At 50.3% G+C, this 72,089-nt stretch overlaps 1 protein-coding gene across 3 annotated transcripts; it reads right to left on the bottom strand.

Annotated features, from left to right (window-relative positions):
- Positions 1 to 22,903: 22,903 nt before the first annotated feature.
- Positions 22,904 to 55,394, bottom strand: LOC134988365 (oocyte zinc finger protein XlCOF6-like). 3 transcript variants are annotated; one of them, XM_063950544.1, is made up of 6 exons: positions 55,244 to 55,394; positions 52,840 to 52,934; positions 47,951 to 48,029; positions 47,747 to 47,844; positions 43,497 to 43,797; positions 22,904 to 26,137 (listed from the first exon to the last, which is right to left on the bottom strand). In XM_063950544.1, the coding sequence occupies exons 3-6, from the start codon at positions 47,982 to 47,984 to the stop codon at positions 24,354 to 24,356; spliced, it is 2,217 nt and encodes a 738-aa protein (XP_063806614.1). In that variant the 5' UTR covers positions 47,985 to 48,029; positions 52,840 to 52,934; positions 55,244 to 55,394; the 3' UTR covers positions 22,904 to 24,353. The 3 variants fall into 3 exon arrangements, with proteins under 3 accessions (XP_063806614.1, XP_063806613.1, XP_063806615.1); XM_063950543.1 differs by having other exon boundaries at positions 52,840 to 52,931; XM_063950545.1 differs by having other exon boundaries at positions 22,904 to 26,134; positions 52,840 to 52,931.
- Positions 55,395 to 72,089: the final 16,695 nt, after the last annotated feature.

Below are 72,089 nucleotides of genomic sequence, written 5' to 3'. Positions count from 1 at the left end.
TCATCACCCAGACACATCCCCTGGTGTTACTGTATAATGTCCCATTCCCAGCAGTCACCTCTCCAGTCATCACCCAGACACGTCTCCTGGTGTTACTGTATAATGTCCCATTCCCAGCAGTCACCTCTCCAGTCATCACCCAGACACATCCCCCGGTGTTGCTGTATAATGTCACATTCCCAGCAGTCACCTCTCCAGTCATCACCCAGACACATCCCCTGGTGTTACTGTATAATGTCCCATTCCCAGCAGTCACCTCTCCAGTCATCACCAAGACACGTCCCCCGGTATTACTGAATAATGTCCCATTCCCAGCAGTCACCTCTCCAGTCATCACCCAGACACATCCCCTGGTGTTACTGTATAATATCCCATTCCCAGCAGTCACCTCTCCAGTCATCACCCAGACATATCCCCTGGTGTTACTGTATAATGTCCCATTCCCAGCAGTCACCTCTCCAGTCATCACCCAGACACATCCCCCGGTGTTACTGTATAATATCCCATTCCCAGCAGTCACCTCTCCAGTCATCACCCAGACACGTCCCCTGGTGTTACTGTATAATGTCCCATTCCCAGCAGTCACCTCTCCAGTCATCATCCAGACACATCCCATGATGTTACTGTATAATGCCCCATTCCCAGCAGTCACCTCTCCAGTCATCACCCAGACACATCTGCCGGTGTTACCGTATAATGTCCCATTCCCAGCAGTCACCTCTCCAGTCATCACCCAGACACATCCCCTGGTGTTACTGTATAATGTCCCATTCCCAGCAGTCACCTCTCCAGTCATCACCCAGACACGTCCCCTGGTGTTACTGTATAATGTCCCATTCCCAGCAGTCACCTCTCCAGTCATCACCCAGACACGTCCCCTGGTGTTACTGTATAATGTCCCATTCCCAGCAGTCACCTCTCCAGTCATCACCCAGACACGTCCCCTGGTGTTACTGTATAATGTCCCATTCCCAGCAGTCACCTCTCCAGTCATCACACAGACACGTCCCCCGGTGTTACTGTATAATGCCCCATTCCCAGCAGTCACCTCTCCAGTCATCACCCAGACACATCCCCTGGTGTTACTGTATAATGTCCCATTCCCAGCAGTCACCTCTTCAGTCATCACCCAGACACATCCCCTGCTGTTACTGTATAATGTCCCATTCCCAGCAGTCACCTCTCCAGTCATCACCCAGACACATCCCCTGGTGTTACTGTATAATGCCCCATTCCCAGCAGTCACCTCTCCAGTCATCACCCAGACACATCCCCTGCTGTTACTGTATAATGCCCCATTCCCAGCAGTCACCTCTCCAGTCATCACCCAGACACATCCCCTGGTGTTACTGTACATTGCCCCATTCCCAGCAGTCACCTCTCCAGTTATCACCCAGACACATCCCCCGGTGTTACTGTATAATGTCCTATTCCCAGCAGTCACCTCTCCAGTTATCACCCAGACACATCCCCTGGTGTTACTGTATAATGTCTCATTCCCAGCAGTCACCTCTCCAGTCATCACCCAGACACATCCCCAGGTGTTACTGTATAATGTCCCATTCCCAGCAGTCACCTCTCCAGTCATCACCCAGACACATCCCCTGGTGTTACTGTATAATGTCCCATTCCCAGCAGTCACCTCTCCAGTCATCACCCAGACACATCCCCTGGTGTTACTGTATAATGCCCCATTCCCAGCAGTCACCTCTCCAGTCATCACCCAGACATATCCCCTGGTGTTACTGTATAATGCCCCATTCCCAGCAGTCACCGCTCCAGTCATCACCCAGACACATCCCCTGGTGTTACTGTATAATGTCCCATTCCCAGCAGTCACCTCTCCAGTCATCACCCAGACATGTCCCCCGATGTTACTGTATAATGTCCCATTCCCAGCAGTCACTTCTCCAGTCATCACCCAGACATGTCCCCTGGTGTTACAGTATAATGTCCCATTCCCAGCAGTCACCTCTCCAGTCATCACCCAGACACGTCCCCTGGTGTTACTGTACATTGCCCCATTCCCAGCAGCCACCTCTCCAGTCATCACCCAGACACATCCCCTGGTGTTACTGTATAATGCCCCATTCCCAGCAGAAACCTCTCCAGCCATCACCCAGACACATCCCCTGCTGTTACTGTATAATGCCCCATTCCCAGCAGTCACCTCTCCAGTCATCATCCAGACACATCCCATGATGTTACTGTATAATGCCCCATTCCCAGCAGTCACCTCTCCAGTCATCACCCAGACACATCCCCTGGTGTTACTGTATAATTTCCCATTCCCAGCAGTCACCTCTCCAGTCATCACCCAGACACATCCCCTGGTGTTACTGTATAATGTCCCATTCCCAGCAGTCACCTCTCCAGTCATCACCCAGACATGTCCCCCGATGTTACTGTATAATGTCCCATTCCCAGCAGTCACTTCTCCAGTCATCACCCAGACATGTCCCCTGGTGTTACTGTATAATGTCCCATTCCCAGCAGTCACCTCTCCAGTCATCACCCAGACACGTCCCCTGGTGTTACTGTACATTGCCCCATTCCCAGCAGCCACCTCTCCAGTCATCACCCAGACACATCCCCTGGTGTTACTGTATAATGCCCCATTCCCAGCAGAAACTTCTCCAGCCATCACCCAGACACATCCCCTGGTGTTACTGTATAATGCCCCATTCCCAGCAGTCACCTCTCCAGTCATCACCCAGACACGTCCCCTGGTGTTACTGTACATTGCCCCATTCCCAGCAGTCACCTCTCCAGTCATCACCCAGACACATCCCCCGGTGTTACTGTATAATGTCCCATTCCCAGCAGTCACCTCTCCAGTCATCACCCAGACACGTCCCCTGGTGTTACTGTATAATGTCCCATTCCCAGCAGTCACCTCTCCAGTCATCACCCAGACACATCCCCTGGTGTTACTGTATAATGCCCCATTCCCAGCAGTCACCTCTCCAGTCATCACCCAGACATATCCCCTGGTGTTACTGTATAATGCCCCATTCCCAGCAGTCACCGCTCCAGTCATCACCCAGACACATCCCCCGGTGTTACTGTATAATGTCCTATTCCCAGCAGTCACCTCTCCAGTTATCACCCAGACACATCCCCTGGTGTTACTGTATAATGTCTCATTCCCAGCAGTCACCTCTCCAGTCATCACCCAGACACATCCCCAGGTGTTACTGTATAATGTCCCATTCCCAGCAGTCACCTCTCCAGTCATCACCCAGACACATCCCCTGGTGTTACTGTATAATGTCCCATTCCCAGCAGTCACCTCTCCAGTCATCACCCAGACACATCCCCTGGTGTTACTGTATAATGCCCCATTCCCAGCAGTCACCTCTCCAGTCATCACCCAGACATATCCCCTGGTGTTACTGTATAATGCCCCATTCCCAGCAGTCACCGCTCCAGTCATCACCCAGACACATCCCCTGGTGTTACTGTATAATGTCCCATTCCCAGCAGTCACCTCTCCAGTCATCACCCAGACATGTCCCCCGATGTTACTGTATAATGTCCCATTCCCAGCAGTCACTTCTCCAGTCATCACCCAGACATGTCCCCTGGTGTTACTGTATAATGTCCCATTCCCAGCAGTCACCTCTCCAGTCATCACCCAGACACGTCCCCTGGTGTTACTGTACATTGCCCCATTCCCAGCAGCCACCTCTCCAGTCATCACCCAGACACATCCCCTGGTGTTACTGTATAATGCCCCATTCCCAGCAGAAACCTCTCCAGCCATCACCCAGACACATCCCCTGCTGTTACTGTATAATGCCCCATTCCCAGCAGTCACCTCTCCAGTCATCATCCAGACACATCCCATGATGTTACTGTATAATGCCCCATTCCCAGCAGTCACCTCTCCAGTCATCACCCAGACACATCCCCTGGTGTTACTGTATAATTTCCCATTCCCAGCAGTCACCTCTCCAGTCATCACCCAGACACATCCCCTGGTGTTACTGTATAATGTCCCATTCCCAGCAGTCACCTCTCCAGTCATCACCCAGACATGTCCCCCGATGTTACTGTATAATGTCCCATTCCCAGCAGTCACTTCTCCAGTCATCACCCAGACATGTCCCCTGGTGTTACTGTATAATGTCCCATTCCCAGCAGTCACCTCTCCAGTCATCACCCAGACACGTCCCCTGGTGTTACTGTACATTGCCCCATTCCCAGCAGCCACCTCTCCAGTCATCACCCAGACACATCCCCTGGTGTTACTGTATAATGCCCCATTCCCAGCAGTCACTTCTCCAGCCATCACCCAGACACATCCCCTGGTGTTACTGTATAATGCCCCATTCCCAGCAGTCACCTCTCCAGTCATCACCCAGACACGTCCCCTGGTGTTACTGTACATTGCCCCATTCCCAGCAGTCACCTCTCCAGTCATCACCCAGACACATCCCCCGGTGTTACTGTATAATGTCCCATTCCCAGCAGTCACCTCTCCAGTCATCACCCAGACACGTCCCCTGGTGTTACTGTATAATGTCCCATTCCCAGCAGTCACCTCTCCAGTCATCACCCAGACACATCCCCTGGTGTTACTGTATAATGCCCCATTCCCAGCAGTCACCTCTCCAGTCATCACCCAGACATATCCCCTGGTGTTACTGTATAATGCCCCATTCCCAGCAGTCACCGCTCCAGTCATCACCCAGACACATCCCCTGGTGTTACTGTATAATGGCCCTCATTCCGAGTTGTTCGCTCGGTATTTTTCATCGCATCGCAGTGAAAATCCGCTTAGTACGCATGCGCAATGTTCGCACTGCGACTGCGCCAAGTAACTTTACTATGAAGAAAGTATTTTTACTCACGGCTTTTTCTTCGCTCCGGCGATCGTAATGTGATTGACAGGAAATGGGTGTTACTGGGCGGATACACGGCGTTTCAGGGGCGTGTGGCTGAAAACGCTACCGTTTCCGGAAAAAACGCAGGAGTGGCCGGGGAAACGGTGGGAGTGCCTGGGCGAACGCTGGGTGTGTTTGTGACGTCAACCAGGAACGACAAGCACTGAAATGATCGCACAGGCAGAGTAAGTCTGGAGCTACTCTGAAACTGCTAACTCGTTTGTAATCGCAATATTGCGCGTACGTCGGTCGCAATTTTAAGAAGCTAAGATTCACTCCCAGTAGGCGGCGGCTTAGCGTGTGTAACTCTGCTACATTCGCCTTGCGAGCGAACAACTCGGAATGAGGGCCAATGTCCCATTCCCAGCAGTCACCTCTCCAGTCATCACCCAGACATGTCCCCCGATGTTACTGTATAATGTCCCATTCCCAGCAGTCACCGCTCCAGTCATCACCCAGACACATCCCCTGGTGTTACTGTATAATGCCCCATTCCCAGCAGTCACCTCTCCAGCCATCACCCAGACACATCCCCTGGTGTTACTGTATAATGCCCCATTCCCAGCAGTCACCTCTCCAGTCATCACCCAGACACATCCCCTGGTGTTACTGTATAATGCCCCATTCCCAGCAGTCACCTCTCCAGTCATCACCCAGACATGTCCCCCGGTGTTACTGTATAATGTCCCACTCCCAGCAGTCACCTCTCCAGTCATCACCCAGACATATCCCCTGGTGTTACTGTATAATGCCCCATTCCCAGCAGTCACCGCTCCAGTCATCACCCAGACACATCCCCTGGTGTTACTGTATAATGTCCCATTCCCAGCAGTCACCTCTCCAGTCATCACCCAGACACGTCCCCTGGTGTTACTGTATAATGCCCCATTCCCAGCAGTCACCTCTCCAGCCATCACCCAGACACATCCCCTGGTGTTACTGTATAATGCCCCATTCCCAGCAGTCACCTCTCCAGTCATCACCCAGACACATCCCCTGGTGTTACTGTATAATGCCCCATTCCCAGCAGTCACCTCTCCAGCAGCTGATTGATCTTGTTGGTGAGTTTATATGGAGTGCTGCTCTACTCTGTGTTCTGGATTGGGAGTGGATCTGCCAGCAGGTACTGCTTACACATACAAAACAAAAGGTACAAATTAGAAAAGTGGGCATGGCCACAGGTAAAGGGGGCGTGGTCACCCCCCTTTTCCTATACTTTCAATGGAAGTTTGGCGAGCCATGGTACTGGCCACCCTGGGCTGAGGCACCAGTACGTTTCTTTTATTCGTGAAGTGAAGTGAGCAGGAGAGGAGGGGATGGGAGGAGAGGAGGGGATGGTAGGCATGCAGGGGGCAGCAGAGGAGGGGGGGATGTGAGGCAGGCAGGGGGTAGCAGAGGAGGGGGGGATGGGAGACAGGCAGGGGGCCGCAGAGGGGAGGACTATGGGTAACAGGCAGGGTGCTGCAGGGAAGGGGGGTATGGGAGGCAGGCGGGGGCGGCAGGGGAGGGGGGTATGGGAGACAGGAAGGGGGCGAGAGGGGGGGGGGGGACTAAGGCTGACCGGCCGGGGGCAGCAGGGAAGGGGGGTACGAGAGGCAGGCAGGGGGCAGCAAGAAAGGGGGGTATGAGAGGCAGGCAGGGAGCAGCAGGGAAGGGGGGGTATGGGAGGCAGGCGGGGGCAGCAGAGGAGGGGACTATGGGGGACAGGCAGGGGGCAGCAAGGAAGGGGTTATGGGAGGCAGGCGGGGGCAGCAGAGAAGGGGGGTATGGGAGGCTGGCAGGGGGGCAGCAGAGTAGGGGACTATAGGTGACAGGCAGGGGGAAGCAGAGGAGGGGGGTATGGGAGGCAGGCAGGGAACAGCAGAGAAGGGGGGGTATGGGAGGCAGGCGGGGGCAGCAGAGGGAGGACTATGGGTGACAGGCAGGGGGACGCAGGGAAGGGGATATGGGAGGCAGGCAGGGGGCAGTGGAGAAGGGGGGTATGGGAGGCAGGCAGGGGGCAGCAGAGGGGATACTATGGGTGACAGGCAGGGGGCAACAGGGTAGGGGGGTATGGGAGGCAGGGGGCAGCAGGGAAGGGGGGAATGTGAGGCAGGCAAGAGGCAGCAGGGAAGGGGGGTATGGAAGGCAGCCAGGGGGCAGCAGAGAAGGGGGGTATGGGAGGCAGGCAGGGGGCAGCAGAGGGGAGACTATGGGTGACAGGCAGGGGGCAACAGGGAAGGGGGGTATGGGAGGCAGGGGGCAGCAGGGAAGGGGGGTATGCGAGGTAGGCAGGAGGCAGCAGGGAAGGGGGGTATGGGAGGCAGGCAGGGGGCAGCAGGGTAGGGGGGTATGGGAGGCAGGCAGGGGGCAGCAGGGAAGGGGGGAATGTGAGGCAGACAGGAGGCAGCAGGGAAGGGGGGTATGGAAGGCAGGCAGGGGGCAGCAGAGAAGGGGGGTATGGGAGGCAGGCAGGGGGCAGCAGAGGGGAGACTATGGGTGACAGGCAGGGGGCAACAGGGAAGGGGGTATGGGAGGCAGGGGTCAGCAGGGAAGGGGGGTATGCGAGGTAGGCAGGAGGTAGCAGGGAAGGGGGGTATGGGAGGCAGGCAGGGGGCAGCAGGGTATGGGGGTATGGGAGGCAGGGGGCAGCAGGGAAGGGGGGAATGTGAGGCAGGCAGGAGGCAGCAGGGAAGGGGGGTATGAGAGGCAGGCAGGGGGCAGCAGGGAAGGGGGGTATGAGAGGCAGGCAGGGGGCAGCATGGAAGGGGGTATGAGAAGCAGGCAGGGGGCAGTAGGAAAGAGGCATATGGGAGGCAGGCAGGGGGCAGCAGGGTAGGGGAGTATGGGAGACAGGCAGGAGGCAGCAGGGAAGGGGGGTATGAAAGGCAGGGGGCAGCAGGGAAGGGGGTATGAGAGGCAGGCAGGGGGCAGCAGGGAAGGGGGTATGAGAGGCAGGCAGGGGGCAGCAGGGAAGGGGGTATGAGAGGTAGGGGGCAGTAGGAAAGGGGCATATGGGAGGCAGGCAGGGGGCAGCAGAGGGGGGACTATGGGTGACAGGCAGGGGGCAGCAGAGGAGGGGGTATGGGAGGCAGGCAGGGGGCAGCAGAGGGAGGACTATGGGTGACAGGCAGGGGGACGCAGGGAAGGGGATATGGGAGGCAGGCAGGGGGCAGTGGAGAAGGGGGGTATGGGAGGCAGGCAGGGGGCAGCAGAGGGGATACTATGGGTGACAGGCAGGGGGCAACAGGGTAGGGGGGTATGGGAGGCAGGGGGCAGCAGGGAAGGGGGGAATGTGAGGCAGGCAGGAGGCAGCAGGGAAGGGGGGTATGGAAGGCAGGCAGGGGGCAGCAGAGAAGGGGGGTATGGGAGGCAGGCAGGGGGCAGCAGAGGGGAGACTATGGGTGACAGGCAGGGGGCAACAGGGAAGGGGGGTATGGGAGGCAGGGGGCAGCAGGGAAGGGGGGTATGCGAGGTAGGCAGGAGGCAGCAGGGAAGGGGGGTATGGGAGGCAGGCAGGGGGCAGCAGGGTAGGGGGGTATGGGAGGCAGGGGGCAGCAGGGAAGGGGGGAATGTGAGGCAGACAGGAGGCAGCAGGGAAGGGGGGTATGGAAGGCAGGCAGGGGGCAGCAGAGAAGGGGGGTATGGGAGGCAGGCAGGGGGCAGCAGAGGGGAGACTATGGGTGACAGGCAGGGGGCAACAGGGAAGGGGGTATGGGAGGCAGGGGGCAGCAGGGAAGGGGGGTATGCGAGGTAGGCAGGAGGCAGCAGGGATGGGGGGTATGGGAGGCAGGCAGGGGGCAGCAGGGTAGGGGGGAATGTGAGGCAGGCAGGAGGCAGCAGGGAAGGGGGGTATGAGAGGCAGGCAGGGGGCAGCAGGGAAGGGGGGTATGAGAGGCAGGCAGGGGGCAGCAGGGAAGGGGGTATGAGAGGCAGGCAGGGGGCAGTAGGAAAGGGGCATATGGGAGGCAGGCAGGGGGCAGCAGGGTAGGGGAGTATGGGAGACAGGCAGGAGGCAGCAGGGAAGGGGGGTATGAAAGGCAGGGGGCAGCAGGGAAGGGGGTATGAGAGGCAGGCAGGGGGCAGCAGGGAAGGGGGTATGAGAGGCAGGCAGGGGGCAGCAGGGAAGGGGGTATGAGAGGCAGGCAGGGGGCAGTAGGAAAGGGGCATATGGGAGGCAGGCAGGGGGCAGCAGGGTAGGGGGGTATGGGAGACAGGCAGGGGGCAGCAGAGGAGCGGGTATGGGAGGCAGGCAGGGGGCAGCAGAGGGGGGACTATGGGTGACAGGCAGGGGGCAGCAGGGAAGGGGGGTATGACAGGCAGGGGGCAGCAGGGAAGGGGGGTATGGGAGGCTGGCAGGGGGCAGTAGGAAAGGGGGGTATGGGTGGCAGGCAGGGGGCAGCAGGGAAGGGGGGTATGGGAGGCTGGCAGGGGGCAGTAGGGTAGGGGGGTATGGGAGGCAGGGGGCAGCAGGGAAGGGGGGAATGTGAGGCAGGCAGGAGGCAGCAGGGAAGGGGGGTATGAGAGGCAGGCAGGGGGCAGCAGGGAAGGGGGGTATGAGAGGCAGGCAGGGGGCAGCAGGGAAGGGGGTATGAGAGGCAGGCAGGGGGCAGTAGGAAAGGGGCATATGGGAGGCAGGCAGGGGGCAGCAGGGTAGGGGAGTATGGGAGACAGGCAGGAGGCAGCAGGGAAGGGGGGTATGAAAGGCAGGGGGCAGCAGGGAAGAGGGTATGAGAGGCAGGCAGGGGGCAGCAGGGAAGGGGGTATGAGAGGCAGGCAGGGGGCAGCAGGGAAGGGGGTATGAGAGGCAGGCAGGGGGCAGCAGGGAAGGGGGTATGAGAGGCAGGCAGGGGGCAGTAGGAAAGGGGCATATGGGAGGCAGGCAGGGGGCAGCAGGGTAGGGGAGTATGGGAGACAGGCAGGGGGCAGCAGAGGAGGGGGTATGGGTGACAGGCAGGGGGCAGCAGGGAAGGGGGGTATGACAGGCAGGGGGCAGCAGGGAAGGGGGGTATGGGAGGCTGGCAGGGGGCAGTAGGAAAGGGGGGTATGGGTGACAGGCAGGAGGCAGCAGGGAAGGGGGGTATGAAAGGCAGGGGGCAGCAGGGAAGGGGGTATGAGAGGCAGGCAGGGGGCAGCAGGGAAGGGGGTATGAGAGGCAGGCAGGGGCAGCAGGGAAGGGGGTATGAGAGGCAGGCAGGGGGCAGCAGGGAAGGGGGTATGAGAGGCAGGCAGGGGGCAGCAGGGAAGGGGGTATGAGAGGCAGGCAGGGGGCAGTAGGAAAGGGGCATATGGGAGGCAGGCAGGGGGCAGCAGGGTAGGGGAGTATGGGAGACAGGCAGGGGGCAGCAGAGGAGGGGGTATGAGTGACAGGCAGGGGGCAGCAGGGAAGGGGGGTATGGGAGGCAGGCAGGGGGCAGCAGGGGAGGGGGGTATGGGTGACAGGCAGGGGGCAGCAGGGGAGGGGGGGGCATTACCTGAAGGAGGCGGCAGCAGATGAGACCGGGGGCGGAGCTGTGTACAGGAAGTGGGCGGGGCAGTATTTCCGGGACACAGTCTGCATAGCGCATGGGATTATGGGTAGGGACAGCCGCAGTAACTCAGCAACCACGAACCCACTCTCTCGCCATAGGCCGTAGATTCCTATCACTCATCATTTAGCCCCGCCCATTCTACCGTTCATAGGCTGAAGCTCCCGTCTCTCAGACCCGGACGCTTTTATTTCAATAGGCCGTAACCCCGCCCACTATGCCGCCCATAGGCAGCATTAACCCGTCACTCAGCCAGCCCCGCCCATGTCTCCCGCCACTGGTCGAACGTACCCGTCACTCATTCTCAGTCTCCCGCCCATAGCTCGCTGCCCCGCCCACTATCCCTCCCATTGGCTGCAAATCAATGCCCGCCCTCATTTGCCTCCCGCCCTGCGGTCACTGTATACATTATTATCTGCCGCTCACACAGACTAAGCCAAGATGGCGGCGCCCATAGGGAGCCAGCAACATGGCGCCTGCCCCCTCCTGATGCTGTCCTGTGTGTGTATGATGTGTACAGATCCCCTGTCTGTGTGGAGTGTGTATGTGCTCCCCAGGTGGGGACCCTGACAGCGCACATGTTACACTTACCTCCTGCTTTTACTCAGGTGTACTAACTACTGGCTGTAAAGGATCCAATGGTGGAGATAAGTACATTGTGATACTGAGGAGGAGGACTGGAGTAATGTAACCAGAATTGTACACAAGTGAGGCACATGAGGCACCATGCAGTGTGAGATGCCTCATACATCCAAACTAAATACACCATGCAGCGCAAAATGCCTCATACATCCAACCTCAATACACATTGCAGTGTGAGATGCCTCATAGATGTAGAGTCAATAAACCTTGCAGTGTGAGATGCCTCATACATTCAGCCCAATACACCTTGCAGTGTGAGATGCCTCATAGATGTAGAGTCAATAAACCTTGCAGTGTGAGATGCCTCAATACACCATGCAGTGTTTGATGCCTTATATATCAAGCCTCAATACACTAAGCATTGTGAGATGCCTCATACATCTAGCCTCAATACACCTTGCAGTGTGAGATGCCTCATACATCTAGCCTCAATACACCTTGCAGCGTGAGATGCCTCATACATCCAGCCTCAATACACCTTGCAGTGTGAGATGCCTCATAGATGTAGAGTCAACAAACCTTGCAGTGGGTAATGCCTCGTACATCCAGCCCAATACACATTGCAGTGTGAGATGCCTCATACATCTAGCTTCAATACACCATGCAGTGTGATATGCCTCAATACACCATGCATTGTGAGATGCCTCATAAAACTAGCCTCAATACACCTTGCAGTGTGAGATGCTTCATACATCCAGCCTCAATACGTAATACAGGATTAGATGCCTCATACATCCTGCCTCAATACGCCATACAGCTCGAGATGCCTCATACATTTAGCCTCAATAGATCATGCAGCACTAGATACCTCATACATCCAGCCTAAAAAAAAAACCATGCAGCGCGAAATGCCTCATACATCCAAACTAAATACACCATGCAGTGTGAGATGCCTCGTACATCCAGCCTCAATACGTCATGCAGCACGAGATGCCTCATACGTCCAGCCTCAATACACCTTGCAGTGTGAGATGCCTCATACATCTAGCCGCAATACACATTGCAGTGTGAGATGCCTCATAGATGTAGAGTCAATAAACCTTGCAGTGGGATGTGCCACATACATTCAGCCCAATACACCTTGCAGTGTGAGATGCCTCATAGATGTAGAGTCAATAAACCTTGCAGTGTGAGATGCCTCAATACACCATGCAGTGTTTGATGCCTTATATATCAAGCCTCAATACACTAAGCATTGTGAGATGCCTCATACATCTAGCCTCAATACACCTTGCAGTGTGAGATGCCTCATACATCTAGCCTCAATACACCTTGCAGCGTGAGATGCCTCATACATCCAGCCTCAATACACCTTGCAGTGTGAGATGCCTCATAGATGTAGAGTCAACAAACCTTGCAGTGGGTAATGCCTCGTACATCCAGCCCAATACACATTGCAGTGTGAGATGCCTCATACATCTAGCTTCAATACACCATGTAGTGTGATATGCCTCAATACACCATGCATTGTGAGATGCCTCATAAAACTAGCCTCAATACACCTTGCAGTGTGAGATGCTTCATACATCCAGCCTCAATACGTAATACAGGATTAGATGCCTCATACATCCTGCCTCAATACGCCATACAGCTCGAGATGCCTCATACATTTAGCCTCAATAGATCATGCAGCACTAGATACCTCATACATCCAGCCTAAAAAAAAAACCATGCAGCGCGAAATGCCTCATACATCCAAACTAAATACACCATGCAGTGTGAGATGCCTCGTACATCCAGCCTCAATACGTCATGCAGCACGAGATGCCTCATACGTCCAGCCTCAATACACCTTGCAGTGTGAGATGCCTCATACATCTAGCCGCAATACACATTGCAGTGTGAGATGCCTCATAGATGTAGAGTCAATAAACCTTGCAGTGGGATGTGCCACATACATTCAGCCCAATACACCTTGCAGTGTGAGATGCCTCAATACACCATGCAGTGTTTGATGACTTATATATCAAGCCTCAATACACTAAGCATTGTGAGATGCCTCATACATCTAGCCTCAATACACCTTGCAGTGTGAGATACCTCATACATCCAGCCTTAATACACAATGCAGTGGGAGATGCTTCATACACCCAGCCTCAATACGCCATGCAGCGCAAGATGCCTCATACATCTAGCCTCAATACACCATGTAGCATGAGATGCCTCATACATCCAGCCTCAATACACCTTGCAGAGTGAGATGCCTCATACATCCAGCCTCAATACACCTTGCAGTGTGAGATACCTCATACATCTAGCCTCAATAGATCATGCAGCACTAGATACCTCATACATCCAGCCTAAAAAAAACATGCAGCGCGAGATGCCTCATACATCCAGCCTCAATACACCTTGCAGTGTGGGATGCCTCATACATCTAGGCTCAATTCACCTTGCAGTGTGAGATGCCTCATACACCCAGCCTCAATACACCTTGCAGTGTGAGATGCCTCATACATTTAGCCTCAATACCCCTTGCAGTGTGAGATGCCTCATACATCCAGCATCAATACACCATGCAGTGTGAGATGCCTCATACATCCAAGCTCAATACACCATGCAGTGTCAAATGCCTCATACATCTAGCATCAATACACCTTGCAGTGCGAGATGCCTCATACATCCAGCCTCAATACCTCATGTCTACTTTGTTTAACCGAGTCTGTATACGAAGCACAATGTGACCAGTATGCACCAGGAGACTGTTCTGAGTAATGTGATATATGACACCTGTATACTGTGTGTGACTGAGGCTGTATACGGAGCACAATGTGACTAGGACGCACCAGGAGACTGCGATGAGTAATGTGATATATGACACCTGTATACTGTGTGTGACTGAGGCTGTATACAGAGCACAGTGTGACTAGGACGCACCAGGAGACTGCGATGAGTAATGTGATATATGACACCTGTATACTGTGTGTGATGAGGTTGTATACGGAGCACAGTGTGACTAGGACGCACCAGGAGACTGTGCTGAGTAATGTGATATACGACACCTGTATACTGTGTGTGACTGAGGCTGTATACGGAGCACAGTGTGACTAGGACGCACCAGGAGACTGCGCTGAGTAATGTGATATATGACACCTGTATACTGTGTGTGACTGAGGCTGTATACGGAGCACAATGTGACTAGGACGCACCAGGAGACTGCGCTGAGTAATGTGATATATGACACCTGTATACCGTGTGACTGAGGCTGTATACGGAGCACAATGTGACTAGGATGCACCAGGAGACTGCGCTGAGTAATGTGATATATGACACCTGTATACTGTGTGTGACTGAGGCTGTATACAGAGCACAATGTGACTAGGACGCACCAGGATACTGCGCTGAGTAATGTGATGTATGACACCTGTATACTGTGTGTGACTGAGGCTGTATACGGAGCACAATGTGACTAGGACGCACCAGGAGACTGCGCTGAGTAATGTGATCTATGACACCTGTATACTGTGTGTAACTGAGGCTGTATACGGAGCACAATGTGACTAGGACGCACCAGGAGTCTGCGCTGAGTAATGTGATATATGACACCTGTATACTGTGTGTGACTGAGGCTGTATACGGAGCACAATGTGACTAGAACGCACCAGGAGACTGTGCTGAGTAATGTGATATATGACACCTGTATACTGTGTGTGACTGAGGCTGTATACGGAGCACAATGTGACTAGAACGCACCAGGAGACTGCGCTGAGTAATGTAATATATGATACCTGTATACTGTGTGTGTGACTGAGTTTGTATACAGAGCACACACGGGAGGTCATTCAGGCACGTGGAGGCCACACACACTACTGAGCCTCATTTTGACTTGTTTTAAGGACATTACATCAAAGTTGGATCAGCCTGTAGTGCGTTTTTCTACTTTAATTTTGAGTGTGACTCCAAATCCAGACCTCCATGGGTTAATAAATTTGATTTCCATTGATCATTTTTGTGTGATTTTGTTGTCAGCACATTCCACCATGTAAAAGTATTTAATAAGAATATTTCATTCATTCATATCTAGGATGTGTTATTTTAGTGTTCCCTTTATTTTTTTGAGCAGTGTATATTACTAATGAAACAAATAGTGCGCAAGAAGTGGTTTAGAGAAATGTGCTGCTCAAACCCAGCTAATTGGATTAGCGGGATCAAAGAGTAGATTGTTGAAATATTGATTTTTTTTAATTAAAAATAGTTGGCTTAGCAATTTGCATATATCTGTATTTTAAGATGCTGTTTTGTTTCCTTTAAGCTTTAAAGAAGTCTGTAAACTCAAAGATGCGTTTAAGAAACTACAGAAGAGCTTGGAAAGAAGGAGCCATGGGCAGTCTACCTTAATGGATATGATGTGAACGCTTCTTTACCTTCCGTGGGATAGAGAGACAAGCACGATCCTATGGGAATATAACCTTTAGCACCATTATAGCTAGACTGTTGAAGGGACAGACAATTGAAGGGACTTGATAGTAGGAGGCTTATCTCCGACAGAACCGAGTAAGTCTTCCTAGGTGGGGGAGCTGTGGAAGGAAGGTATGTAGACTTACCCGCCGCAGCCTTGGATATCCATGCATCCAGTTCATCTCCAAACAGGGCCTCACCTGTGAATGGTAGGCTTTCCACACCTTTTCTGGAATCCACATCCGCCGTCCACTGACGTAGCCATAAGCCCCTGCGTGCTGACGCTGCCATGGCCGTGGTGTGTGCATTTAGCAAGCCTAGCTCTTTTATGGTCTCAACCATAAAACTTGCACAGTCGTGTATATAGTGTAAGAGTAAAAGAATCTCCTCCTTGGGTAAAGAATTTAAACCCTTCAGTAGGTTACCTGACCATTTTGCAATGGCTCTTGTGAGCCAAGCACAAGCTATAGTAGGTCTCTGGGCTACTCCCGCAGCTGTGTACATAGATTTGAGAGTGCTCTCAATCTTGCGGTCAGCCGCGTCTTTTAAGGAGGCGCTTTTGTGGACAAATGGCAGGGGTATGAGACGTTGGCATGGGACTTGAATCTCTATTCATCAGGTCATTCATAGACTGTCTTAACTGTTGCATCTCTTTCTCTGTATGGGACAATTAGAAATATAAACGTTATGGTAAGAACTTACCGTTGATAACGTGATTTCTCTTATGTCCACAGGTATCCACAGGATAACATTGGGATATTGTCGAGCGACAGCGAAAATGGCACCAACACGGTCACAAGCTTTCTGGCCTCCCAGGATGCATTGGGGCCTCCACTATATAGTCCCGCCCACTGACTCAGTCAGATCAGTTCTTTCCACAGCGATTATAGGCAGGAACATTAGGTAGAGACCTGTACAGGCGATAAGAACACACATGCACACCCTTCCATACAAGAAGGAAGAGGTTTTTAGTGTTTGTCTAGATCCTCAAATCAGATGCGTCAGGGTGGGATCCCTGTGGATACCTGTGGACATAAGAGAAATCACGTTATCAACGGTAAGTTCTTACCATAACGTTTATTTCTCTGGCTGGGTCCACAGGATTATCCACAGGATAACATTGGGATTCCCAAAGCCATTTTAGTGGTGGGGACGCTCCTGATTACACAGGAGGACCTTTCGCCCGAAGTCTGCGTCATGAGAGGCAAAAGTATCCAAGGCATAATGTCTAATGAATGTGTTTATAGAAGACCATGTGGCTGCCTTACATATCTGTTCTGCTGATGCACCCTGTTGTGCTGCCCAAGAAGGACCTACCTTACGTGTAGAGTTTGCAGAGACATTAGCCGGAATAGGGAGATCTGCATGAGAATAAGCTTCTGATATTACCATTCGGAGCCATCTCGCCAGCGTCTGTTTACTAGCAGGCCAACCTCTTCTATGGAATCTGTAGAGGATGAAGAGGGAATCTGTTTTCCTGATGGCACTAGTACGATCTATGTAGATTTTTAAAGACCGGACCACGTCCAGTGACGCTTCTCCCGCAGATAGTCCCGATACCTGAAAAGCTGGGACTACAATCTCTTCATTCAGGTGAAACTTTGACACCACCTTTGGAAGATAACTAGATCTCGTTCTGAGAACTGCTCTGTCTGGAAAAAACTTAGGAAAGGAGACTTACATGATAATGCTCCTAAATCTGACACTCTTCTGGCTGACGCCATTGCCAGTAAAAAAAGAACTTTAACCGTTAACCACTTAAGATCCGCTCTATCAAGTGGTTCAAACAAAGGACCCTGGAGAAATTTAAGAACTAAATTCAAATCCCAGGGAGCTGCAGGAGGAACAAATGGAGGTTGAATATGTACTACTCCTTGGAAAAATGTACGTACATCCTGTAGGTCAGCAATCTTCTGCTGAAACCATACAGTCAATGCTGAGACTTGCACCCTCAAGGAAGCAACCTTCAATCCCTTATCCAATCCTGGCTGCAGAAAATCCAAAATTCTAGCTACTTTAAAAGCCCTTGGATTGTAATTTTTTCCAGAACACCAATGAATATAGGCTTGCCATATTCTATGATATACACGGGCCGAAGAAGGCTTTCTTGCTTTGAAAATCCTTTAGCCTCTAAGATAGAGGTTTCAACAGCCACGCCGTCAAAGACAGGCGATCCAGATGACTGTGACAACAAGGACCCTGCATTAACAGATCTGGACGTTGAGGGAGCAGTATCGGTGCTTCCACGGACATTCTCAACAGATCTTTGTACAAATGCCTTCTTGGCCAAGCTGGAGCTATTAGAATGATCGCTCCTTTTGCCTGTTTTATCTTTCTCACTACTCTGGGTAACAGAGATATTGGAGGGAACAGATATGCCAGCTGAAACCTCCATTCTACTGAAAGTGCGTCTACCAGGACTGCTCCTGGGTCCCTTGTTCTTGATCCGTACCTCGGAACTTTGTTGTTTAGACGAGACACCATAAGGTCTATCTCCGGTAGACCCCATCTGTTCACCAGTGTCTGAAACACTTCTGGGTGTAGTGCCCATTCGGTTTCCTGAATGGTGTGCCGACTGAGAAAATCCGCTTCCCAATTTAGTACACCCGGGACAAATACTGCTGACAATGCTGGGAGATGGAGTTCTGCCCACTTTAGAATGGGAGTTACTTCCTCCATCAGACTCTTACTGTGAGTCCCTCCTTGATGATTTAGGTATGCTACTGCCATCGCATTGTCTGAGCGGATCTGGACTGGTCTTCCTTGTAGATTGTCCTTTGCCTGAACTAGGGCCAAGTAAATGGCTCTTATTTCTAACAGATTTATCGGCAGGCGACTTTCCCTTGCGGTCCATTTTCCCTGGAACCATAGGCTTCCGAGTACCGCCCCCCAACCTTGCAGGCTTGCATCTGTCGTCAGGACTTGCCACTCTTTTATCCAAAAGGGTCTCCCCTTGTTTAAATGGTCTGTCTGTAGCCACCATGCTAGAGACCTTTTTACATTTACTGGAATCTTTATCATCTGCTTCTTTATTGTTTGATGATTTCCGTTCCATTTTGTCAAAATGAGATGCTGCAATGGTCTGGAGTGGAATTGCGCATATTCCACCATGTCGAACGTTGATACCATCAGACCCAACAGTCGCATTGCTGCATGGACTGACATTGTCTGGGCTTGCAACGCTTCCTGAGCCATGACCTGCACCTTGACTATTTTCTTCTCTGGTAAGAGAACTCTCTGTAGGTCTGAATCCAACATGGCTCCCAAATGAACCATCCGCTGTGATGGATTCAGGGATGACTTCTCCCAATTTATGAGCCACCCGTGTCTCTGTAAACAAACTATCGTCTGTTGGAGATGGCTCAACAGTAAATCTTGCGACTGTGCTAAGATTAATAGGTCGTCTAGGTATGGGAATATCCTTATCCCTTGTTTGCGCAGACAAGCTGCCATAACCACCATGATCTTGGTAAACACCCTGGGTGCTGTAGCTAGCCCGAAGGGCAGAGCTTGGAACTGGAAGTGTTCCTTGAGGATGGCAAACCTGAGGTAACACTGATGTGATAGTGCTATAGGCACATGTAGGTAAGCATCCCGCACATCCAGAGATACCATATAGTCTCCCGGTTCCATAGCCAACATTATGGAGCGTAACGTCTCCATGTGGAACTTCGGGATCCATATGTAATTGTTCAACATCTTTAGATTTAGAATTGGTCGATATGACCCATTTGGTTTCTGGATTAGAAACAGATTGGAGTAATACCCCTGTCCCTTTTGTGATGGAGGTACTGAGGACAATCACACCTGACTGCAGTAATTTTTGGACTGCTTCTTGCAGGGCATTGGCCTTCGACTCTATACGAGACGGGCTGGTGCAAAAAAATCTTTGAGGAGGCTGCCTCCTGAATGGAAACCCATACCCCTGAGATACTACCTTCTGCACCCAGGCATCTGTTGTTGACTGTTGCCATGTGTGTGCAAATTGCAGGAGTCGGCCCCCAACCCTGGAATCCTCCAGGCGGAGGCCCGTCTCTTCAGGCTGAGGGCTTCTGTTCAGGTTTGGAAGCTGGCTTTTTGCTAGCCCACTGCTTCCTACCCCTGGATTTAACTGGGGTTGTTTAGGCTCCTCTTTACCTTTCGCTTTGCTTTGCCAGCGAAATTAGCTAAATTTTAAACCCTTGGACTTAGGGTTGTAGGTAGCCGGAAATCTGACCTTCTTCGATTCAGCCTCTGACTCTAGGATATCCGATAAAGGTTTTCCAAATAATATATCACCCACGAAAGGCAATGCTTCCAATTCCTTCTTGGACTCCGCATCTGACTTCCAGGTCCGTAGCCAGACTGCTCTGCGAGCGACTACTGCCAGGGCTGAAGCTTTAGAAGCAACAGTGCCTACATCAATGGCTGCTTCTTCTAAATACTGGGCAGATTGTCTTAAACGGCAAAGACGATCCTCTTGCTCCCTAGTAGGAGAGGGGATGTCATTCTCTAGTTCCTCTATCCATTCGCCCACTGCCTTTGATACCCAGGCCGAAGCCATAGCAGGTCTTACCACTGCACCTACAAGAGAAAAAATATTTTTCAATAGGCTCTCTACCCTCCTGTCTGTGACATCATTCAAAGAGGTAGATGACAGTGGTAAAGCAGATTTATGCACGAGTCGCAGAACATGTGCATCTACTTTTGGAGGAACTTCTCTCTTCGAACAATCTCCAGCAGGAAATGGATAATAAGAATCCCATCTCCTAGGAATCTTATACTTTTTACCGGGCGCAGCCCAAGACTCATCCATCATTTCCGTCAACTCCTCTGATGCTGGAAATTCAGCTTTCACTGACTTTGTTCGTTTGAATACAGGTGCTTTTGCTTTTAACGCTGTCTTGGCTGGTTCTTCCAGAGAAAGCACAGCCTTTACTGCATTAATGAGTTCAGCTACATCATCTGAACTAAAGCTCTGCGACTGATCATCATACGGAGTTGAATCTATTGTTTCCGCATCATCATCCGATGTATCCTCTTGTGTAGTCTGCCATACAGACGTATCTGTCTTAGTCTTACCTACCCCTTGGTTGCTTGTAGAAGCTACTGGAACCAAACCATAGGAAGGGAGCTGCATGTATGGGTTCATAGTGTAACCTAACCCTTGAGGTGGTGCTACCGGAGCTAACCTGTCCGCTATTGAAGACAGAGTCTTTGTGAACATATTCCATGGTGGCTCTACTGGAGGTTGAACTAACTCCTGCTTTTTACTTCGCTGAAAAGCTTAACAGTTTGCACACAAACCCTCATAAGTGACCAATTGAATCATATCAATTACCCCTGACTTACAAGATAAGCATGTTAGGGCTGTAGGAGTGCTTGACAAATTCTCCTCATCACTTTTGCCGCTCACAGACATTTTTTCTGATATTAACTACACAATTTTGTGACTGAACCACACCCTATAATCAGTATATAGAGGTGAAATCAATCTGACCACAGTGCACCTGATTTGAGGGTCAGAACAGGACTGACATTACACAGAAAAGTCAGCACACATACTAGCAGTCAGTCACATGTTAAAGCATTAGACATTGTCATATGAGAATACAACATCCATAATAACTTATACATAAGTAGGAAAATTGTACTTCTGTTTTAAACTGGTTCTTTTTCAACATAACATGCAGAAAACACAGTAATATACAGGTCTCATATGCAATAGGTACTAAAAATTAACAGTGCACACTAAGAAGTAGAAGGAATTTTTAGTACTGTATACCCTGCCTCCAGGGAGCGGGATACAGGGAGACTCACCACACTTCCATATCCAAGCAAAGACGCTCGAAAGACGCTGAGTGGATTCAGACGCTACTGGTGTACACTGCCGCTCTTGGTAACTGATAACGGACACGGACGCTCACCAACGGACACGGACGCTGAGCGACTCCACGTGCATGCAGACACTAAAGGCCTGCGACTCGGTCTGGGCGGGTTTATATCCAGTGTACACAACCGCAGCGTCTAAGCTGCGACCGAGTACCCTCGTGGTAGCGTCTGAGCCGGAAGTGAGGTCATTCAGTTCATGAAACGAGAGACCCGCGGGAACTGGCCATGAACTCGGAGGAGGGACGGCCAGGAGAGCGTCTGAAACCCCCTGTTGACTTAAACTCCCAGGATCGCGGCCTCACCTAGTCCTGGCGCCTATGATCCCCGGAGCGTAGCGCTGTCACACTCGAGATGTTCGGCGCATCAACACGCTGTTTGTAGTCTCCACCAAATCAGCATAGCTGTGTCCTGACCCCTCTAGTAAGAGGAAGTCCATATACTCACTGTCTCCCCATGCTCCGGCCACAGCCTGGTAACGTCTGCTGGACCTGCTAGAACATCCGACACAGACGCCCGTCGAGACAGCACTGTACCGCGAAGGTAAGCGCTGTTGCGACCCAGTTGGGAGTTGTTGGAGCGACTCTTTCTAATACACGTTTAAGACGCTGTTAAGAGAAGTCGCTCAAACCAAAACAGTAAGTCTATAAAAATAAAGTAATGAAAACTTGAGGCTGCTTTCACAGCAGCCCTGTGACCATGCGGCTTCCTGCCGCACCAAGCAAAAAACTGATCTGAGTCAGTGGGCGGGACTATATAGTGGAGGCCCCAATGCACCCTGGGAGGCCAGAAAGCTCGTGACCGTGTTGGTGCCATTTTCGCTGTCACTCGACAATATCCCAATGTTATCCTGTGGATAATCCTGTGGACCCAGCCAGAGAAATCTGAGATCATCCCTTTTAGAGAATCCAACCATGCTGGCTCGGATCCACTAGTCAGAGAATGTGCACTACCCTGAGTACATTGCAGTGATCCCCCTGGAAAAGAAAACACTCTGCAGTACATCAAACACACTCCTTGCCTGCCACTGTAATGTGAAAGTATACACACACACACACACACACACACACAGGAGAAAATGTAAGCCCAGTTAACCCAAACAGAGCCCTTCTAGGGGGACACAGAGTATGATGGAGCCGGCCACACAGAGCCCTTCTAGGGGGACACAGAGTATGATGGAGCCAGCCACACAGCGCCCTTCTAGGGGGACACAGAGTATGATGGAGCCGGCCTCACAGCGACCTTTTTGCTGAAGCTGAGCTTAGCTGGGTCGCAGACTAAATACCCATAATAGGGTACTAGTATTCCTATACTGCTCCCCCCCTGCTATGACCCTCTGGTACCACTAAAGTAATCTGGCGTCCTTGTGGAGGAGCTGCTTGTCTGTCAGTCTGTTCAGTGAGAGCTGCAGAGGGAAAATAGCGCTGGTGAGCCACTGGATCTGCTCAAAGTGAAGCACCGTAATGGTTTTAAACCAACAAATGATAAAACTATATACACGGAAAGATACGTCCCCCCCCCCCCCTCCCCGTGTGATATCATCCCACTATTTAAATGAGCTGTCAAAATCAGACATAGTCAAAAATCGCACCGGAAACCTTTTACTTTTAATCTACTTTATTTTATATCTTTAATACACACATTTTGGCTATATTGGATACTTAAAAAATACTCTATGCACAACAGCCTCTGAGGCTCATTCAGACCCAGCCGCAATAGCGGCCCGCAGCAGTTTACTGTTGGTGGCAGCAGCCGTGCTGACACACACATTGCGCTGACATCCCTGAGAGGCTAACGCAGGCCAGGACCATCTTCCGGGGGGCTGCGTAATGTCACATCTGCGTTCATCTCTGATTAACCCCCATAAGCTTCCAGAGAAAACCTCATATCTCATCTTTTCCTCATTTTTTGCAAGTTACTACAAATGATATGAGATCGGTAGTAGCACTACTTTCAGGATTATTACACAGAACACACATAAAGGCTGACACAGCAAATAACAGTAACACATACAAGGGATTAATTAGAAATAAGGAATAATAATCATTAAGTCTAATTATCAACTGGTTCTGTGCGGGACCCATACACCTCTTTACTGCCTCCAGCAGCCCTTGCCACTGCACTGTCTCCCACCACCCTGTATCCCCCCACTACTGCCACCACCCTGTCTCCCCCCTGACATCTCAGCACTGCATGGGGATTCTTGGTACTGCTGGTAACAGTCCTTCATCTGCAGATGGAAGTAAGCAGGGCAGTAAGGACACAGAAGCTGCTTCTGGTACCATGGACCCTGGTCATGTAGGGCTGGGAGAGTCAGTAAGATCATGTAACAGAGTCACCATCTTACAGGCAGCCGGTGAAGGGAGCAGAGAATGGGTGTTATGTGGCAGGAACGGGCTGGTTAGGTAACAGCCTGGCTGCTGCATTCTGTACAAGCTACAAGCGGAGCAATTCTTTTGCTGGGAGACCCAGGTAGAGGACATTGCAGTAGTCTATGCGTGATGATACAAGTACATGTATGACTGTAGGTAGATCTTCTGAGGGAAAGAAGTGCTGGAGTCTGGCTATGTTCCTCAGATGAGGATCTGATTGTGGCTAATACCTGATGTTCAAGTGTCACTCCCCCATCCAGGACACCAAGATTCTGCACATGATCCGCATTATGTAACTCTGTACCCACAAGCGCAAGTCTGGTTGGTAGGTAAAGCTGAGCTGTAGCCCTGCCCTTTGTTGGTGAGCGTCTATCATAAGGACCTGTTTCACCAGGGCTGAGTCACAGCCAACTGGCATCACCCACACCTGGAGCTCAGCTAGACATTTAGGATTGGTATTGGGTTCTCAGTACCCGGAAAAAAAAAGACAGGTCATCTGTATAACAGTGGTAGATGAGGGCATGACAGCTGATTATTTCACCCTGCGGTAGCATGTGTATTGCAAAAAGCATAGAAGATAGGATAAGAACCTCGCGGAACATTACATGGCAATGATAAGTATATTCCAGAATAAAATGGTTCCTCACCTGAGTGATGTCTATTGTGTGCAACAAGAGCTAATTTATTTCTGAGTATGGAAATGGCCTCTCACCTGTGTGACTTCTCTGATGTGAAACAAGACTTGATTTCGCTGTAAAACACTTCCCACACTCAGAGCAAGAAAATGGCTTCTCACCTGTGTGACTTCTCTGATGTAGAACAAGATGTGATTTGTGTACAAAACATTTCCCACACGCAGAACATGGAAATGGCTTCTCCCCTGTGTGACTTCGCTGATGTATAACAAGACTTGCTTTCCGTGTAAAACATTTCCCACACTCAGAACATGGAAATGGCTTCTCACCTGTGTGACTTCGCTGATGCGTAATAAGATCTGCTTTCCGTGTAAAACATTTCCCACACTCAGAACATGGAAATGGCTTCTCACCTATGTGACTTCGCTGATGTATAACAAGTTGTAATTTCCAGGTAAAACATTTCCCACACTCAGAGCAAGAAAATGGCTTCTCACCTGTGTGAGTTCTCTGATGTAGAACAAGATCTGCTTTCCGTGTAAAACATTTCCCACACTCAGAGCAAGAAAATGGCTTCTCGCCTGTGTGACTTCGCTGATGTCTACCAAGGTGTGATTTCTGTACAAAACATTTCCCACACTCAGAACATGGAAATGGCTTCTCACCTGTGTGACTTCGCTGATGTGTAATAAGATCTGCTTTCCGTGTAAAACATTTCCCACACTCAGAACATGGAAATGGCTTCTCACCTGTGTGACTTTGCTGATGTGTAACAAGTTGTAATTTCCAGGTAAAACATTTCCCACACTGAAAGCAAGAATATGGCTTCTCACCTGTGTGACTTCTCTGATGTAGAACAAGATTTGATTTGTGTGCAAAACATTTCATACACTGGAAGCAAGAATATGGCTTCTCACCTGTGTGACTTCTCTGATGTAGAACAAGATTTGATTTCTGTGCAAAACATTTCCCACACGCAGAACATGGAAATGGCTTCTCACCTGTGTGACTTCTCTGATGTGTAACAAGGTGTGATTTCCCGGTAAAACATTTCCCACACTCAGAACATGAAAACGGTGATGTATCTTTGTGACTTTTCTTATGTGCAACAAGAGTTGTTTTGTATGTAAAACATTTCCCACACTCAGGACATGGAAATGGCCTCTCACCTGTGTGACTTCGCCGATGTGTAATAAGATCTGCTTTCCGTGTAAAATATTTCCCACACTCAGAGCAAGAAAATGTCTTCTCACCTGTGTGACTTCGCTGATGTCTACCAAGGTGTGATTTCTGTACAAAACATTTCCCACACTCAGAACATGGAAATGGCTTCTCACCTGTGTGACTTCGCAATGGCTTCTCACCTGTGTGACTTCGCTGATGTGTAATAAGATTTGCTTTCCGTGTAAAACATTTCCCACACTCAGAGCAAGAAAATGGCTTGTCACCTGTGTGAGTTCTCTGATGTGTAACGAGATGTGATTTTTGTGTAAAACATTTCCCACACTCAGAACATGGAAATGGCCTCTCCCCTGCCTTACCTGTCTGTGGGTTAATAGGCTTTGTGTTCTGTGTAAAACATTTGGCATCTATAGAACAGAGAAACTCTGTATCTACTCTCAGAGCTGTAACAGATGCACCAATATCAGAGTGATCAGGAGAACATTTCCCAGGATCAGAGGGACCAGCTGATAGAGCTGGATGTATAATTGGGGTAATGGGGTTAGCCCCTGGAGAATCCTGTCTACTGTCATTATCTTTTATGTCACAGCCCGGGGATAACATTAGATGTCCTTCTGAGATATTCCTGCTTGTGTGTCCATCTGCTGGAAATAAAATACATTATGGAAATGTGACATTTTCTGTAACAATATTAATCTTGTAAACAATAGGAGAAGACAACGCTCTGGGACACTTAATTGTAAATGTCTGTGTGTATAAAGAAGATTTTAAACCTACCGGTAAATCTTTTTCTCGTAGTCCGTAGAGGATGCTGGGGACTCCGTAAGGACCATGGGGATAGACGGGCTCTGCAGGAGACATGGGCACCTCAAGAGACTTTAGGTCTGGGTGTGCACTGGCTCCTCCCTCCATGCCCCTCCTCCAGACCCCAGTTAGAGAAACTGTGCCCAGACGAGATGGACAGTACGAGGAAAGGATTTTTGTTAATCCAAGGGTAAGATTCATACCAGCCACACCAATCACAGCGTATAACTTGTGTATCTATTAAACAGTTAACAGTATGAAAAAACAACGTAGCATCAGTCCAACCTGATGAAACTATAATATAACCCTTATGGAAGCAAAACTATATACAAGTCTCGCAGAAGTAGTCCGCACCTGGGATGGGCGCCCAGCATCCTCTACGGACTACGAGAAAAAGATTTACCGGTAGGTTTAAAATCTTATTTTCTCTAACGTCCTAGAGGATGCTGGGGACTCCGTAAGGACCATGGGGATTATACCAAAGCTCCCAAACGGAGCGGGAGAGTGCGGATGACTCTGCAGCACCGAATGAGCAAACCTTAGGTCCTCCTCAGCCAGGGTATCAAACTTATAGAACTTTGCAAAGGTGTTTGAAGCCGACCAAGAAGCAGCTCGGCACAGTTGTAGTGCAGAGATCCCTCGGGAAGCCGCCCAAGAAGGGCCCACCTTCCTAGTGGAATGGGCCTTTGGTAACGGCAATCCAGCCGTAGAATGCGCCTGCTGAATCGTGTTACAGATCCAGCGAGCAATAGTCTGCTTCGAAGCAGGGGCGCCAACATTGTTGGCTGCATATAGTACAAACAGTGCTTCTGTTTTCATGACTCTAGCCGTTCTGGCCACATACATTTTTAAGGCCCAGACTACATCAAGGGACTCTGAATCCTCCAAATATCTTGTAGCCACAGGCACCACAATAGGTTGGTTCATATGAAAAGATGACAACACCTTAAACAAGAACTGAGGACGGGTCCGCAATTCTGCCCTATCCATATGGAAAACCAGATAGGGGCTTTTAGGGTGAGAGGAAGAGGAGGAAACAGATAGACCGATTGGAAAACCCACAGTGTCACTAGGGCGTCTACTGCTACCGCCTAAGTTCTCCGCTTGACGTAGGGCGTTGTATATGGCCCTCAGTTCCAGGATGTTGATGTGAAGACAAGTCTCTTGACTTGTCCAAAGTCCATGGAAGTTTCTTCCCTGTGTGACTGCTCCCCACCCTCTGAGGCTCGCGTCCGTGGTCACCAGGATCCAGTCCTGAATGCCGAACCTGCAGCCTTCTAAAAAAAACATGAAGGTATGCATCCTTTATGTCCAGAGATACCATAAAATTCCCCCCTTCCATGCTGGCGATGATCTCTCTGAGCGATTTCATCTTGAACTTGAACCGTTTTAAGTATAGATTCAGGGATTTTAAATTCAATATGGGTCTGACCGAACCGTCCGGTTTCGGAACTACAAACAGAGTTGAGTAGTATCCCTGCCCTCTCCGAAGCAGGGGAACCTCGACCACCACTTGTTGAAGACACAATTTGTGAATAGGATTTAACACCATCTCACTTTCTAGGGGAGAAGTCGGTAGAGCCGATTTGAAAAACAGTCAAGGAGGCACCTCTTCGAATTCCAGCTCGTATTCCTGAGAAACAATTTCTATTGCCCAGGGATCCACCTGTGAGTGAACCCAGATGTGGTTGAAAAGTCGAAGATGTGCCCCCACTGGGACGGATTCCCTCAGCGGAGCCCCAGCATCATGCGGTGGATTTTGCAGAGGCCAGGGAGGACTTCTGTTCCTGGGAACTAGCTGTGCTGTGCAGCTTTTTTCCCCTGCCCTTACCTCTGGCAAGAAAAGACGATCCACGTACTCTTTTGCTTTTATTTGAAGGACTGCATTTGATAATGCAGTGCTTTCTTCGGCTGTGAGGGAATATAAGGCAAAAAATTTGATTTACCTGCCGTAGCTGTGGAGATGAGGTCCAAGAGACCTTCCCCAAATAATTCCTCACCCTTGTAAGGCAACACCTCCATATGCCTCTTTGAGTCGGCATCACCCGTCCACTGCTGGGTCCATAAGACTTGTCTAGCAGAAATAGACATAGCGTTTATTCTGGAACCCAGTAGACTAATGTCTCTTTGAGCATCTCTCATATATGACAGCATCTTTTATATGCCCTTGGGTCAATAAAATGGTATCCTTATATAGGGTCTCAATTTCCGTTGATAAGGAATCTGTCCACGCTGCTACAGCGCTACAAACTCAGGCCGACGCAATTGCCGGTCTGAGTAATGTACCAGAATGTGTGTAAATGGACTTCAAGGTAACCTCCTGCTTGCGGTCCGCAGGATCATTGAGGGTAGCCGTATCTTGGGATGGTAGCGCTACCTTTTTTAATAAGCGTGTCAACGCTTTGTCCACCTTAGGGGAGGATTCCCACCGTAACCTGTCCGTTGGCGGGAAAGGATACGCCATAAGAATCCTTTTGGGAATCTGCAGTTTTTTGTCTGGAGATTCCCAAGCTTTTTCACATAATTCGTTTAACTCATGTGAGGCGGGAAAAGTCACCTCAGGTTTCTTTCCCTTATACATGTGTACCCTCGTGTCAGGGACAGGGGGTGCCTCTGTGATATGCAAAACATCTTTTATTGCAATAATCATATAACGAATACATTTAGCCACTTTTTGCTGTAACTTTGCATCATCAAAGTCGACACTGGAGTCAGAATCCGTGTCGGTATCTGTGTCTCCTATTTGGGATAGTGGGCGCTTTTGAGACCCCGAAGGTCTCGGCGACATAGGGACAGGCATGGGTGGACTCCCTGACTGTTCCTTAGCTTCAGCTTTGTCTAACCTTTTGTGCAATAGGTTCACACTAGCACTTAAAACATTCCACATATCCATCCAGTCAGGTGTCGGCACCTCCGACGGAGACCTCACATTCATGCACTCCCCCTCCTCCCTAGGTGAGCCTTCTACCTCAGACATGTCGACACACGCGTACCGACACACCATACACACAGTGAACCTTTTATCTGAAGACAGTTTCCCCACCAGGCCCTTTGGAGAGACAGAGAGACTATGCCAGCGCTATATGACCCAGGAAAAAACACAAAATGTTTACCCAGTACCGCTGTTTACACTTTATATCCGCCAATTTTGTGCCCACCCCCCATCATAAAACCCCTCTATCACCGTGTATTAGCAGGGGAGAGTCCAGGGAGCTTCCTCTCAGCGCTGTGGAGAAAAATGGCGCTGGTGAGTGCTGAGGGAGAAGCCCCGCCCCCTCGGCGGCAGGCTTCTGTCCCGCTCAAAATTCCTGAAAACTGGTGGGGGCTCTGTTATATACATGTACAGTGCCCATCTGTACATGTATATACTTATTTTGCCAATTGGAGAGGTTTTATTGCTGCCCAGGGCAGTGACCGCAGTGTGAGGGGTGTATGGGAGCAATGGCGTACAGCTTTACTGCTGTGCGTTACCTCAGTGAAGATCATGAAGTCTTCTGCCGCCTCTGAAGTTTTCTTTTCTTCTCATACTCACCCGGCTTCTATCTTCCGGCTTTGCAAGGAGGACGGCGGCGCGGCTCTGGGACAGACAGCGAGGGCGAGACCTGCGTACCAATCCCTATGGAGCTAATGGTGTCCAGTAGCCTAAGAAACAGAGCCTTGAAACTCACAGAAGTAGGTCTGTTTCTCTCCCCTCAGTCCCTCGATGCAGGGAGTCTGTTGCCAGCAGGCTCCCTGAAAATAAAAAACCTAATAAATATACTTTGACAGGAAGCTCAGGAGAGCTCCCTGTAGTGCACCCATCTCCTCTGGGCACAGTAAAAAACTGGGGTCTGGAGGAGGGGCATGGAGGGAGGAGCCAGTGCACACCCAGACCTAAAGTCTTTCTTGAGGTGCCCATGTCTCCTGCGGAGCCCGTCTATCCCCATGGTCCTTACGGAGTCCCCAGCATTCTCTAAAACGTTAGAGAAATAAAACATAACTTTTAATGAAGGCTTTATAATATTGTATCATTGTGTCCACCCTCCTGAGAACACTCACAATAACAAATGTAATATTATAATAAGACTTAGATATATCTCTCTCTTGTACTGGTAACTAACCATGAAGTATAAATGGAGATGTAGTGACTCGCCAAGTCCTATGTCAGCACCAATGTAAAACAATGAATGGGGAACATATCGTATGAATTGGAGATTCTAGATAAACAATAACATCAGTCATTTGTGCTGATGGATCAGAGAAAAGGAGAGTCATGGTAGACTTACCATGGTTAACTCTCTTTCTGCGAGGTACATTGGGTTCCACAGGGAAACTTTGTGGTGTAGAGTGGATCTTGGACCAGAGAAGCACCAACAGGCTAAAGTTTTAGGCTGTCCCAGGATGCATTAGGGCCACCTCTATAAACCCCGCCTCCAGGCACTGAGAGCTCAGTTTTGTTAACCAGCCTAATGCAGGAGCAGGCAAGAGAGAAGGCAGATGTTAGTCATATAGAACCACATTCTGACGGCAGGAGAAGGGACCATCGGTTAATGCCATACAAACCCAAAGAAGCTAAGTGCGTCAGGGTGGGCGGCCTGTGGAATCCAGTATACCTCACAGAAAGTTAACCATGGTAGCTCTACCATAACTCTGCTTTTCTGCAGCAGGGTACACTGTGTCCCACAGTTAACATCGGGATGTCCTAAAGCAGTTCCTCAAGAGAGGGGACGCGCCTTAGCATGTATGAGAACCTGGCATACAAAGGAGGCATCCTGGGAGGCGGAAGTATCAAAGGTGTAGAACCTAATGAACATGTTCTCCGAGGACCACGTAGCTGCCTTGCACAATTGTTCTGTGGACGTGCCACGGCGGGCCGCCCAAGAAGGTCCAACAGACAGAGTAGAATGGGCTTTAATAGCAGCAGGAGCTGGGAGTCCAGCCTGCGCATAAGCTTGTGCAATCACCATTCTAATCCATCCGGCTAAGGTTTACTTATTCGCAGGCCAGCCATGTTTGTGGAAACCAAACAGCACAAAAAGGGTATCTGACCTCCTGATAAAGGCAGTCCTCTCCATGTAGATACAGAGAGCCCTTACCACATCCAAAGACTGCTCTTTGGAGGACAATTCAGAAGAGAAAGTCCGGAACCACAATCTCTTGGTTAAGGTGAAACGATGGCACCACCTTAGGTAAATAACTGGGACGAGTTCGTAGAACTGCCCGGTCACAATGAAATATCAGAAAGGGTGGACGACAGGACAATGCACCTAAGTCCGACACCCTCCTAGCAGAGGCAATAGCCAGTAAAAATAGAACCTTGGCCGTGAGCCATTTAAGGTCCACCAACTCAAGAGATTCAAATGGAGACTCTTGCAGGGCATTCAGGACAACAGACAGATCCCTTAGAGCCACAGGAGGGACATAGGGTGTGTTATAGATTCAGCCACCCTGAGTGAATGTATGAACGTCAGGTATAGACGCAATCTTTGTCTGAAACCATACCGACAAGGCAGATATGTGAACCTTGAGGGAGACCAGGCAAAGGCCTAAGTCCAGGCCTCGGTGCAGAAGACCCACAATTCTGGAAGTTCTGAATCTGTATGCATCAAAATTCTTAACAGCACACCATGTGAAGTTAGAATTCCAGACCCTATGATACATCCAGGCAGATGCCGGCTTTCGGGCCTTCAACATAGTTTGTATAACCGCCTTGGATAATCCTTTGGTCCTCAGGAGTGATGCTTCAAGAGCCATGCCGTCAAAGCTAGTCTGGCCAGGTGTGGGTAGAGACAAGGGCCCTGTACGAGGTCAGGGCACTGAGGAAGTAGAGGAGGACACTCTGTCGATAGACCCTGCAGGTATGAAAACCAATGCCGTCTGGGCCACGCTGCAGTGACTAGAATTAGCATTCCTCCTTCTTGCTTGAACTTCCGTAGTACCCTGGGCAGGAGTGACACTGGAGGGAACACCTAAGGCAGCCAAAAGTTCCATGGAATAGCCAGTGCGTCCACGAACACTGCTTGAGGATCCCTGGTCCTTGATCCGAAGACCATAACCTTGTGATTGTGTCGAGTCGCCATCAGGTCTACATCTAATAGGCCCCACATGTCCACTAGTAGTTGAGACTTCTGGATGAAGATTCCATTCTCCGTACGTCCTGGCGACTGAGGAAGTCCGCTTCCCAGGTCAGGACACTTGGAATGAACACTAAAGGCAGGGCGAGAGTTAAAGCATTAAACACCGCCCACAACTCCAGAATGTTTAATGGGAGTAGGGATTCCTCCTTGGTCCAGCGACCCTGAAAAGAGCGTTGCTCCAACATCGCTCCCCAACCCCTCAGACTGGCATCCGTTGTCAGCAGGACCCAGTCCGGGATCCAGAAGCGAGGGCCCCTGCTCTATCTCTGGTCCTGTAGCCACCAGGTCAGCGACAGCCAAACCTCCGGAGTCAAAATGATCATGTGAGGTCTGATCCGATGAGGTAGGCCATCCCACTTGGAAAGGATTAACCTCTGCAGAGGGCAGGAATGGAATTGAGCGTAGTCCACTGTGTCGAATGCCGACACCATTAGGCCAAGTACTTGCACCGCCGATTTCTTCCAACTGATGAGCCACTTGTGGGCTTGTAGGAAGCTTACTGTCAGTTGGAGATGACCAAAGAGGACATCGTAGGAATTTGCCAGGATCAGCAAGTCGTCTAGATACGGCAGGATCCTGACTCCCTGGAGACGGAGTTGTCCCATCATTACGGCCATGACCTTGGTGAAGATCTGAGGGGCCATAGCAAGTCCAAATGGCAGAGCCTGGAACTGATAGTGTAGGTTTCCAATAGCAAGCCGCTGATACTGCTGATGTGACTTGGCAATAGGTATATGCAGGTACACATCCTGAATATCTAGAGATAGCCTATAGTCTCTGGGTTCCATCGCCAGTACAATTGAACGCAGTGTTTCCATACGGAACTTGGACACTATCACAAACCTGTTAAGTGATTTGATGTTGAGAATAGGCCAGAAAGACACATTGGGTCTCGGAACTAGAAGCAGGGTCGAGTAGTAACCACTGCCTCTCTGGCACAACCACTCCTGTATCCAGGAGAGAACTCACAACCTGCTGCAGAGCTTGCACCTTCAACTGATACGAAGGGATGACTGCGTACCCGTGAGAGACAACTTCTCGCACACATGTGTCTGAAGAGGTATTTAACGAGACCTGGGTGAATTGCAGAAGTCAGCCTCCCACCCTGACGGGCCGCCCAGGACTGTTTTGTCTTGGGCTTAGTGGTTTTGGGAGCACGAGATTGTCTTGGGTATGTCTGACCCTTCGCTTTCCCTTGAGGCCAAAAGGAACGAAAAGTGGTACCTTTTGCCTTCTGTGCAGAAGGATTAGTATTTGGGAGAAAGGCAGTCTTAGCATCCGCCAGTTCAGACACGATTTTATATAGGTCTTCCCCAAACAAAATGTCCCCCTGAAATGGGAATACCTCTAAGGTCTTTTTGGTGTCTATGTCCACCTTCCATGGCCTCAACCACAGAATATGGCGAGCCAGGACAGACGTAGTTGACGCCTTGGTAGCCAACACACCCGCCTCAGAGGACGCCTCCTGAATGTAATAGGAGGCGGTGGTAATGTGAGACAGGTATCGTCTGGCCTTGTCAGATATATACTCGGCAGCTCTTCCTCTAATGCCTGAACCCCATGCCTCAATACCTCTAGCAGCCCGGGATGCAGCAATAGTGGGTCTATGTACAGCACCTGTCACGGAGTAGATATATTTCAGACATCCCTCCACACGCTTATCTGTCGGTTCCTTCAGTAAAGTGACAGTGGTGACAGGCAGAGTGGATGACACCACTAGGCGGGTGACATGAGAATCCACCGGCGGTGAATTTTCCCACTTGTTACATAACTCTGCAGGGAGAGGATAGCGAGCTAATGCCCGTTTAGACAGAGGGAATTTCTTCCCTGGATTACACCAGGGCTCCTGCCTGATGTCCACCAGATGGTCAGAATGGGGTGATAGATTTTTAGCCACCTTCTGCCGTTTAAACATATCAGTTTTCTTAGTTACATTAGTGGAATCCACATCATCTGTGATTTGAAGGATCTGCTTAAGAGCAACCACTAGGTCAGGGACATCAACTGGCAATGGAGAATCCTCATCAGAAACGCCTGATTCAGTGTCGGACAGGACAGTATGATCCTCCTCCTTTTCAGATGAAACATCTGAGAGATTTGTGGATTGTGAGGAGGAAGCAGCCCGCTTAGATGACCCAGAGACACGGAAGTGGCCTGGAGTAGATTTTTGTCTGCCCAAAGACTGATTTAACAGCTGCAACTGGTTCGACAACTTGTCCGCCCAATGCGGATTAACCATAGGGACAATTTGTATCTGTAGGGCACTGGTGGTCCCATAGGGGTCATAATGCATTCCACTAGAGCAGTGCTTCTCAAACTCGGTCCTCAGGACCCCACACAGTTCACATTTTGCAGGTCACCTAGCAGGAACACAGGTGTAGTCATTACTCACTGACACATTTGAAAACATCCACAGGTTGAGCTGATTATTTCACTTGCGATTTTGTGCGGAGACCTGAAAAACATGAACTGTTTGGGGTCCTGAGGATCAAGTTTGAGAACCTGTGCACTAGAGTACCCAGTAGGGCTGTGAACGCAGCCCAGCGTGGCTCCTGATTGGTTACAGGCGCTGCAGACTGACTGGGAGATGTATGACACAGTACACAGACCATCATACACAGATTCCCCCCTCTGGTAAATCTTTGGCGCATGCTCTGCATGAGGCAGGAGAGTCCACAGACTTACTGCCCTTCTCATTAGACATTATACCAAATGCAGCAACAGAGCGGTTTAGTACGATGAAGCCAGACAGAGCATAATACCTGCAAATAAATCCAATAGTATGTGAAAGTGCAATAGTGTATCAATTGGTATATCCAGAAACAGAGTCAGTAAATGCTATAAGCACTGGAACTCCCACATAGGACCCACAATTGTATCCAGAGAATTTCTCAGGCTGCAACCATGTGTGTAGGAGATTCTGAAAACTCATGAAAACGACACACATGGTTGCAGCCTGAGAAATCCTCTGGATACAATTGTGGGTCCTATGTGGGAGTTCCAGTGCTTATAGCATTTACTGACTCTGTTTCTGGATATACCAATTGATACACTATTGCACTTTTAAAAAATAGGTATTTTAACCGAGTGTACCGAACTAATCTATATGTTCAGCCGGACATAGTAAAGTCTGTCCATGAAGTCAATTTTTAAAGGAATATTACCTCTTTTTTATGCAATGAGTTTAATTATCTAAAGGTTGATCATAATATTCTGTATGCAGAATTATAGTGTATAGGTGCTCCAATACAAAAATATATTTCTGTTACCCCTGATGAAGTCAAACTGACGAAACGCGTTGGGTTTATCAGTCATTAGTCAGTATTCCAGTTAGGAAAATTACTCCCTTCGCCAAGCGCACACCTTGCTAAGGTGAGGGAGTGTCTACATCTACCTACTGGATTCTGCTGTCAGAGTTATCAAAATCCATGTATAACCTGTTGTAAAAAATTCTCATGTCAAAGACTTTTATGAATTCTTTTTGTATTAAATATTTTATTCTGGGACATTTGTTTGGGTGACTTTCTGGTGAGGGGTTATCCACTGCAGGAACCCAAGAAATCCAATTATCCATAGTATAAGATACACCTACTTGGAAGGACTTATGCTATATCTATACATCAAACAGAGCGCGCTCAGGATTTGTGTTTTCTATCTTATGTTTGTCTGAGATCCGGCAACGGAGGTCTCGCCTGTAGTGCTGCTGGTTCTGCGAGCGCAAGATAAGGATATTTTTGTATTATATATATATATATATATATATATATATATATATACACACACACACACACACCCACACATACATACAGAAAGCGGTCTGACACTCCAGGTGAACGCAGCACAATAGCAGCAGTGCCCGCACAAATAACGAAGAATAAGAATCTAAAGGTGCGGCACTCAGCGAATAACCAGTTCAGGAGACAGCGGGGTTTAAATATATATATAAAACACAGTGCGGTTCTAGACCATAGGTATATATCAGAATACTCGCACAAGATATCCTGTAATAGGTATACTCTTTCTTAACTAACGCTGTCTGTATAGAGACATGTAGAATACTCAAGTGTTTGTAAAGTCACAGCGCTGTATACAGGCGGCTTTACAAGGGAGACCTTGCCCTGCAGTCCAGGAGACCATCCGCAGCCTATACTTAGAAGATGGCGCCCAGCGTCTCAGTCAGGGAGTGAGGGAGTGTGTGAGACAGCTCCAGGGTGGGAAATATATGTGGAGATGGCGCCCTGGGCCGGGTGAGGGGCTACAGGTCAAGCACCGGTTCCCCTATGCTGGACTTCCACCACCGGTACTACAGAGCCTTATTAAATGGAGCGTTAATACACCCGACCTGTACTCCTACGCCGTGGCGGTCTAGTGGGGTCCATGTTCGGTAACAGTGTCCACGCCAGCACTGTGACTCGTCTCCCTAGGTCGTGGACAAAACGCGATTTAATGGTGGGTCCCACCTGGAGGACCCTCTTACCTACTCCCCACAGCAGCCACGTGATCCAGGAGAGCGGTCTACGACCGTGTGCCTAAAGCCAGAGCGTCTCCGCCTCAAGTACCCGGGAACAGGCTGCGGGAGTATGCAACGCCACTTGGGAGGTGATGGAGCTGCAGCGCTGAAGTGTCTCCATGACATACAGAGCTGACAGCCCAGTTGAAGAAATCTTCTTAGAAAAGCTTTTCAGGGCTGCCCAGCGCAGCCCTCCTGTTAGTGACCTGCTGCTGCAGGCACCAACTCAAAACTGAGCTCTCAGTGCCTGGAGGAGGCCCCAATGCATCCTGGGACAGCCTTAGGCTTTAGCCTGTTGGTGCCTCTGGAACAAGATCCACTCTACACCCCGATGTTTTCCCTGTGGAAACCAATGTATCCTGTTGCAGAAATAAATGATTATACTTTTTAATATGTCCTGTGTCAGTCTCCATATTTATCACATTGTGTCCCAGAACTTGGTGACTTGAATTTTTCTACAAACAGCAATTTCAGGGTCTGATCACACCCCTCTGATAGGGTCCTGGTCGCCTTTTCCCGCTACTCCTCCTTTACCACCTTGGAGATTGCAGGATTATATATTAATGGATGCTGAAGGCACCAGATTTATGCAAGAGGCCCTGTCCTCCTCCTTAGACGTGAACGTGAACATACTTCCATTAGGAACCATTGGTGTGCCCTTAAGGCCATGGATCAGAAGCCAGAGAAGGTCGTCATCCAAGTGCCAGGGGACGGGTAATCAGCAGGGAATGTGCAGGATCCTCAATGCTGGTTCCCATACACAAGCTCTATAAATGTATTATATACCTAAGGCGACGGTAGCAAGACTCAGATGCTGCCAACTCAGTCACAGGAGCCGTTCATTAGCCAATTCCCTGAGGCCGGCTGTTACAGGAGCATGTGGATACATGACAGGGGCTGTATCAGATATTTCATAAGCATTGTGTCACATGGCATAAGGAACCCCGAACCTCCACCCCAGCAAGCAGCTGCACCATACGAGAAATAGGATTTTGGTTACCTACCGGTAAATCCTTTTTTCGTAGTCCGTAGAGGATGCTGGAGTCCATATTAGTACCATGGGGTATAGACAGGTCCACCAGGAGCCATTGGCACTTTAAGAGTTTAATAGTGTGGGCTGGCTCCTCGCTCTATGCTCCTTCTACCAGACTCAGTCTAGAAACTGTGCCCGAGGAGACGACATACTTCGAGAGAAGGAATTACACAGATAGTGGCGAGATTCATACCAGCTCATACAACAGGTAAATCCAGCCAACATGCCGGAACAACTCAGCAACAGCTGAAACCGTAAATAATGCAGAGCTTACCTAGGAACCAGGCCGTACTGAACTAGAAGACCAATGCAGGAAAACGCATCGCTGAGCGGGCGCCCAGCATCCTCTACGGACTACGAGAAAAGGATTTACCGGTAGGTACCATGGGGATGTACCAAAGCTCCCAGTACGGGAGGGAGAGCGCGGAGGCTCCTGCAACACTGCTTGACCAAACTTGAGGTCATCAGAGGCCAAAGTATCGAACTTGTAAAACTTGGAAAACGTGTTCGACCCAGACCAAGTAGCTGCCCGGGGCAGAGTTGTACAGCTGAGACACCCCAAGCAGCCACCCAGGAAAAGCCCACTTTACGAGTAGAGTGGGCCTTTACAGATTTTGGACACAGCAATCCTGCCGTGGAATAAGCATGCTGGATAGTGAACCTGATCCAGCGTGAAATCAACTGCTTAGAAGCAGGACACCCAATTTTCTTGGGATCATAGAGGACAAACAGAGTCACTTTTCCTATGACGAGCCGTCCTCTTCACATAAATCTTCAAAGTCCTCACTACATCCAAGGCCTTTGAAGCAATTGAGGAGTCAGTAGCCACTGGTACCACAATAGGTTAGTCGATATGGAAAGCTGACACAACCTTAGGCAGGAACTGTGGACGAGTCCTAAGTTCCGCCCTGTCTTCATGGAAGATCAGATAGGGGCTTTTACAAGATAAAGCCCCCAATTCCAACACGTGTCGTGCAGAAGCCAAAGCCAACAAAGTGACCGCTTTCCACGTGAGAAACTTGAGATCAGCCTCCTGTAGAGGCTCAAACCAAGCAGATTGCAGGAACTGCAACACCAAATCAAGATCCCAGGGTGGCGTTGGCGCCACAAAGGAAGGTTGGATGTGCAGAACCCCTTTCAAAAAGGTCTGAACCTCGGGGAGGACAGCCAATTGTTTTTGTAAGAAGATGGACAAACCAGAGATCTGGACCTTGATGGAGCCCAATCTCAGTCCCATATCCACCCCTGTTGAAACTCCACCGCAGGAAACTTCATGGACTCACACCAAGAAACATATTTTTTCCAAATGCGATGGTAATGTTTAGACATTACCCCCTTCCTAGCCTGTATCAGGGTAGGAATGACCTCACTCGGGATACCCTTCCGAGCTAAGTTCTGGCGTTCAATCGCCATGCCGTCAAACGTAGCTGTGGTAAGTCTTGATAAGCGAACGGCTCCTGCAGTAGCAGATCCTCCCGAAGAGGTAACGGCCTTAGATCTTCCAGCAGAAGATCCAGTAGATCCGCGTACCAAGCCCTCCTTGGCTAGTCCAGGGCAATGAGGACTGCCAGAACCTTTGTTCTTCTTACCAGTTGAAGAACTTTTGGTATCAGAGGAAGTGGAGGGAACACGTACACCGACGTGAACACCCACGGTGTTACCAGAGCGGCCACCGCCTGTGGGTCTCTCGATCTGGTACAGTACCTCCGCAGCTTCTTGTTGAGGCGGGAGGCCCTCATGTGTATGTGAGGAAACCCCCACCAACCGGTTACCTCCTCAAACACCTCCAGATGGAGGGCCCACTCTCCTGGATGGAGATTGTGTCTGCTGAGGAAGTCTGCTTCCCAGTTGTCTACACCTAGAATGAACATTGCTGACATCGCCACTGCGTGCCTTTCTGCCCAGAGGAGGATTTTTGACACCTCTGACATGGCAGCCCTGCTCTTTGTTCCGCCCTGTCTGTTTATGTAGGCCACTGTGGACACGTTGTCCGACTGCACCTGAACAGCCAGATCCTGTAGAAGGTGTGCTGCTTGCAAAAGGCCGTTGTACACGGCTCTTAGCTCCAGAATGTTTATCGGGAGAAAGGATTCTTGATCCGACCACCGTCCTTGAAAGGTTTCCCCCAGAGTGACTGCTCCCCAACCTCTTAGACTTGCATCTGTGGTTAGAAGGATCCAGTACTGAACTCCGAACCTTCGGCCTTCCAGAAGGTGAGGCAGTTGTATCCACCAGAGGAGCGAAATCCTGGCTTTCGGAGACAGACTGATCCTCTGGTGCACGTGTAGGTGAGAACCCGACCACTGGTCCAAGAGGTCCAGCTGAAAGGATCGAGCATGAAACCTTCCGTATTATAGAGCCTCGTAGGAGGCAATCATCTTCCCCAGAAGGCGGATGCACTAATGAACCGAGACCAAGGTAGGCTTTAAGACATCCCGCACCACTGATTGAATCATCAATGCTTTCTCCACAGGCAGAAACACCCTCTGCACATACGTGTCTAGGATCATTCCCAGGAAAGACAGCCTCCTTGTCGACTCCAGATGAGACTTCGGGAGGTTCAGGATCCAACCGTGCTCCTTGAGCAGATGTGTCGTGAGAGCAATGATCAGGAGATCGTCCAGATACGGAATTATGTTCACCCCTTGCTTGCGCAGGAGAACCCTCATCTCCACCATCAGCTTGGTGAAGATCTTCGGTGCTGTGGAGAGGACAAACTGCAGCGCCTGAAACTGATAGTGATCGTCCAACAGTGCAAACCCGAGATATGCCCGATGCGGAGACCAGATGGGAATGTGGAGGTACGCATCCTTGATGTCCAGGGACACCAGGAAGTCCCCCTCCGTCAGACCTGAGATGACAGCTCTCAGAGACACCGTCTTGAATTTGAACTCCCTGAGGTAGGGATTCAAAGATTTTAAGTTCAGAATTGGCGGTACTGAACCAGCCTGCTTCGGGTACCACGAAAAGGTTCGAATAGTAACCATTGTTCCACTGATGAGGTGGAACTGGAACAATGACCCTGGACACCACTAATTTGAAGTGGGGGAGTTTGAAACTCCAGTCTGTACCCTCTGGACACTGTATCCAGTACCCAGGGGTGCAGGCCAGACGTCACCCAGATGTGACTGAAATGCCGGAGTCTCGCCCTCACCTGACCTTCCTCCAGGCCTAGTCGTCCACCGTCATGTGGAGGACTTAGGGGTATCAGAAGCAGGCTTCTGGTTCTGGGAGCCAGCGGGAGCAGGCTTTTTTCCTTTGTAAAAAAAATAAACTCTAACAAACTTTTACCAGGAAAGCTCTGTAGAGCTCCCCTAGCTGTGACCAGCTCCTCCGGGCACATTTTCTAAACTGAGTCTGGTAGGAGAGGCATAGAGGGAGGAGCCAGCCCACACTATTAAACTCTTAATGAATGGCGTGTGCTAACTCTCAGGGCATGTAATACCATAGGCAGAGGGACTGCTGCTGGTGACACACAGTGACATGATGTGACGAGGAGAGCAAGAGTATAATAGGGGCTGATGGCTCCTGATGTATGAGATACACCAGAGAGTGTGGGGAGGAGACTGGTCAGATCTCTGGGCTGGTAACACACAGTGACATGATGTGAGGGGGAGAGCAGGAGTATAATAGGGGCTGATGGCTCCTGATGTATGAGATACACCAGAGAGTGTGGGGAGGAGACTGGTCAGATCTCTGGACTGGTAACACACAGTGACATGATGTGAGGGGAGAGCAGGAGTATAATAGGGGCTGATGTCTCCTGATGTATGAGATACACCAGAGAGTGTGGGGAGGAGACTGGTCAGATCTCTGGGCTGGTAACACACAGTGACATGATGTGAGGGGAGAGCAGGAGTATAATAGGGACTGATTGCTCCAGATGTATGAGATACACCAGAGAGTGTGGGGTGGAGACTGGTCAGATCTCTGGACTGGTAACACACAGTGACATGATGTGAGGTGGAGAGCAGGAGTATAATAGGGGCTGATGTCTCCTGATGTATGAGATACACCAGAGAGTGTGTGGAGGAGACTGGTCAGATATCTGGGCTTGTAACACACAGTGACATGATGTGAGGGGGAGAGCAGGAGTATAATAGGGGCTGATGTCTCCTGATGTATGAGATACACCAGGGAGTGTGGGGAGGAGACTGGTCAGATCTCTGGGCTGGTAACACACAGTGACATGATGTGAGGGGGAGAGCAGGAGTATAATAGGGGCTGATGGCTCCTGATGTATGAGATACACCAGAGAGTGTGGGGAGGAGACTGGTCAGATCTCTGGGCTGGTAACACACAGTGACATGATGTGAGGGGGAGAGCAGGAGTATAATAGGGGCTGATGGCTCCTGATGTATGAGATACACCAGAGAGTGTGGGGAGGAGACTGGTCAGATCTCTGGGCTGGTAACACACAGTGACATGATGTGAGGGGGAGAGCAGGAGTATAATAGGGGCTGATGGCTCCTGATGTATGAGATACACCAGAGAGTGTGGGGAGGAGACTGGTCAGATCTCTGGGCTGGTAACACACAGTGACATGATGTGAGGGGGAGAGCAGGAGTATAATAGGGGCTGATGGCTCCTGATGTATGAGATACACCAGAGAGTGTGGGGAGGAGACTGGTCAGATCTCTGGGCTGGTAACACACAGTGACATGATGTGAGGGGGAGAGCAGGAGTATAATAGGGGCTGATGGCTCCTGATGTATGAGATACACCAGAGAGTGTGGGGAGGAGACTGGTCAGATCTCTGGACTGGTAACACACAGTGACATGATGTGAGGGGAGAGCAGGAGTATAATAGGGACTGATGGCTCCAGATGTATGAGATACACCAGAGAGTGTGGGGTGGAGACTGGTCAGATCTCTGGACTGGTAACACACAGTGACATGATGTGAGGTGGAGAGCAGGAGTATAATAGGGGCTGATGTCTCCTGATGTATGAGATACACCAGAGAGTGTGTGGAGGAGACTGGTCAGATATCTGGGCTTGTAACACACAGTGACATGATGTGAGGGGGAGAGCAGGAGTATAATAGGGGCTGATGGCTCCTGATGTATGAGATACACCAGAGAGTGTGTGGAGGAGACTGGTCAGATATCTGGGCTTGTAACACACAGTGACATGATGTGAGGGGGAGAGCAGGAGTATAATAGGGGCTGATGGCTCCTGATGTATGAGATACACCAGAGAGTGTGGGGAGGAGACTGGTCAGATCTCTGGACTGGTAACACACAGTGACATGATGTGAGGGGAGAGCAGGAGTATAATAGGGGCTGATGTCTCCTGATGTATGAGATACACCAGAGAGTGTGTGGAGGAGACTGGTCAGATATCTGGGCTTGTAACACACAGTGACATGATGTGAGGGGAGAGCAGAAGTATAATAGGGGATGAAGGCTCCTCCACTGGGCAGATACATTTCCCTCATTAGTCTGTACTGACAGAGGAGTGTGTAGGAAAAGAGATTGCTGTAGTGACTGAGCAAGGAGAATCTGTGACTCTTTTCTGTAATAAGTGTTTATTACTCACCTGTGCCGATATCTGTAGGGATCTCCTCCTCCTTACATTGCTGATCACCCCTCACACACGTCTCTTCTTCTCCCTCTATATTTTCTGCCTTTATATCAGTCACATACGTCTCTTCTCCCTCTATATCTTCTGACTTTATATCAGTCACATACGTCTCTTCTTCTCCCTCTATATCTTCTGCCTTTATATCAGTCACATACGTCTCTTCTTCTCCCTCTATATCTTCTGCCTTTATACCAGTCACATACGTCTCTTCTTCTCCCTCTGTATCTTCTGTTTTAATATCAGACAGACGTTCTACCTAAAAAAAATAAAAAATAAAAAACCCCAAAAATTTATGGTAAGAACTTACTGAACATCTAAAGGATGATCAGTGGAAACAGGATGCACCTGAGCTCAATTTTGAGCTTCATGGCAAAGGCAGGGAATACTTATGTAAAACTTTTTTTCACGTTGTCATTATGGGGTAGTGAGTGTAGATATTGGAGGGAAAAAAGGAGATTTGTTAAATCTCTTTCTGCGAGGTACACTGGGCTCCACAAGGATTAACATCGGAGTGTAGAGTAGGATCTTGATCTGAGGCACCAACAGGCTCAAAGCTTTGACTGTTCCCAAGATGCACAGCGCCGCCTCCTCTATAACCCCGTGCACAGGAGCTCAGTTTCGTTACCCAGCCCAATGCAGTAGCAGGTACTAGAGACGACAATCGCTCGTAGCCAATTACACCACATACTCACCACAGGAGAGGGTGTCAGCGGCTAATTCCACACCAACCCAAAGAAGCTAAGTGTGTCAGGGTGGGCGCCCTGTGGAGCCCAGTGTACCTCGCAGAAAGAGATTTATCAACGGTAAGTTCTTACCATAAATCTTGTTTTCTACTGCAGGGTACACTGGTGTTCCACAGGGAATAACATCGGGGATGTCCTAAAGTAGTTCCTTATGGGAGGGGGACGCACTGTAGCGGGCACAAGAACCCAGCGTCCAAAGGAAGCATCCTGGGAGGTGGATGTATCAAAGGCATAGAACCTTATGAATGTGTTCACTGAAGACCACGTAGCCATCTTGCACAATTGTTCAAGGGTCGCACCACGGTGGGCGGCCCAAGAAGGTCCAACCGACCGAGTAGAATGGGCTTTGATGGTAGCAGGAGCCAGACGACCAGCCTGTACATAAGCATGTGCAATCACCATTCTAATCCATCTGGCCAGTATCTGCTTGGAAGAAGGCCAGCCACGTTTGTGAAAACCAAAAAGTACAAAAAGAGAATCAGTCTTCCTAAGGGAGACGGTTCTCTTTACATAGATATGGAGAGCCTGTACCACATCCAAAGATCGCTCTTTGGAAGACAATTCAGGAGAATTAAAGGCCGGAACCACAATCTCCTGGTTAAGGTGGAAGGAAGACACCACCTTGGGTAAATAACCTGGGTGCGTTCTAAGAACCGCCCTGTCACAGAGAAAAATCACATGGGGAGACTTACAGGATAAGGCACCCAAGTCCGAGACCCTTCTAGCTGAAGCAATAGCCAGCAAGAATAGCACCTTAAGGGAAAGCCACTTAAGGTCAGCAGAGGCAAAAAGTTCAAACAGAGTCTCTTGCAAGGCCTCCAAAACCACCGACAGATCCCAAGGGGCCACAGATAGCACATAAGGAGGCTGAATCCACAACACGGCCTGAGTGAAAGTATGAACATCAGGCAGGGCAGCAATCTTTCTCTGAAACCAAACCGACAAGGCAGAAATGTGAACCTTGAGGGAGGCCAGACGAAGGCCTAAGTCCAGGCCCTGTTGTAGGAAGGCCAACAGTTTGGCCGTACTAAACTTGAAAACGTCATGATTGTGAGACACACACCAAGTAAAGTGAGCATTCCAGAGCCTATGGTAAATCCGAGCAGAAGCTGGCTTAAGGGCCTTGCACATAGTTTGAACGACCGCCTCAGAAAAACCCTTGGTATCAACACTTGCGGACGAGATAGGAAGCATCGAATCCTGTCCTGAAGTTTCAGGACCTTCTCCTGAGACAAGAACAACCGCTGGTTGTGAGTGTCCAATAACGCTCCCAGGAACCAGGGATGATTTCTTGCAGTTGACAAGCCACTCGTAGGCTGTCATAACCTGGACAGTCAGATCTAGATGACACAGGAGAATTTCTGGGGAATTTGCCAGGATCAACAAATAGTCTAGGTACGTCAGAATCATGACCGCCATCAACGGGGAGCCATTGTCAAACCAAAGGGTACTGCCCGAAATTGGTAATGAAGGTTGCCCACTGCAAACCTTAGGTACTGCTGATGAGACACTGCAATAGGAATATGCAGGTAGGCATCCTGTATGTCCAGGGAGACCATATAGTCCCCAGGCTCCTAGGCCAGAACAATAGAGCACAGTTTCCATACGAAACTTGTTGACCCGCACATACCTGTTCAAGGACTTCAGATTAAGAATGGACCTCGAGGACCCGTTCGGTTTCGGGACTAGAAACAGCGGTGAATAGTACCCCTTGCCTTTCTGAGCCAGAGGCACCTGTACTACCACTCCTGTGGTCAGGAGGGAATGTACCACTGAATGCAGAGTGTTTGCTTTTGCCGGGTCCAGAGGAACATATGTCAGGAAAAATCGATGAGGAGGACGATTCTTGAAGGGTACGGCGTAACCTCGAGCGACGACTTCCCTTACCCAGGCATCGGAAGTGGTTTTAAACCATTCCTGGGCAAAACCTAGAAGTTGGCCCCCCACCCTGGGATCCTCCAGAGGGAGGCCCGCCCCGTCATGCGGCAGGTTTGTCAGTTTTGGAAGCAGGCTGACGGGCAGCCCAGGCTCGCTTTGGTCTGGGCTTTGCAGGTCTGGAAGCATGAGCTTGCTTTGGGTACGCCTGACCTTTTGCTTTACCTGGAGGACGAAAAGGGTAGAGGGAAAGTACTTTTAGCTTTCTGTGCGGAAGGAGACGTACTAGGTAGGCAAGCTGTTTTAGCAGTAGCCAGATCAGCCCCAATCTTATTGAGGTCTTCTACAACGAGAATGTCTCCCTTGAAAGGAAGCACCTCCAGAGTTTTCTTGGAATCCATATTCACCAACCAGGATCTCAACCAAAGTATACGTCTGGCCAAGACGGACGTAGTAGCAGCCTTGGCCGCCAGCCCCCCAGCATCGGAGGCCGCCTCCTTAAGGTACAGAAAAGCCGTGGTAATATATGAGAGACATTGTCGAGCATGCTCAGATGCGTTGGAAGTCAGCTCTGGCTCAAGCTCCTTAGCTCACGCCTCAACAGCTTCAGCAGCCCAACCTGCTGCAATGGTTGGCCTATGCACAGCCCCCGTTACGGTATAAATCGCTTTTTAAAAACTTTCCACACGTCTATATGTCGGTTCCTTCAGAGAGGTGACGGTAGTTACTGGCAGAGCAGAGGAAACTACCATGCTTGCCACATGAGAATCTACAGGCGGAGGAGTTTCCCAATTGTTACATAGCTCCGCAGAGAGAGGATAGCGAGCCATCAGTTTCTTATGTGGTGTGAATTTTGTTCCCGGGTTATCCCAGGATTCCTGACGAATGTGAGCCAGGTGTTGAGAATGAGGTAAAAGTTGTTTAACCACCTTCTTACGTTTAAACCTATCCGGTTTCTTAGATACAACCTCAGGCTCATCAGACACCTGAAGAATGAGCCTAATTGCCTCAATCAGATCAGGGACATCCACCAATGCCTTCCTTTCCCCATCAGCTAACAGAAGGACACCGGAGCCTCCGCTGTAGTTACCCAGCAAACCAGGGCGCGGGAGTATACAGCGCCACTGGGGGAGTGATGGAGCTGCAGCAAAGGATGTCTATTTGACATACATAAAAGCTGCAGCCCTTGAAGTCTTAAAAATGTCTTCTTTTCTTCTAAAATTTAGCTTAGATAATGGGCTGGAGGAACAGCCCTCCTGTTGATTGCCTCCTTACTGCATGGTACCAGCTTACAAACTGAGCTCCTGTGCACGGGGTTATAGAGGAGGCGGCGCTGTGCATCTTGGGAACAGTCAAAGCTTTGAGCCTGTTGGTGCCTCAGATCAAGATCCTACTCTACACCCCGATGTTAATCCTTGTGGAGCCCAGTGTACCCCGCAACAGAAAAGACTATAGTGACATTTGCATACAGTCAGATTAAACTGAGGTGAAACAGTATAATATCAGTGTATAAGACACACAGCTTCTCTACAGATCATATAGTGACAGTCACTTTGGTATATTGGGGAGACCCTAAATCCCACCTACCTGATCCTCCTGTGGGATCCTGTGATTCTCCTCTGTACAATCCTGGGAATACAGAGGACGGGGACATCTCTCTGGGGTATCTCTGTTACTGGGCCCATCTGTAGGAGACACACAGTGACTGAGTACAGTGTATATATGTGATTATCAGGTGATGTGCCCCCATACCTGCTCTCCCCTATACAATACATGACAGTCTCCTCTTACCCAGTGATGTGAGGGGCCGGTGATTCTCCATCATCACGTCCTTGTACAGATCCCTGTGTTCTTCTGTATACTCCCCCTCCTGCATGGAGACATAGACAGTGACATCCTGACACCTTATAGGAACCTGACACACACAGTGATACAGTCATCACCCAGACACATCCCCTGGTGTTACTGTATAATGCCCCATTCCCAGCAGTCACCTCTCCAGTCATCACCCAGACACATCCCCTGGTGTTACTGTATAATGTCCCATTCCCAGCAGTCACCTCTCCAGTCATCACCCAGACACATCCCCTGGTGTTACTGTATAATGTCCCATTCCCAGCAGTCACCTCTCCAGTCATCACACAGACACATCCCCTGGTGTTACTGTATAATGCCCCATTCCCAGCAGTCACCTCTCCAGTCATCACCCAGACACATCCCCCGGTGTTACCGTATAATGTCCCATTCCCAGCAGTCACCTCTCCAGTCATCACCCAGACACATCCCCTGGTGTTACTGTATAATGTCCCATTCCCAGCAGTCACCTCTCCAGTCATCACACAGACACATCCCCTGGTGTTACTGTATAATGCCCCATTCCCAGCAGTCACCTCTCCAGTCATCACCCAGACACATCCCCCGGTGTTACCGTATAATGTCCCATTCCCAGCAGTCACCTCTCCAGTTATCACCCAGACACATCCCCCGGTGTTACCGTATAATGTCCCATTCCCAGCAGTCACCTCTCCAGTCATCACCCAGACACGTCCCCCAGTGTTACTGTATAATCTCCCATTCCCAGCAGTCACCTCTCCAGTCATCACCCAGACACATCCCCCGGTGTTACCGTATAATGTCCCATTCCCAGCAGTCACCTCTCCAGTCAAAACCCAGACACATCCCCCGGTGTTACCGTATAATGTCCCATTCCAAGCAGCCCCCTCTTCAGTCATCACCCAGACACGTCCCCTGGTGTTACCGTACAATGTTCCATTCCCAGCAGTCACCTCTCCAGTCATCACCCAGACACGTCCCCTGGTGTTACTGTATAATATCCCATTCCCAGCAGTCACCTCTCCAGTCATCACCCAGACACGTCCCCCGGTGTTACTGTATAATGACTCATTCCCAGCAGTCACCTCTCCAGTCATCACCCAGACACGTCCCCCGGTGTTACTGTATAATGCCCCATTCCAAGCAGTCACCTCTCCAGTCATCACCCAGACACATCACCCGGTGTTACTGTATAATGTCCCATTCCCAGCGGTCACCTCTCCAGTCATCACCCAGACACATCACCCGGTGTTACTGTATAATGTCCCATTCCCAGCAGTCACCTCTCCAGTCATCACCCAGACACATCCCCTGGTGTTACTGTATAATGTCCCATTCCCGGCAGTCACCTCTCCAGTCATCACCCGGACACATCCCCTGGTGTTACTGTATAATGTCCCATTCCCGGCAGTCACCTCTCCAGTCATCACCCGGACACATCCCCTGGTGATACTGTACATTGTCCCATTCCCAGCAGTCACCTCTCCAGTCATCACCCAGACACGCCCCCTGGTGTTACTGTATAATGTCCCATTCCCGGCAGTCACCTCTCCAGTCATCACCCGGACACATCCCCTGGTGTTACTGTATAATGTCCCATTCCCAGTAGTCACCTCTCCAGTCATCACCCAGACACATCCCCTGGTGTTACTGTATAATATCCCATTCCCAGCAGTCACCTCTCCAGTCATCACCCAGACACGCCCCCGGGTGTTACTGTATAATGTCCCATTCCCAGCAGTCACCTCTCCAGTCATCACACAGACACGTCCCCTGGTGTTACTGTATAATGCCCCATTCCCAGCAGTCACCTCTCCAGTCATCACCCAGACACATCCCCCGGTGTTACTGTATAATGTCCCATTCCCAGCAGTCACCTCTCCAGTTATCACCCAGACACAACCCCCGGTGTTACCGCATAATGTCCCATTCCCAGCAGTCACCTCTCCAGTCAAAACCCAGACACATCCCCCGGTGTTACCGTATAATGTCCCATTCCAAGCAGCCCCCTCTTCAGTCATCACCCAGACACGTCCCCTGGTGTAACCGTACAATGTTCCATTCCCAGCAGTCACCTCTCCAGTCATCACCCAGACACGTCCCCTGGTGTTACTGTATAATGTCCCATTCCCAGCAGTCACCTCTCCAGTCATCACCCAGACACGTCCCCTGGTGTTACTGTATAATGTCCCATTCCCAGCAGTCACCTCTCCAGTCATCACCCAGAAACGTCCCCCGGTGTTACTGTATAATGTCCCATTCCCAGCAGTCACCTCTCCAGTCATCACCCAGACACGTCCCCCGGTGTTACTGTATAATGACTCATTCCCAGCAGTCACCTCTCCAGTCATCACCCAGACACGTCCCCCGGTATTACTGTATAATGCCCCATTCCAAGCAGTCACCTCTCCAGTCATCACCCAGACACATCCCCCGGTGTTACTGTATAATGTCCCATTCCCAGCAGTCACCTCTCCAGTCATCACCCAGACACATCACCCGGTGTTACTGTATAATGTCCCATTCCCAGCGGTCACCTCTCCAGTCATCACCCAGACACATCACCCGGTGTTACTGTATAATGTCCCATTCCCAGCAGTCACCTCTCCAGTCATCACCCAGACACATCCCCTGGTGTTACTGTATAATGTCCCATTCCCGGCAGTCACCTCTCCAGTCATCACCCGGACACATCCCCTGGTGTTACTGTATAATGTCCCATTCCCGGCAGTCACCTCTCCAGTCATCACCCGGACACATCCCCTGGTGTTACTGTATAATGTCCCATTCCCAGTAGTCACCTCTCCAGTCATCACCCAGACACATCCCCTGGTGTTACTGTATAATATCCCATTCCCAGCAGTCACCTCTCCAGTCATCACCCAGACACGCCCCCTGGTGTTACTGTATAATGTCCCATTCCCGGCAGTCACCTCTCCAGTCATCACTCGGACACATCCCCTGGTGTTACTGTATAATGTCCCATTCCCGGCAGTCACCTCTCCTGTCATCACCCAGACACATCCCCTGGTGTTACTGTATAATGTCCCATTCCCAGCAGTCACCTCTCCAGTCATCACACAGACACATCCCCTGGTGTTACTGTATAATGCCCCATTCCCAGCAGTCACCTCTCCAGTCATCACCCAGACACATCCCCCGGTGTTACCGTATAATGTCCCATTCCCAGCGGTCACCTCTCCAGTCATCACCCAGACACATCACCCGGTGTTACTGTATAATGTCCCATTCCCAGCAGTCACCTCTCCAGTCATCACCCAGACACATCCCCTGGTGTTACTGTATAATGTCCCATTCCCGGCAGTCACCTCTCCAGTCATCACCCGGACACATCCCCTGGTGTTACTGTATAATGTCCCATTCCCGGCAGTCACCTCTCCAGTCATCACCCGGACACATCCCCTGGTGTTACTGTATAATGTCCCATTCCCAGTAGTCACCTCTCCAGTCATCACCCAGACACATCCCCTGGTGTTACTGTATAATATCCCATTCCCAGTAGTCACCTCTCCAGTCATCACCCAGACACGTCTCTTGGTGTTACTGTATAATGCCCCATTCCCAGCAATCACCTCTCCAGTCATCACACAGACACGTCCCCCGGTGTTACTGTATAATGCCCCATTCCCAGCAGTCACCTCTCCAGTCATCACCCAGACACATCCCCCGGTGTGACTGTATAATGTCCCATTCCCAGCAGTCACTTCTCCAGTCATCACCCAGAAACGTCCCCTGGTGTTACTGTATAATGCCCCACTCCCAGCAGTCACCTCCCCAGTCATCACACAGAAACGTCCCCTGGTGTTACTGTATAATGTCCCATTCCCAGCAGTCACCTCTCCAGTCATCACTTAGACACGTCCCCTGGTGTTACCGTATAATGTCCCATTCCCAGCAGTCACCTCTCCAGTTATCACCCAGACACGTCCCCCGGTGTTACCGTATAATGCCCCATTCCCAGCAGCCCCCTCTCCAGTCATCACCCAGACACGTCCCCCGGTGTTACTGTATAATATCCCATTCCCAGCAGTCACCTCTCCAGTCATCATCCAGACACGCCCCCTGGTGTTACTGTATAATGTCCCATTCCCAGCAGTCACCTCTCCAGTCATCACCCAGACACGTCCCCTAGTGTTACTGTATAATGTCCCATTCCCAGCAGTCACCTCTCCAGTCATCACCCAGACACGTCCCCTAGTGTTACTGTATAATATCCCATTCCCAGCAGTCACCTCTCCAGTCATCATCCAGACACGCCCCCTGGTGTTACTGTATAATGCCCCATTCCCAGCAGTCACCTCTCCATTCATCACCCAGACACGTCCCCTGGTGTTACTGTATAATGTCCCATTCCCAGCAGTCACCTCTCCAGTCATCACACAGACACGTCCCCCGGTGTTACTGTATAATGTCCCATTCCCAGCAGTCACCTCTCCAGTCATCACACAGACACGTCCCCCGGTGTTACTGTATAATGTCCCATTCCCAGCAGTCACCTCTCCAGTCATCACCCAGACACGTCCCCCGGTGTTACTGTATAATGTCCCATTCCCAGCAGTCACCTCTCCAGTCATCACCCAGACACGCCCCCTGGTGTTACTGTATAATGTCCCATTCCCAGCAGTCACCTCTCCAGTCATCACCCAGACACATCCCCTGGTGTTACTGTATAATGTCCCATTCCCAGCAGTCACCTCTCCAGTCATCACCCAGACACATCCCCTGGTGTTACTGTATAATGTCCCATTCCCAGCAGTCACCTCTCCAGTCATCACCCAGACACGTCCCCTGGTGTTACTGTATAATAACCCATTCCCAGCAGTCACCTCTCCAGCAGTTGAATGATGGTGTTGGTGAGATTATATGGAGTGCTGCTCTACTCTGTGTTCTGGATTGGGAGTGGATCTGCCAGCAGGTACTGCTTACACATAAAAAAAAAAACAGTACATATTAAAAAAGTGGGCATGGCCACAGGTAAAGGGGGCGTGGTCACACCCCTTTTCCTATACTTTCAATGGAAGTTTGGAGAGCCATGGTACTGGCCACCATGGGCTGAGGCACCAGTACGTTTCTTTTATTCGTGAAGTGAGGTGAGCAGAAGACAGGGGATGGGAGGAGAGGAGGGGATGGGAGGCAGGCAGGGGACAGCAGAGGGGAGGGGTATGGGTGACAGGCAGGGGGCAGCAGGAGAGGGGAGTATGCGAGGCAAGCAGGGGGGCAGCAAGGAAGGGGGAGTATGGGTGGCATGGCACGGGGCAGCAGGGGAGGGGGGTATGGAAGGCAGGGAGCAGTAGGGGAGAGGGGTATGGGCGGCATGGAGCAGCAGGGGAGGAGGGTATGGGAGGTATGCAGGGGGCAGCAGGGGAGGGGGGTGTGGAAGGCAGGGGGCAGCAGAGGAGGGGGGTATGGGAGGCAGGCAGGGGGCAGCAGGGGAGGGGGGTATGGGAGGCAGCAGGGAAGGGGGGTATGGGAGGCAGGGGGCAGCAGAGGAGGGGGGTATGGGAGGCAGGGGAGGGGGGGTATGGGAGGCAGGCAGGAGGTAGCAGGGGAGGGGAGGCAGCAGGGGAGAGGGGTATGGAAGGCAGGTGGCAGCAGGGTATAGGGGGAAGCAGGGGAGGGGGGTATGGGAGGCAGCAGGGGAGGGGGATATGGGAGGCAGGGGGCAGCAGGGGAGGGGGGGTATGGGAGGCAGGGTATAGGGGGAAGCAGGGGAGGGGGGTATGGGAGGCAGGGGGTATGGGAGGCAGCAGAGGGAGGGGGGTATGGGAGGCAGGGGGCAGCAGAGGGAGGGGGGTATGGGAGGCAGGGGGCAGCAGAGGGAGGGGGGTATGGGAGGCAGGGGGCAGCAGAGGGAGGGGGGTATGGGAGGCAGGGGGCAGCAGAGGAGGGGGTATGGGAGGCAGGGGGCAGCAGGGTATAGGGGGAAGCAGGGGAGTGGGGTATGGGAGGCAGCAGAGGAGGGGGGTATGGGAGGCAGAAGGAGGGGGGTATGGGAGGCAGGGGGCAGCAGAGGGAGGGGGTATGGGAGGCAGGGGGCAGCAGAGGAGGGGGGTATGGGAGGCAGGGGGAAGCAGGGGAGGGGGTATGGGAGGCAGGGGGAAGCAGGGGAGGGGGGTATGGGAGGCAGCAGGGTATAGAGGGAAGAAGGGGAGGGAAGTATGGGAGGCAGGGGGCAGCAGGGTATAGGGGGAAGCAGGGGAGGGGGTATGGGAGGCAGCAGGGGAGGGGGTTATGGGAGGCAGGGGGCAGCAGGGGAGGGGGGTATGGGAGGCAGCAGGGTATAGGGGGAAGCAGGGGAGAGGGGTATGGGAGACAGGGGGCAGCTGGGGAGGGGGTTATGGGAGGCAGGGTATAGGGGGAAGCTGGGGAGGGGGGTATGGGAGGCAGGGGGTATGGGAGGCAGCAGGGGAGGGGGGTATGGGAAGCAGGGGGCAGCAGAGGGAGGGGGGTATGGGAGGCAGGGGGCAGCAGAGGGAGGGAGGTATGGGAGGCAGGGGGCAGCAGAGGGAGGGGGGTACGGGAGGCAGGGGGCAGCAGAGGAGGGGGTATGGGAGGCAGGGGGCTGCAGGGTATAGTGGGAAGCAGGGGTGGGGGGTATGGGAGGCAGCAGAGGAGGGGGGTATGGGTGGCAGCAGGGGAGGAGGGTGTGGAAGACAGGGGGCAAAATTGGAGGGGGGTATGGGAGGCAGGGGGCAACAGAAGGAGGGGGGTATGGGAGGCAGGGGGCAGCAGAGGGAGGGGGTATGGGAGGCAGGGGGTAGCAGAGGGAGGGGGATATGGGAGGCAGGGGCAGCAGAAGAGGGGTGTATGGGAGGAGGGGGGCAGAAGGGTATAGGGGGCAGCAGGGGAGGAGGGGTTGGGAGGCAGGGGGCAGCAGAGGAGGGGGTATGTGAGGAGGGGGGCAGAAGGGTATAGGGGGAAGCAGAGGAGGGGGGTATGGGAGGCAGCAGGGGAGGGGGGTATGGGAGGCAGGGGGCAGCAGAGGAGGGGGGTATAGGAGGCAGCAGGGGAGGGGGTATGGGAGGCAGGGGGCAGCAGAGGAGGGGGGTATGGGAGGCAGGGGGCAGCAGGGGAGGGGGGTTTGGGAGGCAGGCAGAGGAGGGGGTATGGGAGGCAGGGGAGGGGGGTATGGGTGGCAGGGGGCAGCAGAGTGGGGGACTATAGGTGACAGGCAGGGGGCAGCAGAGGAGGGGGGTATGGGAGGCAGGCAGGTGAGGGCGGGGGCATTACCTGTAGGAGGCAGCAGCAGCAGATGAGACCGGGGGCGCTGCTCCGTGTACAGGAAGTGGGCGGGGCAGTATTTCCGGGACACCGTCTGCAGAACGCATGGGATTATGGGTAGAGACTGCCGCAGTAACATGACAACTAGGAAAAGCCCCGCCCACTCTCCCACCATAGGACGTAGTTTCCTATCACTCATCATGTAGCCCCGCCCCTTCTATCGTTCATAGGCCGAAGCTCCCGTCACTCAGACCCGGCCACTTTTCTTTCCATAGGCCGCAGCCCCGCCCACTCCTCCGCCCATAGGCAGCAGTTACCCGTCACTCAGCTAGCCCCGCCCCTGTCTACCGCCACTAGTCGAACGTACCCGTCACTCATTCTCAGTCTCCCGCCCATAGTTCGCTGCCCCGCCCACTCTCGCTCCCATAGGCCGCAGCACAGTCCCCGCCCTCCTCTGCCTCCGGCCACTGTAAACGTCATTATCTGCCGCTCACACAGACTAAGCCAACATGGCGGCGCACATAGGGAGCCAGCAACATGGCGCCTGCCCCTCCTGATGCTGTCCTGTGTGTGTATGATGTGTACAGACCCCCTGTCTGTGTGGAGTGTGTATGTGCTTCCCAGGTGGGGACCCTGACAGCGCACATGTTACACTTACCTCCTGCTTTTACTCAGGTGTACTAACTACTGGCTGTAAAGGATCCAATGGTGGAGATAAGTACATTGTGATACTGAGGAGGAGGACTGGAGTAATATAACCAGAATTGTACACAAGTGAGGTACATGAGGCACCATGCAGTATGAGATGCCTCAATACATCTTGCCTCAATACACCATGCAGTTTGAGATGCCTCATACATCCAGCCTCAATACACCATGCAGTGTGAGATACCTCATACATCTAGCCTCAATACACCATGCAGTGTGAGATTCCTCATACATCTAGCCTCAATACACCATGCAGTGTGAGATGCCTCATACATCTAGCCTCAATACACCATGCAGTGTGAGATGCCTCATACATCTAGCCTCAATACACCTTGCAGTGTGAGATGCCTCATACATCCAGCCTTAATACACCATGCAGTATGAGATGCCTCAATACATCTAGCCTCAATACACCATGCCGTGTGAGATGCCTCATACATCCAGCCTCAATACACCATGCAGTGTGAGATGCCTCATACATCCAAGCTAAATACACCATGCAGTGTGAGATGCCTCATATATCTAGCCTCAATACACCTTGCAGTGTGAGATGCCTCATACATCCAGCATCAATACGCCATGCAGCGTGAGATTCCTCATACATCCAGCCTCAATACACCTTGCAGTGTGAGATGCCTCATACATGTAGCCTCAATACACCATGCAGTGTGAGATGCCTTATACATCCAGCCGCAATACACCATGCAGTGTGAGATGCCTCATACATCCAAGCTAAATACACCATGCAGTGTGAGATGCCTCATACATCTAGCCTCAATACACCTTGCAGTGTGAGATGCCTCATACAACTAGCCTCAATACACCTTGTAGTGTGAGATGCCCCATATATGTAACCTAAATAAACCTTGCAGTGGGATATGCCTCATACATCCAGCCTCAATACACCATGCAGTGTGAGATGCCTCATACATCTAGCCTCAATACACCTTGCAGTGTGAGATGCCTCATACAGCCAGCCTCAATACGTCATACAGCGCAAGATGCCTCATACATCCAGCCTCAATATGCCATGCAGCGCGAGATGCCTCATACATCCATCCTCAATACATCACGCAGTGCGAGATGCCTCATACAGCCAGCCGCAATACACCATGCTGTGTGAGATGCCTCATATATTTAGCCTCAATACACCATGCAGTGTGAGATGCCTCAATACGCCATGCAGTGTGAGATGCCTCATACATCCAGCCTCAATACATCATGCAGCGCGAGATTCCTCATACATCCAGCCTCAATACACCATGCAGTGTGAGATGCCACATACATCCAGCCTCAAAACACTTTGCAGTGTGAGATGCCTCATACATCCAGCCTCAATACACCGTGCAGTGTGAGATGCCTCATCACATCTAGCCTCAATACACCTTGCAGTGTGAGATGCCTCATACAGCTAGCCGCAATACACCTTGCAGTGTGAGATGCCACATACATCAGGGCTGCCGACTTCTGGGCTGCTTTCTCCGGGAGAGAGCAGCCCGTCGGCTCAGCGGGGGGGGGGGGCGCCTGAGGTGACGCGAAGGCGGCGGGCCAGAGGCGGGATGGGGGCGGACCAGAGGTGGGACAGGGCGGGGCTTCCGTCCATCATCATTTAAGCCACACCCCTGTTGTGTAATGCCGCGATTACCGGCATTATACAGCAGGGGGCGTGGTTACGATGACGCGATTCAACAAGAATCGCGTCATCGTCTGCCCGGACCGCCCACTTTACTCGTTAAGTGGGCGGCGGGCAGCGGGTGACCCCCGTAAATCGGGAGACTTGCCTGCCCTTCCGGGGGGCCGGGAGGGTCACCCGTTTTTCGGGAGCCTTCCGGCCATTCCGGGAGAGTAGGCAAGTATGACATACATCCATCCTCAATACACCTTGCAGTGTGAGATGCCTCATACATCCAGCATTAATACACCATGCAGTGTGAGATGCCTCACACATCCAAGCTCAATCCACCTGCAGTGTGACATGCCTCATACATCTAGCCTCTATTTGTCATGCAGCGTAAGATGCCTCATACATCCAGCCTCAATACACCATGCACTGTGAGATGCCTCAATATACTTTGCAGTGTGAGATGCCTCCTACATCCAGCCTCAATACCTTATGTCTACTGTGTGTGACTGAGGCTGTATACGGAGCACAATGTGACTAGGACGCACCAGGAGACTGTGCTGAGTAATGTTATATATGACACCTGTATACTGTGTGTGACTGAGGCTGTATACGGAGCACAATGTGAAAAGGATGCACCAGGAGACTGCGCTGAGTAATGTAATATATGACACCTGTATACTGTGTGTGTGACTGAGGCTGTATACGGAGCACAATGTGACTAGGACGCACCAGGAGACTGCACTGAGTAATGTGATATATGACACCTGTTTACTGTGTGTGACGGAGGCTGTATACGGAGCACAATGTGACTAGGACGCACCAGGAGACTGCACTGAGCAATGTTATATATGACACCTGTATACTGTGTGTGACTGAGTCTGTATACGGAGCACAATGTGACTAGGACGCACCAGGAGACTGCGCTGAGTAATGTGATATATGACACCTGTATACTGTGTGTGACTGAGGCTGTATACAGAGTAAAATGTGACTAGGACGCACCAGGAGACTGCGCTGAGTAATGTGATATATGGCACCTGTATACTGTGTGTGACTGAGGCTGTATACGGAGCACAATGTGACCAGGACGCACCAGGAGACTGCGCTGAGTAATGTGATATATGACACCTGTATACTGTGTGTGACTGAGGCTGTATACAGAGCACAATGTGACTAGGACGCACCAGGAGACTGCACGGAGTAATGTGATATATGATACCTGTATTCTGTGTGTGACTGAGGCTGTATACAGAGTAAAATGTGAGTAGGACGCACCAGGAGACTGCGCTGAGTAATGTGATATATGAAACCTGTATACTGTGTGTGACTGAGGCTGTATACGGAGCACAATGTGACCAGGACGCACCAGGAGACTGCACTGAGTAATGTGATATATGACACCTGTATACTGTGTGTGACTGAGGCTGTATACAGAGTAAAATGTGAGTAGGACGCACCAGGAGACTGCACTGAGTAATGTGATATATGAAACCTGTATACTGTGTGTGACTGAGGCTGTATACAGAGTAAAATGTGACTAGGATGCACCAGGAGACTGCGCTGAGTAATGTGATATATGACACCTGTATACTGTGTGTGACTGAGGCTGTATACGGAGCACAATGTGACTAGGACGCACCAGGAGACTGCACTGAGTAATGTGATATATGATACCTGTATACGGAGCACAATGTGACTAGGACGCACCAGGTGACTGCGCTGAGTAATGTGATATATGACACCTGTATACTGTGTGTGACTGAGGCTGTATACGGAGCACAATGTGACCAGGACGCACCAGGAGACTGCGCTGAGTAATGTGATATATGACACCTGTATACTGTGTGTGACTGAGGCTGTGTACAGATTAAAATGTGACTAGGATGCACCAGGAGACTGCGCTGAGTAATGTGATATATGACACCTGTATACTGTGTGTGACTGAGGCTGTATACAGAGCACAATGTGACTAGGACGCACCAGGAGACTGCGCTTAGTAATGTGATATATGATACCTGTATACTGTGTGTGACTGAGGCTGTATACAGAGTAAAATGTGAGTAGGACGCACCAGGAGACTGCGCTGAGTAATGTGATATATGAAACCTGTATACTGTGTGTGACTGAGGCTGTATACGGAGCACAATGTGAGTAGGACGCACCAGGAGACTGCGCTGAGTAATGTGATATATGACACCTGTATACTGTGTGTGACTGAGGCTGTATACAGAGCACAATGTGACTAGGACGCACCAGGAGACTGCACTGAGTAATGTGATATATGATACCTGTATACGGAGCACAATGTGACTAGGACGCACCAGGTGACTGCGCTGAGTAATGTGATATATGACACCTGTATACTGTGTGTGACTAAGGCTGTATACGGAGCACAATGTGACCAGGACGCACCAGGAGACTGCGCTGAGTAATGTGATATATGACACCTGTATACTGTGTGTGACTGAGGCTGTATACAGATTAAAATGTGACTAGGATGCACCAGGAGACTGCGCTAAGTAATGTGATATATGACACCTGTATACTGTGTGTGGCTGAGGCTGTATACGGATCACTATGCGACTAGCATGCACCAGGAGACTGCGCTAAGTAATGTGATATATGACACCTGTATACTGTGTGTGACTGAGGCTGTATACGGAGCACAATGTGACCAGGACGCCCAAGGAGACTTCGCTGAGTAATGTGATATGACACCTGTATACTGTGTTTGACTGAGGCTGTATACGGAGCACAGTGTGACTAGGACGCACCAGGAGACTGCGCTGAGTAATGTGATATATGACAGCTGTATACTGTGTGTGACTGAGGCTGTATACGGAGCACAATGTGACTAGGACGCATAAGGAGACTGTGCTGAGTAATGTGATATATGACAGCTGTATACTGTGTGTGACTGAGGCTGTATACGGAGCACAATGTGACCAGGACGCACCAGGAGACTGCGCTGAGTAATATGATATATGACACCTGTATACTGTGTGTGACGGAGGCTGTATACAGAGTAAAATGTGACTAGGATGCACTAGGAGACTGCGCTGAGTAATGTGATATATACCACCTGTATACTGTGTGTGACTGAGGCTGTATACGGAGCACAATGTGACTAGGACGCACCAGGAGACTGCGCTGAGTAATGTTATATATGACACCTGTATACTGTTTGTGACTGAGGCTGTATACGGAGCACAATGTGATCAGGACGCACCAGGAGACTGCACTGAGTAATGTGATATATGACACCTGTATACTGTGTGTGACTGAGGCTGTATATGGAGCACAATGTGACCAGGACGCACCAGGAGACTGCGCTGAGTAATGTGATATATGACACCTGTATACTGTGTGTGACTGAGGCTGTATACGGAGCACAATGTGACTAGGACGCACCAGGAGACTGCGCTGAGTAATGTGATATATGACACCTGTATACTGTGTGTGACTGAGGCTGTATACAGAGTAAAATGTGACTAGGATGCACCAGGAGACTGCGCTAAGTAATGTGATATATGACACCTGTATACTGTGTGTGGCTGAGGCAGTATACGGATCACTATGCGACTAGCATGCACCAGGAGACTGCACTGAGTAATATGATAAATTACACCTGTATACTGTGTGTGACTGAGGCTGTATATGGAGCACAATGTGACTAGGATGCACAAGGAGACTGCGCTGAGTAATGTGATATGACACCTGTATACTGTGTTTGACTGAGGATGTATACGGAGCACAGTGTGACTAGGACGCACCAGGAGACTGCGCTGAGTAATGTGATATATGACAGCTGTATACTGTGTGTGACTGAGGCTGTATACGGAGCACAATGTGACTAGGATGCACCAGGAGACTGCGCTGAGTAATGTGATATATGACAGCTGTATACTGTGTGTGACTGAGGCTGTATACAGAGTAAAATGTGACTAGGATGCACTAGGAGACTGCGCTGAGTAATGTGATATATGTCACCTGTATACTGCGTGTGACTGAGGCTGTATACGGAGCACAATGTGACCAGGACGCACCATGAGACTGCACTGAGTAATGTGATATATGACACCTGTATACTGTGTGTGACTGAGGCTGTATACGGAGCACAATGTGACCAGGACGCACCAGGAGACTGCGCTGAGTAATGTGATATATGACACCTGTATACTGTGTGTGACTGAGGCTGTATACGGAGCACAATGTGACCAGGACGCACCAGGAGACTGCGCTGAGTAATGTGATATATGACACCTGTATACTGTGTGTGACTGAGGCTGTATACGGAGCACAATGTGACTAGGATGCACCAGGAGACTGCGCTGAGTAATGTGATATATACCACCTGTATACTGTGTGTGACTGAGGCTGTATACGGAGCACAATGTGACTAGGACGCACCAGGAGACTGCGCTGAGTAATGTGATATATGTCACCTGTATACTGCGTGTGACTGAGGCTGTATACGGAGCACAATATGACCAGGACGCACCAGGAGACTGCGCTGAGTAATGTGATATATGTCACCTGTATACTGCGTGTGACTGAGGCTGTATACGGAGCACAATATGACCAGGACGCACCAGGAGACTGCACTTAGTAATGTGATATATGACACCTGTATACTGCGTGTGACTGAGGCTGTATACGGAGCACAATATGACCAGGGCGCACCAGGAGACTGCACTGAGTAATGTGATATATGACACCTGTATACTGCGTGTGACTGAGGCTGTATACGGAGCACAATGTGACCAGGACGCACCAGGAGACTGCGCTGAGTAATGTGATATATGACACCTGTATACTGCGTGTGACTGAGGCTGTATACGGAGCACAATGTGACCAGGACGCACCAGGAGACTGCGCTGAGTAATGTGATATATGACACCTGTATACTGTGTGTGACTAAGGCTGTATACGGAGCACAATGTGACCAGGACGCACCAGGAGACTGCACTGAGTAATGTGATATATGACACCTGTATACTGTGTGTGACTGAGGCTGTATACGGAGCACAATGTGACCAGGACGCACCAGGAGACTGCGCTGAGTAATGTGATATATGACACCTGTATACTGCGTGTGACTGAGGCTGTATACGGAGCACAATGTGACCAGGACGAACCATGAGACTGCACTGAGTAATGTGATATATGACACCTGTATACTGTGTGTGACTGAGGCTGTATACGGAGCACAATGTGACCAGGACGCACCAGGAGACTGCGCTGAGTAATGTGATATATGACACCTGTATACTGTGTGTGACTGAGGCTGTATACGGAGCACAATGTGACCAGGACGCACCAGGAGACTGCGCTGAGTAATGTGATATATGACACCTGTATACTGTGTGACTGAGGCTGTATACGGAGCACAATGTGACCAGGACGCACCAGGAGACTGCGCTGAGTAATGTGATATATGACACCTGTATATTGTGTGTGACTGAGGCTGTATACAGAGTAAAATGTGACTAGGATGCACCAGGAGACTGCGCTAAGTAATGTTATTTATGATACCTGTATACTGTGTGTGGCTGAGGCTGTATACGGAGCATAATGTGACCAGGACGCACCAGGAGACTGCACTGAGTAATGTGATATATGACACCTGTATACTGTGTGTGACTGAGGCTGTATACAGAGTAAAATGTGAGTAGGACGCACCAGGAGACTGCGCTGAGTAATGTGATATATGACACCTGTATACTGTGTGTGACTGAGGCTGTATACAGAGCACAATGTGACTAGGACGCACCAGGAGACTGCACTGAGTAATGTGATATATGATACCTGTATACTGTGTGTGACTGAGGCTGTATACGGAGCACAATGTGACTAGGACGCACCAGGTGACTGCGCTGAGTAATGTGATATATGACACCTGTATACTGTGTGTGACTGAGGCTGTATACGGAGCACAATGTGACCAGGACGCACCAGGAGACTGCGCTGAGTAATGTGATATATGACACCTGTGATAGTGTCCTAACACCTGTATACTGTGTGTGACTGAGGCTGTATACAGATTAAAATGTGACAAGGATGCACCAGGAGACTGCGCTAAGTAATGTGATATATGACACCTGTATACTGTGTGTGGCTGAGGCTGTATACGGATCACTATGCGACTAGCATGCACCTGGAGACTGCACTGAGTAATATGATAAATTACACCTGTATACTGTGTGTGACTGAGGCTGTATACGGAGCACAATGTGACTAGGACGCCCAAGGAGACTTCGCTGAGTAATGTGATATGACACCTTTATACTGTGTTTGACTGAGGCTGTATACGGAGCACAGTGTGACTAGGACGCACCAGGAGACTGCGCTGAGTAATGTGATATATGACAGCTGTATACTGTGTGTGACTGAGGCTGTATACAGAGTAAAATGTGAGTAGGACGCACCAGGAGACTGCGCTGAGTAATGTGATATATGACAGCTGTATACTGTGTGTGACTGAGGCTGTATACGGAGCACAATGTGACCAGGACGCACCAGGAGACTGCGCTGAGTAATATGATATATGACACCTGTATACTGTTTGTGACTGAGGCTGTATACGGAGCACAATGTGACCAGGACGCACCAGGAGACTGCGCTGAGTAATGTAATATATGACACCTGTATACTGTGTGTGTGACTGAGGCTGTATACGGAGCACAATGTGATCAGGACGCACCAGGAGACTGCACTGAGTAATGTGATATATGACACCTGTATACTGTGTGTGACTGAGGCTGTATACGGAGCACAATGTGACCAGGACGCACCAGGAGACTGCGCTGAGTAATGTGATATATGACACCTGTATACTGTGTGTGACTGAGGCTGTATACGGAGCACAATGTGACTAGGACGCACCAGGAGACTGCGCTGAGTAATGTGATATATGACACCTGTATACTGTGTGTGACTGAGGCTGTATACAGAGTAAAATGTGACTAGGATGCACCAGGAGACTGCGCTAAGTAATGTGATATATGACACCTGTATACTGTGTGTGGCTGAGGCTGTATACGGATCACTATGCGACTAGCATGCACCAGGAGACTGCACTGAGTAATATGATAAATTACACCTGTATACTGTGTGTGACTGAGGCTGTATACGGAGCACAATGTGACTAGGACGCACCAGGAGACTGCACTGAGTAATGTGATATATGATACCTATATACTGTGTGTGACTGAGGCTGTATACGGAGCACAATGTGACCAGGACGCACCAGGAGACTGCGCTGAGTAATGTGATATATGACACCTGTGATAGTGTCCTAACACCTGTATACTGTGTGTGACTGAGGCTGTATACAGATTAAAATGTGACTAGGATGCACCAGGAGACTGCGCTAAGTAATGTGATATATGACACCTGTATACTGTGTGTGGCTGAGGCTGTATACGGATCACTATGCGACTAGCATGCACCTGGAGACTGCACTGAGTAATATGATAAATTACACCTGTATACTGTGTGTGACTGAGGCTGTATACGGAGCACAATGTGACTAGGACGCCCAAGGAGACTTCGCTGAGTAATGTGATATGACACCTTTATACTGTGTTTGACTGAGGCTGTATACGGAGCACAGTGTGACTAGGATGCACTAGGAGACTGCGCTGAGTAATGTGATATATACCACCTGTATACTGTGTGTGACTGAGGCTGTATACGGAGCACAATGTGACTAGGACGCACCAGGAGACTGCGCTGAGTAATGTGATATATACCACCTGTATACTGTGTGTGACTGAGGCTGTATACGGAGCACAATGTGACTAGGACGCACCAGGAGACTGCGCTGAGTAATGTGATATATGACACCTGTATACTGCGTGTGACTGAGGCTGTATACGGAGCACAATGTGACCAGGACGCAACATGAGACTGCACTGAGTAATGTGATATATGACACCTGTATACTGTGTGTGACTGAGGCTGTATACGGAGCACAATGTGACCAGGACGCACCAGGAGACTGCGCTGAGTAATGTGATATATGACACCTGTATACTGTGTGTGACTGAGGCTGTATACGGAGCACAATGTGACCAGGACGCACCAGGAGACTGCGCTGAGTAATGTGATATATGACACCTGTATACTGTGTGTGACTGAGGCTGTATACGGAGCACAATGTGACCAGGACGCACCAGGAGACTGCGCAGAGTAATGTGATATATGACACCTGTATATTGTGTGTGACTGAGGCTGTATACAGAGTTAAATGTGACTAGGATGCACCAGGAGACTGCGCTAAGTAATGTTATTTATGATACCTGTATACTGTGTGTGGCTGAGGCTGTATACGGAGCACAATGTGACCAGGACGCACCAGGAGACTGCACTGAGTAATGTGATATATGACACCTGTATTCTGTGTGTGACTGAGGCTGTATACAGAGTAAAATGTGAGTAGAACGCACCAGGAGACTGCGCTGAGTAATGTGATATATGACACCTGTATACTGTGTGTGACTGAGGCTGTATACAGAGCACAATGTGACTAGGACGCACCAGGAGACTGCACTGAGTAATGTGATATATGATACCTGTATACTGTGTGTGACTGAGGCTGTATACGGAGCACAATGTGACTAGGACGCACCAGGTGACTGCGCTGAGTAATGTGATATATGACACCTGTATACTGTGTGTGACTGAGGCTGTATACGGAGCACAATGTGACCAGGACGCACCAGGAGACTGCGCTGAGTAATGTGATATATGACACCTGTATACTGCGTGTGACTGAGGCTGTATACGGAGCACAATGTGACCAGGACGCACCATGAGACTGCACTGAGTAATGTGATATATGACACCTGTATACTGTGTGTGACTGAGGCTGTATACGGAGCACAATGTGACCAGGACGCACCAGGAGACTGCGCTGAGTAATGTGATATGACACCTGTATACTGTGTGTGACTGAGGCTGTATACGGAGCACAATGTGACCAGGACGCACCAGGAGACTGCGCTGAGTAATGTGATATATGACACCTGTATACTGTGTGTGACTGAGGCTGTATACGGAGCACAATGTGACCAGGACGCACCAGGAGACTGCGCTGAGTAATGTGATATATGACACCTGTATATTGTGTGTGACTGAGGCTGTATACAGAGTAAAATGTGACTAGGATGCACCAGGAGACTGCGCTAAGTAATGTTATTTATGATACCTGTATACTGTGTGTGGCTGAGGCTGTATACGGAGCACAATGTGACCAGGACGCACCAGGAGACTGCACTGAGTAATGTGATATATGACACCTGTATACTGTGTGTGACTGAGGCTGTATACAGAGTAAAATGTGAGTAGGACGCACCAGGAGACTGCGCTGAGTAATGTGATATATGACACCTGTATACTGTGTGTGACTAAGGCTGTATACAGAGCACAATGTGACTAGGACGCACCAGGAGACTGCACTGAGTAATGTGATATATGATACCTGTATTCTGTGTGTGACTGAGGCTGTATACAGAGTAAAATGTGAGTAGAACGCACCAGGAGACTGCGCTGAGTAATGTGATATATGACACCTGTATACTGTGTGTGACTGAGGCTGTATACAGAGCACAATGTGACTAGGACGCACCAGGAGACTGCACTGAGTAATGTGATATATGATACCTGTATACTGTGTGTGACTGAGGCTGTATACGGAGCACAATGTGACTAGGACGCACCAGGTGACTGCGCTGAGTAATGTGATATATGACACCTGTATACTGTGTGTGACTGAGGCTGTATACGGAGCACAATGTGACCAGGACGCACCAGGAGACTGCGCTGAGTAATGTGATATATGACACCTGTGATAGTGTCCTAACACCTGTATACTGTGTGTGACTGAGGCTGTATACAGATTAAAATGTGACTAGGATGCACCAGGAGACTGCGCTAAGTAATGTGATATATGACACCTGTATACTGTGTGTGGCTGAGGCTGTATACGGATCACTATGCGACTAGCATGCACCTGGAGACTGCACTGAGTAATATGATAAATTACACCTGTATACTGTGTGTGACTGAGGCTGTATACGGAGCACAATGTGACTAGGACGCCCAAGGAGACTTCGCTGAGTAATGTGATATGACACCTTTATACTGGGTTTGACTGAGGCTGTATACGGAGCACAGTGTGACTAGGACGCACCAGGAGACTGCGCTGAGTAATGTGATATATGACAGCTGTATACTGTGTGTGACTGAGGCTGTATACGGAGCACAATGTGACTAGGACGCACCAGGAGACTGCGCTGAGTAATGTGATATATGAAAGCTGTATACTGTGTGTGACTGAGGCTGTATACGGAGCACAATGTGACCAGGACGCACCAGGAGACTGCGCTGAGTAATATGATATATGACACCTGTATACTGTGTGTGACGGAGGCTGTATACTGTCACGATCCGGGTATCTGGACGCCATTTCTTACCCATCAGATGCCTCCTAAGGCTGGCTCAGCGCTCCAGGACCGGATCCCATCTGTTATCCTGATGTGTACATTCCTGTATCCTCTCCTGTCACTCTGGGACGCTGTCACAGTAAACGCCATATTACACCTGGCATGGCGTCTCCCGCGGCCTCCGCCGCCGTCCCTGAACTTCTGCATGCAGAGTGTCTGAGTGGCGATTACGTCAGCCGCGGCCTCCGCTGTGTCCGCGTGGTTGGATGTGCATCTGTCAGCCTGGCGCCTCCTGTCTCCGGTGGCCGGCGCCGCCATTACTATTTTCATTACCACATGGATTACAAACCAAACTTCCCTCCAAGTGTCTGCATGGGCGCAGCCATCTTGGATTCTGTCAGCTGATCATTTCCTCCAATCTGTTCTCAGTATTGTTAATCTGCATAATTGCCTAGCCAATCCCTTCCTTGCTGCAGGTATAAAGACACTGTGCCTGAGCAAGGAAGGCGTCAGTGCTTTGGTTGTCAAACCTAGTTCCTGTTTGTCTCTCTCCTGTGATTGTCTTCCAGGTTCCAGCTCCTGTCTCAAGACTTCCACCATAGAGACCCGCACCAGCATTCCACCTGCGGTGTAGCCTGACTCTCCAATCCATTGTGGATTCATCTGTTTCCAGCTACAACACTACCTGCTTCCAGCTCAGCTTCCAGCAGAGTACAGCTTCCCTTAAAGGGCCGGTGTCCTTTCTACACTTTACCACTCTCCACCGGAATTATTATTTCTCCGCTCTCAAGTTCTACATTTCAGTTCACATTTCATCGCTCCCAAAGTTCATTTATTATTTAACTGATTCCAGCCAGTATCCACTCCGTGCTAACAACAGTCTGGTTCCAGCCAGTATCCACAGCAGCTGTTTTACCTTCAGCAACCCAGCTTTTCCTGGAACACCAGCTGGCACAATCCTGGGTTATCTCCATTGCTACAGTCGGGCCTGGTAAGGACTTTCCATCTAGAAGATCATAAGAACTATCTCACACTACCAGTGCCCTGTGGCTCCTGCCATCCTGTAGTACCCAGGAACTGTATTTATTATTTGCTGACTTTTACGTTTTCTTTTACTGCTGCTGTGTTGCGGAGTTGTCATAATAAACATCATTGACTTTTATCCAAGTTGTCGTGGTCACGCCTTCGGGCAGTTATTATTCATGTTACTTACATGTCCAGGGGTCTGATACAACCTCCCAGGTTCCGGTACATCTCAGCCCCTACAACTGAGGCTGCCTCCCGTCAGCTCAGGCCCTCAGTTGTGACAGTAAGCACTGACCTAATGAATCCAGCCGGAGACCAGGATCAAGCGGCCAGGCCGATGCAAGAACTGGCAGCCCGACTAGAACATCAGGAGGCTGCACAGGGCCACATCATCCGCTGTCTCCAGGATCTCTCTACTCGGCTGGATGGGATTCAGACAACTCTCCGTGGATCAGGCGCATCTGGTGCGTCAACCACAGTGACTCCAGCTATAACCCCACCCACCTTACCCATTTCTGCTCCACGTCTTCATCTTCCAACGCCAGCAAAATTTGACGGATCTCCAAGATTCTGCAGGGGATTTCTCAACCAGTGTGAGATTCAGTTTGAGCTACAACCTGGCAATTTTCCCAGTGACCGTACAAAAATTGCCTACATCATCTCTCTTCTCAGTGGCTCCGCCCTTGACTGGGCATCACCGTTATGGGAGAGGTCCGACACCCTGCTATCTTCTTACACTGCATTTGTGTCAACATTCAGGCGCATCTTCGACGAGCCAGGCCGGGTAACCTCAGCTTCATCCGAGATTCTCCGTTTACGCCAGGGGTCACGTACTGTAGGACAATATCTGATACAGTTCCAGATCCTGGCATCCGAACTGGCATGGAACGACGAGGCCCTGTATGCTGCATTCTGGCATGGCTTATCTGAGCTTATTAAAGATGAGTTAGCTACCAGAGACTTACCTTCTAAGTTAGATGAGCTAATCTCACTCTGCACGAAAGTTGATTTACGTTTCAGAGAGAGAGCAACTGAGCGTGGAAGATCATCTGCTCCAAAATCTTCTGCTCCTCCTCCTCGTCAACTGTCACCATCTAAAGATGAGCCCATGCAAATTGGCCGTTCCCGTTTAACTCCTGCTGAGCGCCGAAGACGTCTCTCTGAGTCTCTTTGTCTTTACTGTGCAGCTCCGTCTCACACCATCAATGCCTGTCCCGAACGTCCGGGAAAACTCCAAACCCTAGCTCGCCCAGGAGAGGGCCGGCTAGGAGTAATGATCTCCTCTCCATCTCCTCATGATTGTAATCTCCCAGTCTCGCTTCAAGTTGCTCAACGTTATCGGAACGTCATTGCTCTCCTTGATTCCGGAGCAGCTGGGAACTTTATTACTGAAGCCTATGTTAAACGGTGGTCCCTACCCACCGAGAGACTTTCTTCCTCCTTTTCCTTAACTGCCGTGGATGGCAGTAAAATTTTTGATACTGTTATTGCTCTAAGGACTCTACCAGTTCGTCTGAGAGTGGGAGTTCTTCATTCCGAACTTATTTCACTTTTAGTGATTCCAAGAGCCACACATCCTGTGGTCCTGGGCCTTCCATGGCTCCGTCTTCACAATCCTACAATTGATTGGATGACTACGCAAATCCTGGCATGGGGTTCCTCCTGTGCAGAGACATGTTTGTTTAAAGTATTGCCTGTCTGTTCTTCCTCCCCCAGGTCGTCTGATGTTCCACCTCCTCCATATCAAGATTTCACGGATGTGTTCAGTAAAGCTTCTGCTGATATCCTTCCTCCTCATAGAGAATGGGACTGCCCGATTGATCTCGTTCCAGGGAAGGTTCCACCTCGAGGCCGAACTTATCCGTTGTCTCTGCCTGAGACGCATTCTATGGAGGAATACATTAAAGAGAACCTAGCAAAGGGGTTCATTCGACCTTCTTCTTCCCCAGCCGGCGCAGGCTTCTTTTTTGTAAAAAAGAAAGATGGTGGTCTGCGGCCGTGCATCGACTACAGAGGTTTGAACGACATTACCATCAAGAACCGTTATCCTTTACCCCTGATTACTGAGCTCTTTGACAGAGTTAGCGGAGCTACCATCTTTACAAAGCTGGACTTGCGAGGTGCATACAATCTCATCCGGATCCGTGAGGGTGACGAGTGGAAGACCGCCTTTAACACCCGTGACGGACATTATGAGTACCTTGTCATGCCCTTCGGATTGAGCAATGCTCCAGCTGTCTTCCAGCATTTTGTCAATGAGATCTTCAGAGACATTCTATACCGTCATGTCGTGGTCTATCTAGACGATATCCTCATTTTTGCCAACGATTTAGAGGAACATCGTTTTTGGGTTAAAGAGGTTCTGTCCCGTCTCCGTGTCAATCATCTCTATTGCAAATTAGAAAAATGCGTCTTTGAAGTCAAGTCCATTCCGTTTCTAGGGTACATTGTGTCCGGTTCCGGACTAGAGATGGATCCTGAGAAACTACAAGCAATTCAGAATTGGCCGGTACCCTTAACCCTCAAAGGGGTCCAGAGGTTCTTAGGGTTCGCCAATTATTACCGAAAGTTTATACGAGACTTTTCCACCATTGTGGCGCCTATTACTGCTTTCACCAAGAAGGGTGCTAACCCGTCCAAGTGGTCTGAAGAAGCCATGCAAGCTTTTCATCTTTTAAAACAGAGGTTCATCTCTGCGCCTGTCCTGAAACAGCCTGACATCGACTCTCCTTTCATCCTAGAGGTGGATGCCTCCTCCGTTGGAGTAGGAGCGGTGTTATCTCAGAGGGCTAAAGATGGCCATTTACATCCTTGCAGTTTCTTCTCCCGGAAGTTCTCCCCAGCTGAGCGCAACTATGCCATTGGCGACCAGGAGTTGCTAGCCATCAAGCTCGCTCTAGAAGAGTGGAGGTATCTGTTGGAGGGAGCTTCTCATTTAATCACCATACTTACAGACCACAAGAACCTTTTATACCTGAAGGGCGCACAATGTCTCAACCCTCGTCAGGCCAGATGGGCACTTTTCTTTTCCAGGTTCGACTTTAAATTC

Source organism: Pseudophryne corroboree, unplaced genomic scaffold (assembly GCF_028390025.1).
Source record: "Pseudophryne corroboree isolate aPseCor3 unplaced genomic scaffold, aPseCor3.hap2 scaffold_1056, whole genome shotgun sequence".
Lineage (NCBI taxonomy): Eukaryota > Metazoa > Chordata > Amphibia > Anura > Myobatrachidae > Pseudophryne > Pseudophryne corroboree.
Note: the sequence above shows the minus strand (reverse complement) of the source record. Positions and strands in the feature narration are given on the sequence as shown.

Bases quoted from the DNA above. Each gene is read 5' to 3' on its own strand.
- LOC134988365 (XM_063950544.1), bottom strand. From the start codon at position 47,984: ATGATGGAGAATCACCGGCCCCTCACATCACTGG. The intron at 47,845-47,950 runs GTAAGAGGAGAC...TGTCTCCTACAG, and splicing joins CCGGCCCCTCACATCACTGG to ATGGGCCCAGTAACAGAGAT. The intron at 43,798-47,746 runs GTAGGTGGGATT...TATTTTTTTTAG, and splicing joins GGATCCCACAGGAGGATCAG to GTAGAACGTCTGTCTGATAT.